The 72,089-nt window shown below is 39.3% G+C and overlaps 2 protein-coding genes across 3 annotated transcripts; both read right to left on the reverse strand.

Moving 5' to 3' along the window:
- Positions 1–10,029: 10,029 nt before the first annotated feature.
- Positions 10,030–39,243, reverse strand: LOC124378991 (uncharacterized protein KIAA2012 homolog). Of its 2 annotated transcripts, none has more exons than XM_046838955.1 (24): positions 38,966–39,243; positions 38,741–38,875; positions 35,433–35,705; positions 31,138–31,267; positions 30,270–30,455; positions 29,517–29,674; positions 26,063–26,255; positions 25,821–25,894; positions 25,021–25,183; positions 24,560–24,736; positions 22,980–23,141; positions 22,167–22,298; positions 21,756–21,839; positions 17,181–17,248; positions 16,740–16,829; positions 15,720–15,786; positions 14,242–14,422; positions 12,928–13,123; positions 12,730–12,835; positions 12,108–12,643; positions 11,299–11,516; positions 11,014–11,195; positions 10,420–10,615; positions 10,030–10,188 (listed from the first exon to the last, which is right to left on the reverse strand). In XM_046838955.1, exons 2-24 carry the CDS (start codon positions 38,843–38,845, stop codon positions 10,044–10,046), a joined length of 3,822 nt encoding a protein of 1,273 aa, XP_046694911.1. In that variant the 5' UTR covers positions 38,846–38,875; positions 38,966–39,243; the 3' UTR covers positions 10,030–10,043. The 2 variants fall into 2 exon arrangements, with proteins under 2 accessions (XP_046694911.1, XP_046694900.1); XM_046838944.1 differs by having other exon boundaries at positions 25,021–25,195.
- A 1,671-nt stretch (positions 39,244–40,914) lies between these two features.
- Positions 40,915–43,971, reverse strand: fzd7a (frizzled class receptor 7a). Its single transcript, XM_046845871.1, has one exon. The coding sequence runs from the start codon at positions 43,370–43,372 to the stop codon at positions 41,708–41,710; it is 1,665 nt and encodes a 554-aa protein (XP_046701827.1). The 5' UTR covers positions 43,373–43,971; the 3' UTR covers positions 40,915–41,707.
- Positions 43,972–72,089: the final 28,118 nt, after the last annotated feature.

Here is a 72,089-nt window from a genome sequence, read left to right on the forward strand (position 1 = left end):
TCAATCACCAGATCTTAACCCAATCGAGCATGCATTTTACTTGCTTAAGACAAAAACAAGCAACAAATAAAGACAGCTGTAGAATGGCCTGGAAAGCATCACAAAGAAGGAAATCCAGTGTTTGGTGATGTCCATAGGTTCAAGCCTCCAACAGATTCTCAACAAAGTTTTATAAATCGACATTGAATTTACAGTAATGTTTATTTGTCCAAATTTGTTGTGTTAAAATGGTTGCAATTCCTAAATGTTTTGTAGGATATTTTTGTTCAACCCCTCTAATTAAACCTGAAAGTGTGCCATTGAAATCTCAGTTGTTTCATTTAAAATCCGATGTGGTGGCATGCATAGCCCAAATCATGAAGATTGTGTTAATGTCCAAATATTTCTTTGCCAGACTGTACGTGTTTATATATATATATATATATATATATATATATATATATATATATATATATATATATATATATATATATATATATATGGAGCGGATGGATAGAGAAATGGTGTAGGGATGATCCTAAAGGAAGAATACAGTAAGAGTGTAGTGGAGGTGAAGAGAATTTCTGATAGGGTGATGAACATGAAGCTGAAAGATTTTTAATGATCCACAAGTGGGTTGTGAGATGGAGGAGAAGGAAACATTCTGGAGTAAGTTACCAAGGATGAAGTGGTAGAAGGTGTACCTAGGAATAAAAGATTGGTGATTGGGGCAGATTTAAATGGGCATGTAGGTGAAGTGAACAGAGGTGATGAGGAGGTGATGGGAAGGTATGGCTTTAAGGAGAGGAATGTGGAAGGGCAGATTGTGGTAGATTTTGCTAAAAGGATGGAAATGGCAGTGAACACTTATTTTAAGAAGAAGGTGGATCATAGGGTGACCTATAAGAGTGGAGGAAGGTGCACACAGGTGGACTATGTTCTATGTAGGAGATGCAACCAGAAGGAGATTGGAGACTGTAAGGTGTTGGCAGGGGACAGTGTAGCTAGACAGCATCAGATAGACAGCATAGGTAGCTAGACAGCATCAAGACAAGGTGAGGGAGGCAAGAATGAGCTGGTTTGGACATGTGCAGAGGAGGGACATGGGGTTGATCGGTAGGAGAATGCTGAGGATGGAGCCACCAGGAAGGAGGTAAAGAGAAAGGCCGAGGAGGAGGTTTATGGACGTGGTGAGAGAAGACATGCAGGTAGTTGGTTTGAAAGAGGCAAATGTAGAGGACAGGGGGGGTATGGAGACTGATGATCCGCTGTGGCGACCCCTAATAAGAGCAACTAAAAGAAAAGAATAAGAAGAATATGTTGAGTACCAGCTGAGAAATGTGAAAGTCCAGGAACATCCACTACTGAGGGCACAGCTGGTGTAGTTTTGGCATGCATTATTCCCTATGTACAGAGACTTTTGGTATATAATGGAGGGTGTGTAATATCTAATGTGGCTCTCACCACAGACTGAATGTGTTACATGCATTTGGGTGAAATGTGTTTGAAATTTTAAAGCTTGCATGCTTTTCTGCCAATGTCTAGCAGTCAGCCCATATACATTTTTTTGTATACGTGGAGAAAAACTGTTCACACGGAGGACAGAGAAGAGACCTTGTCCAAACATGGACTTTCTCCCCATGTGACTCTGTAGTTTTATGCTACAATTCACAGATAGTCTTTATTTTATGAGAGACCATTATCTAAGTCTCTAACAGGGACAATTTCTGCATCTTGCAGATCAATTATTACATTTTCACTTCAGCTAGTACAATCCAAATCACACTGAGTCTAACACTATTTATAACATTGTACATAATGCTCATACAGAAACACAATGATGAGTGAGTTGGGGGATGGGATAGATTTAAGTGGAATCCATTGATGCACAGGTCGCAGGCTCGGCCAGTCTGGTGTGCCTATAAGAAACGTTCAGGAAGGAGGCCAGGCAGGCTATTTAAAAACAGCTCATATAATTGGAAGTGGCATGTGATTAGCACAGCAAGGGGTTTAAATGAATAGACCAGGATCCCTCTCATTTTTGATATGTTCCAACAACAATCTGCTTTTGTGAGAATCCATAGGAGCTATATAGTTCACATACTTGCAGAGCATTTGCACTAATGGCTTTACACATGCATGCACACACACACACACCCACAATCCTCTTGTACATCTCTCACTCCAGCTTTTAGGTTGAAAATAGACCCAGATCTTTTTCCCCTCAAATTGCATTGTCTGAGGATGTGAGACATTCAATTCAATTCAATTCATTTTTATTTGTACAGCGCTTTTAACAATGAACATTGTCTCAAAGCAGCTTTACACAGATAATGTGGTGATTAAACGTAAATATGTTCTTTGTAAGTATGTTTGTCCCTGATGAGCAACTGTGGCAAGGAAAAACTCCCCGAGATGGCATAAGGAAGAAACCTTGAGAGGAACCAGACTCAAGAGGGAACCCATCCTCATCTGGGTTGCACCAAATGTCCATTTGAAGCAGATATACAATGTTGCGGGGTACAGTGATGATGATCAGAAGCGAACTGTATTCCTGAGTCAGTGTAGCAGACTGTTGACATTAACTACAGTCCAATCCATCCTTAAAGCACCCGTTCTACTCCGGAATTACATGGAACCACCCAAGGTGTTGATGAGAGACCGTCCCAAGCTGCACAGAAGTGTAAAGATCCACGGAGGGGAGAAGGGCAGGAACAGTGGTCACTGGAGCCTCAGGAGCATGTTTAACTCGACCGAGAGAGAGAGAGAGAGAGAGAGAGAGAGAGAGAGAAGAGGGACATGTTAGACTACTCGTCTCCACGTCCCAGAGCTCCCCTTTGAGCTTTTCGTTCTCTGATCTCCGTGCCCATGGACCTTTGGGGGACAGGCTTCACTCCCAGCCTGGGATTACAGGCCCAGATTCCTCACTTTTTCCCTTCACCCAGAGCGTGCAAAACCTCATTGTTACAGGCTAAGCTCAGATGCTTGGCTGTTAGTTTAGACCTGACAAAGGATCAGCTGGTCAAACACAGTCCTCGACACCAATCCTACTTCTTCAGGCCCAGTGCCTTCACCAGTCTTTTCCTGTTTTCTATTAGCGGAATGCTGAGACAGGTTTCCTGCCCAGAGGCAGACAGAAGAATTAGAAATCATAACCAATCACTGTGAAGTGCAAATTCCAATCACTTATTTGTCAGACTTCTCAAAATGAGCTAAAGGATCAACTGTGATTTAACTCAGACCTTGTATCAAGCTGTATTTTTACCTAACGTGGAATGCAGAATAGCACTGCAGTGCTGCGAGCTAGATTTGTGGTTTTCTGAGGACTCTTTAAAAAAACAATATAATCAAGATACTTTTAATACAATTATTAAACAGAATCACAGAAAACATTCATCTATCTCCAAATATAAAGCATTGTGTCTGCCAAACTTAGTAGTTTGTTTAAGGCGTTCCAAAATGCAACATTCTGTTAAAATATTAGTTTAATATGTCCAAGATTCCCTTACTACAAAGCCCATAGTTTGGAGTCAGACCAGATTCAGACCAGCTTCTCCTATTAGGCTGTTAAGTGCCAAAAGTGCAGTGTGTAGAGGCATAACAGTATATCTTAGATTGGATATAAGACTTTATGTAGTGTGTTGTACAGCATTGTTAGGTTTTGTGGTTATTTGTTATAGGTTTAAGTTTATAGAAGCAGTGAGGTCATAAGAAGTGGTGTGGTCATAAATGCACACAATTCCTCGAATTTTGAACGTAATTGATCATCTAACAGACATCAGTTGTGTCTAAAGTTTACTTCTTTGCTTTTTTGCTGGTGCATCAAGGATAGCTTTGGTAAAAATAAAAAATAAAAATGAGCACAAAAATAAAAATGTCATCAGTGCCTACAACTCCACAAGTGGGCTGTGAGATGGAGGAGAAGGAAAAATTCTGGCGTGAGTAAGAGGAAGTAGTAAAAGTAAAAGTAAAACCTAGGAATGAACGATTGGTGATTGCAGCAGACTTTAATGGGCATGTAGGTGAAGGGAACAGAGGTGATGAGGAGGTTATGGGTAGGTATGGCCTTAATGAGAGGAATGTGGAAGGACAGATGGTGGTAGATTTTGCTAATGGAAATGACAGTGGTGAACACTTATTTTAAGAAGAAAGAGGAGCATTGGGTGATGTATAAGAGTGGGGGAAGGTGCACACAGGTGGACTATGTTCTATGTAGGAGATGCAACCTGAAGTAGATTGGAGACTGTAAGGTGTTGGCAGGGGACAGTGTAGCTAGACAGCATCGGATGATGGTCTGTAGAATGGTTTTGAGGTGAAGAAGAGGAGGAGGAGAGTGAGGACTGAAAGAAGAATGAGATGGTAGAAACTGAAGGGGGAAGTCTGTAATGTGAGATTCAGAGAAGAGGTCAGACAGGGTGGTGGTGAAGAGGTGCAGGATGATTGGGCTACTTCAGAAGTGAGACAGCTAGAAAGGTACTTTGTGTGACATTTGGAAAGAGAAAGAAAAACAAAGAAACCTGGTGGTGGAATGAGGAAGTGCAGGGGGGCATAAGGAGAAAGAGGTTGTCGAAACATAATTGGGATCAGCTGAGAGATGAGAAAAGTAGGCAGGAGTACAAGGAGATGAAGCAGCAGGTGAAGAGAGATGTGGCAAAAGCCAAGGCACTATATGAGAGGATGGACACTAAGGAAGGAGAAAATGATTTGTACTGATTGGCCAGGCAGAGGGACCAAGCTGGAAAGGATGTGCAGGTTTAAGCAATATAGGAAAGAGATGGAAATGTGTTGACTAGTGAGGAGAGTGTGTTGAGAAGATGAAGGGAGTATTTTGAGCAGCTGATTAACAAGGAAAATGGGAGAGAGAAAATGTTGGATGGTGTGGAGATAGTGAAGCAGGAAGTGGATAGGATTAGTAAGGAGGAAGTGAGAGCAGATGAAGAGGATGAAGAGTGGAAAGTCGGTTGGACCAGATGACAAACCAGTACAGTGGAGTTTTTAACAAGATTGTTTAACAACATTTTGAAAGGTGAGAAGATGCCTGAGGAATGGAGAAAAAGTGTGCTGGTATCGGTCGTTAAGAATAACGGAGATGTGCAGACCTGCAGTAACTACAGGGGAATAAAGTTGATCAGTCACACCAAGTTATTGGAAAGAGTAGTGGAAGTCAGGCTGAAAGAAGAGGTGACCATCTGTGAGCAACAGTATGGTTTTATGTGGAGGAAGAGCACCACAGACGCATTTGCTTTGAGAATGTTGATGGAGAAGTATGGAGAAGGTCAGAAAGAGTTGCATTGTGTGTTTGTGGATTTAGAGAAAGCGTATGACAGGGTGCCGAGAAAGGAGCTGTGGTATTGAATAAGGAAGTCAGGTGTGTCAGAGAAGTATGTGAGGGTGGTGCAGGGACATGTATGAGGACAGTGTGACAGCAGTGACATGTGCAGAAGGAAAAACATACTGGTTCAAGGTGGTGGTTGGACTGCCTCAAGGATCGGCTCTGAGCCCTTTCCTGTTTGCAGTGGTGAGGTCAGACTGGAGTCTCCATGGACAATGATGTTTGCAGATGATATTGTTATTTGTGATGAGAGTAGGGAGCAGGTTGAGAAGAGCCTGGAGAGGTGGAGGTACACGCTGGAGAGAAGTGGAATGAAACGGATGATCCGCTGTGGCGACCCCTAATGGGAGAAGCCGAAAGAACAATAAGAGGAGCAGGAGGAGAAGGAGGAGGAGGAGAAACAAGTGGTAATTTGATTTTAGTGTCAAAATATTTTCAATTGGGTTTTTTACCATATGGAATTCTTATTCAGCCTCATGTGTAACAACATTCATTCTGGGTTACCTACAGAGATATTGTACATTATGCACAACTGTAGTCATGGATTCAAAAACACACACATGAGCAATTAGCTCCATTCACATTACGAATAGAGCTTGTCAGCTTCACCAGTTTTCCTTTAAAAGACAGTTCTGAAGGCATTTGTATTTTCCCAAATCGAAAATATGTAGGAGACTGTGAGGAAAAGGATGTAGGTGATAGTTTTTTGTTTGTTTTTGTTCAGTTTTTCAGGGCTGTACATTTTCTCCTAACATTTGACAGGATTACCTTTGGAAATCATACTTTTGAACTTAATCCTTCAGGAGATATTTAAAAGTAAGATATTGCTAAATTATGACAGAGTGTGCTGATTTAAAGCACTAGTCTGAATCATGTGTTTTCCAGATGTGTTGGTGCACTTTGTACTTAGTGGTGAATCCCACTGGGTACAAAACACTGGCATTGAGGTCTAAAAGGGTGCATGTGTACACTGTAACTGGCAAAATATTATCAACAATGTAGTGTGAAATATTTCAATGCTTGACATTATAATAGTCATTAACCACTGCCAATTAATGAACTTGCACACCTGCCAAATGTTTTTTTATGCTACATTCAAACATTCGTAAGACTCACAGCTCACAGCAAAATCTCTCAAGTGATAGTAATTACGCTTCCATCCTGGCAGTTTATAAGCCCTTTAAAGCTCTCTAAGGTGTGTCAATCTCACACACGCATACACAAAGTCACACTGATGTTCACTGAACTTATCCTGTTCTAAACACATTCTTTTCCACAGCATGGTTCATCTTCCTCAAAGGTTTTATTAAAGATTTAATTTTTTTATATTTGCAACAGACACTTTTTAAGCAATTTACCATTGAGCATAGAAAATCTAGGGCGTTGATGCACAGAGGGCCTTTTTGCAGAGTTTTGCAGTCACATTCATGGAATTTTTTTTTCATCTATTTTGGCAACAGCTTTTAGAACGTGAAGACAGTATAACTGCAGCATTCTTTAAAATGACTCCAGTAAATTAAAATATATATTCAGTGAGCCTTCATTTTCAGCTAACTGACTTATGAAATGTGTTTGATGTGGCACAGAAGACTGGTCACTCCTACTATGGTTAGAGCTGGAGGTTGTGTCATATGTAGCTGACTCACTGGGTGTTTGGCACCCGCTAGTCGCCCTCACCAACCAAACCTGCCGTATGTGGCTGTTTCAGCAGCTTATGGCGTTCTTTGTTCTATGTTTCTTTCTTATGTAGCCTCATATGATATTCACTGTATGCTGTCTTTATGTTGCTCTTGTAGCACATATGCAAGTTTGTCTGTATGTAGCATTCCCCAAAGGTGGACAAGAAGTATTGAATCTTTCTTCAACCTAAAGAAAAATTAGCAGGTAACTTGCAGTGTTTTTTCAGGATTCAAATATCTCAACGATGAATCATAAATCAGGGGATAAATCATGACTGTGTGCGCTGATCTCAAACAGTAGTCTGGAACGTGTTAATGAGTTTGCTGTCTATAAGTAGGTTTAAAAAGCTTTAAGATATCTTTTAAGACCTAGAAGAAAGAGCTCTTAGAACAAAGTAATACTCTCCCAATAGACTGTTCAGCTCTTCAGCTCTTTGAGCTGCGGATTAATACCAAGCTGCATTGCTGCAGTAATTATGTGTGTTGCTGAAGTTTGATTTCAGACATGTCAAGTTCAGTTCCAGATATGAATCTATGAGTCTAAACAGTATATTGTCCTCTTTGTGTAATAACTTACACATTTTTTTAAGTCTTTAAAAGTCCTGAATTTGTATGAAGTTGCTTGAATTTGTAATCATACAGTTGTCTTTTCATAGTCTTTTTTTTTTCATAGTAATCGTAGTCCATTTTATTTGTTTGCTTATTATGAAGTGTTTAAATCTGCATTAAAATCATGGCACACTGTAGAGACTAATACTAGGGATCACTGCCGTCTTTGGAAAAAGAAGTCATTTTCTTTTTAGTATGAGCTAGAATAAAAATTCCAAGCTTCACTTCAGTAGTTGGCTGCTATGAAATATGTTATAATTCGGTATTTCAAACTTTTAATGATGTTTGGTTTAATAAAAGAAGGTTTCTTGTGCCACCACTGTGAATTTAGTGGCATCAGATGCTTATGATGTATACTACGGATTTCCCTATGTGGTAGAGTTAAAGTTCCGGCTCATGTCCAGCAGAGGGCACACTTGAGCTTGTCATTACCACCACACAGTGTGTTCTACAGCCCCCCTGTACCTGTAGTTATAACATGCTTAACATGGCTCAGAACATTGTCGCACATTTGTGTGGGTTCTTTTACAAAAAAGCATAGTCATACAATACCAGTGTAGAATTTGGTATAATCTGGCATGGATACGTTTTTTTTTGGTTTTCTTTATGGCACCAGGTTTTCAGGAGTCTGTGATCATGTTTGGAAGCATAGACGAGAAGATCCAGTGCACAAATGTTTCTGCTGCAGTGTGACCGTTATAGGAAGTGGTAGCTCAGTGGTTAAGACATTGGACTTCTGATCGGAAGTCAACCCCAAGCTGTCACTGCTGGGCCCTTGAGCAAGGCCCTTAACCCTCGACTGCTCAGTATAATGGTGTTTGCTAAATGCCATGAATGCTATAGATTGATGAGCAAACCTTGCAGAGAACAAATTTATTTAAATGAATCCAGAAGCCTATTTCCAAACTTAGCATTAAAATGAATAATTCTATCATGCTGTGCAGAATTAGTCAGATTTAAATTCATTGGTGGACGTTGAGTTAACGTAGAGATACATGTACATGTAAACTAGTACTTCAGTAAAAGTGTCTTTTAGAACATTCAATTGAGTAAAATTACAAAAGTATTTGCCTTTAAATGTATTTAAGTATCCAATGCACTATGGTTTATTTTGGTTATAATGTTCCTATTATTATTATTTTTGTCACAAGACTCTCTGCTCAATCAACTCAGTTTATGTGAAAAGACTCTAATGTTACTCTGAGCACATCAATCTAATGATAGAATGATATTATCAGTCAGACATTGATATCTATTAAAATGATTTCAACTAAACATTCATGCAAATGTTGTGGCCGGTTTGAGTCAGAAGTTTGTTCCATCATTTATTGCTCACAAAATGCTTTAAACTGACACTAAACTGTATGTCGGTGATAAGTAGATACCGCCAAGAGCCAAACAAAACAAGTATAAAACAGAGCACACGCTCTACACTGATTGGTGACTTGCTGTGTGCTTTTATCCACTCATAAATAAATAGGAATTACTGATTTTGTTAAATGTAGTTAAACATAAAAGTGTAAGATATTTAACTTTGAAACATTGTGAAGTTAAAGTAAAAGTCTCCCTAAATGGAAATACTTCAGCAAAGTACAGATACGTGAAAAAGCTACTTAGGTCTCGTGTTTCTTTCGGCTTCTCCCATTAGGGGTCGCCACAGCGGATCATCCATATTCATGATCCGCATGTTCGATTTGGCACATGTTTTTACGCTAAAAGCTACTTAGGTACAGTAACGAATTACATTTACTTTGTTACTGTCCAACAATGTTCAAACGAATACTCATTCACTCACTTTCAATAACATCTTTATCTGTTTAGGATACACTGAAACACTGAGAGACAAACTGGAATTAGTCCCGGGTGGGTCCACTGGAGGGCAGCATTTACCCACATTTACACCTAGGGCCATTTTACCACTTAGTATGTTTTGGGGCGCTAATTTATTTATGCTAGCTCTGCTAGGCTTGTAGAAATATTCAAGAAAATTAGATGAAGCATTTCCTTTTCCATTTCCAGAGCCAGGTGTATGTATATATCTATTAGATTTCCACTCAAATAATATTTTTTCACCTTTGTAGACAAAATTAGGAAATTGTTGACCCCATGGCTAAGGGACCCCTTGCGATCCTGATGTAAAATGGAAAGCCATCAATGCTATTATCCTGATCTTTTCTATTATTCAAACAAAAAATCATACTTAACAGGCCAAAGAGTCAGTCAGATTATTAACAGTAACTATTAATATTGAAAACATTCAAAGCATGAAGTGTAAAAAAAAAGTTATGACATTTCGGGGAAATATAATTGATTACTCTCCTTCATTCAGTTGTGTCTGCACTGTTAGGCTGTAAATAACTAGAAGGTCAAGCTGTTCATGTGGAAAATCTCTCAGGTCAGGTGCAGTTCAGATTCAAAACAGATGGATGTGATTAAACTTTATTTCATGTGCTACTCTCTGCAATGCGCAGCCGACTGAAGTAGGAGAAGACCCAGGGCCGAGATATGCATTGCTTTTGTTTCAGACCCTCTGTCTCAACAAATAGTCCTCTCTGGAACTGGAGATTTTGCTCCATTTCTGCCATCCGCCTGGAAATAAAAAAAAACTTTGTATTTCATAACTTGCATTTAATCAGAATTAGAATAAGTATTATTAGCCAAGTATGTTGACACACACTAGGAATTTGGTTCTAGCTGTTGGTGACTCTCGAAAGGACAGACACAATAGCACTATATATTTAGTGTAGACTATACAAGACAATACAGACTATATGATATGGCAGAATAATTGTTGAGATGTCTTTGCTTTGACTGAAATACCTATGAAACTCTTCATCCCACATGGCTGCTTCCTCCACTGCTCGTCGTCTCTCCTCTGCAGCCTTCCTCCTCTCCTCTTCTTCCTTTTGGCATCTGCGTAAGTACTCCAGCCTTTCGCTCTCATCCATCTCCTGTAATCTCCTATACTCCTCTTCTTTACTGGCCTCCTCCTCTTCATACTGCTGCTTTAACTTATCTATGTAAACCCACACAATTGTACTCATTATCATGAAATATCTCATTATACATTTATATATGATATACGTATATATAAACACACACGTCTTTTTTATTTTATTTTTTATATGTTTCATCTATATAAGGTGCCTGCAACAGGTAACAATCAAAAACCTTAGGTCAGACCAACAGAATAATACAGTGAGTGTGAATGACGTGGCAGAGATATAAAGGAAATCAGTAGACTTAAAGGAAGAAGCAGTTATGTTTTAGTGAAAGTCTGCTCAGTAATATCTTGACAATACTTGCAGGTTTCTGTGATTTTGAATGGCTGTGTGTCTCTCTCTCTCTCTCTCTCTCTCTCTCGACTATAAAGTTGCTAAACTTTGGAAACGGCTTTAAGTGCATGAAATGTACCTGCTCTTCTCATCTCCTTTTCATTCCTCTCTTTCTGAAGTCGTTCTAAATATCTCTTCTTGTTCCTTATTTCTTCTTGCCTCCTCCTCTCCCTCTCCATCTCAGCCTGCTCACTCCTCTGTCCCTCCTTCTCTCTCTCAGCCTGTCTCTGTCGCTCTTCTTCTTCTTTGTGTTTTCTTAACCTGGGAAATGCACCACAAAATAAAAAAAAGTTGTTATTTATTTTAAGTCTTTTATGATTTTGTTATAGGAATCTTATAAGAGAGTTTGGATAAAAAGTTGAACCTGGCCTGCTGTGCCCTCTGTCTCTGCTCCTCCTCCAGCTCCAGCCTCATTCTCTCTTCCGTCTGCTCTTTATCCTCCTGTCTCTTTCTTTCCTCTTCTTTCTCCTCTGCTTTCTCTTTCCTCTTCCTCTCCACCTCCAGCCGGTGACGTTGGGCCTTTGCGGCCAGTGCTGCCGCCACTCTGCTTTCCCTCTGGTTGATTGCTTCTTTGCTCTTAGTCTGAGGGGATAGAAATGGCCTGAGTCATGCACACCCACTAATGACCATATTTAATCATAATTATACCACAGCTCTGCTGAATTTTCAATTGCGATTGGTCAGAAGGTTTTCTATAAGAGCAGATCTGACAGTGGTAGTGCTGTGCTGTTAGTGTGTAAAAGAAAGTGTAATCATTTATACAGTAAAGATGTCTAACATTTATAGAAGGAGTTTATTGTGTCAGCAGTGTATCAAAGAAGTGTTTGATCAAAGGAAGTTCTTCAGCAGTAAGGACTACTTTTTGAAGTACAGTTGAATGTTGCCTTATTAATTTGGAGAATAAAACAAATGCTGTTGAGGAAGTGACTAAATTACTATGATAAAAAAAAGATTATGCTGCTAAGTGTTTAGCTTTATGTTTACCAGAAGAGGTTATGTTCATAAACCATCTTAGCTATAAGGAACTTTATATATTATATCTAATATTTGTATTTTTGAATAATTGTCCTAATCATTTTTTTTTTAAGAAGAAATTGACCATAATAGCTTTTCTGCTGAAAATGTTGACCCGCAGTTATTTCTTTTTTTTTTAACCATTTTACTAATACCCACATCAGCTGCTGATTCAGACCTAGCAGGATTGGATGCAGGTTGGTTTGTTGAGACGCCGCCACGTGGCAAGAAATTAGGAAGTTGTATTGGGCTAAACATGCCCGTATCTGATGATGCACTGGATCGCCGGATGCTCCATGTGCTCGTTGAGGACGATTTGGCAGAGATGTAGGATCTGGAGGAAACTGCAGATACATCTCTCTCGTGGAAATCAGAGATCCGATCCATGTCTTCATCTTCACCACCTTTTCTGGAGACTGCAACCTGCTCACTCTCCAGACTGTGTCCTGCTACATGCTGCTTATTATTGATGTTTTCCTGATCAATATCCGGACTGTGTCCAGCATCATGGTCCTTTTGGACAGTTGAAGACTGGCTGCTTTCCATACAATCCGTAGCATATTCAGAAGAACCACAGGAATAGTCTTCTGCTGATTTGTCCTCTGACTCACTCAAGAGTGTGTTGGTTGATGTCTTCTCACGTCTCCCTGAACTGTATTTCCTCTTTTCAACTTCCTGCGACAGCTTCGGTTTACCTGAGTTGAGATGAAACCAGGGCATGATTTGGCATATTCAGGAATGGCTTTAGATATTAGTTTTACACTTATTACTCAAAACTCACCCACAACAAATGCTACTTGACCTTTGGACCTCTTTTTTATTTTTTCCACTGTGTTTTGTGACTTCGTGGACTTTGCTTTCTCACCACTTGCCTTTTTATTTTTCTTCTGCAGAACAAAAGGCAAAAAAAAGTACAATGAAGAATAAAAGGGAATAGTCACTGTTCAATGTTAAGACTATAATCTACACCAGGACTCACTTCCATTAGACCTGAAGCTGTTTCTTCAATAAAACTGGTGTCTTGTGACTCTGTGTCCTCATTTGTGTCTGCGTCTGTCTTCTCTGCATAATTAATGTGTGTGCCTCTGCTGCCATGCTGATCAGACTTTTGTTTCTTCACATTCCTTATGTGCTGATCTTCTGCATTGTCTAATTTACCTGTTTTTTTGGACTTGCTGTCAAAATATAAAAAAAACAACACAGAACACTTAGTTAGTGTCACCCGGTGGACAGTGATGGATTGTCACGTGAATAAAATGGAGCTCTGAGCAAGGAATGGAGGCAGATGGAGAGGCGAACTCTAATCCCTGCTTTCTCGCAGGAGGCCGTGGCTGAAACTTGACACACGGGTAAAGAGTGATGGAAACTGAGCCGGATGCTGAAGTGAAACAGAAGAGAGCGATATGTAAATAATAATTAGACAGGATATTAATGACTGAACCCCAAAATGCCATGTTGCTTGAACTCTTTGACCTTATGTCTTGACCTGTAGTGTGTGCACCAAAAACATTGCTGTGTTCAAAACCTAGGTTTCAATGGTCAGGGGTTCTTAGCTTTCCAACAGGTTTTTCCTTTTTAGGGTACATTTAAGCAGAACTTATTATTAACTGTAGAAACTATGTTGAGGTAAACCGATAGTAGTTAAAAAATTCAATAGAGTTATTTGAATACTAAGAGCAAGGTTAATTTTTTCACTGCATTAAATAGAATGACAGTAATATAAACTACACTCTGGATGCTGCCTTTTGCTTTAGTAAGAGTAGAACAGGCCTGAAGAAAAGAATATAATTGGAAATCTGTGGTTGGTATAATAGTATCTCATTAGCATTTCTTGGAATGATACAAACATGTCACCATCTTCAGAAACTCTGGGCATGAGTTAGGAATACACTCTTGATGGAAAACCATTTTAATGCAGGGCGGCATGCACACACATGCTCATTTACACCCCGGGGCCATTTAGAGGAGCTAATCCACCTATTGGGATGTTTGGGGAGGTAGGAGGAAACCAGGAAACCTGTGGAAAACTTGCATAGACAAGGAGAACATATGAAATTTTGCGATCAGTAACCCAAGCTCAGGTGTAAATCATAGTCACTGGGGACATGAGGTATTTTTTATAAGCTTCCACTTGCCACCCTCATGAAATAATTATCTTCTATGTATTTGTGAGTGTGATTTGTAATGTAATTATACATAATTCACAACATTTACAATTACGTTAGATAAAAAAGTTTAAAAAGTATTATGATGTCCACCATACTATGGTCTAAAGTTCAAAAGTGTTACTCACACAGTATTTTTAAACGGCTCTGTCTGACTTTGGGGTTTTGTTTTATCAATACGTTCATCTGCAGCTGTGGGGGTTGAAAGAGATGTTTTTTGAGTGCTGCTAGCAGACACAGGTCTAAGTGATGACCCAGGGTTCTCTCTTGCCTGTGTCCTTCCTCCTGTCTGTTGAGTGATATCTTCCCCTAAAGGAACAAAACCACAAATCTTTATTTGTCAAGTGAGTGTGCTGGAAACCATGACCCATGTATTTTGAACTAACCTGACATTAGATATTAGAGTATGTGGTGTCTTTTAGATTTACTAATAAAGCACTCAAAATGGAATTCAGCCTTTTGTCCACAGATTAACATGGAAGCTACAATTATAGGTTATTCCAAAAGATAATAACAGTGTAACTCCCCTGTTAGACATCAAAATAATCTGCAATTAGTCCAGCTAACTTTTTTTCATGGATCCCTCTGTCTTCGCTTAGTTATTTACAATTAATTTTAGACTGAAAAAAGATTGTAGGTCCAAAAAATATGAAGGTTTCAACATTGTGCACTGGCAATCAAAATTTCTCTTTATCTCTATATTTCAGTTAGAACTGATCCAGCTAAATATTTTGAAAATACCTAATGTTGACTACTGCTTGTGTTAAACATGTTGACCAGCTTTAGATATAGCCTACAAGTAGAGTGTAAAATACACCTGCTTTTAAGAGTCTTTTAATAGTCATGTCATTTAACACCTCTCTAGCAGGCCATACCATCTTGTTAGTGTTTTAAACAGAGGATACTAGTTGCATTAAAAAGAAAAAGGATTGTAAACCAAATACAATCACAGACATTTTATATGTAGCTGACATTCTCTTATTATAGCTTATTGTGTGATATTTTTTTTATACCTTTTTAGAGATTTCAAACACATTAATCTCTTTGTTCCTATCATTCCTATGGCAAAATGACTAAGTATTTCTGTATAGTGCTTGGTGCAATCCCATTATTTATTATTTTAAAAAAATTCGATCCAAATTCACACTTTAACAACACAATAGCTTCTCATATACTATATATACACATTCTTTAAATATTATTCATTAATTTGTCTTCATATAGAGTTGTGGTGGTTGTGAGGCAGCGCCTGTGAAGCAGGAAAGCTCCCTGGGTGGCATGCCGGTTCATTACAAGGCACCATGCACTCACACACATTCACACACACTCAATCACTAGGGAAATTCTAAGCTGCCAATCCTCCTACTGGCATGCTTTTGGGAAGGTGGGATGAAACCAGAGAACCCAGGGAAAACTGACACGAACATGGCGAGTGAAACTCCACACAGGCTGTAAACCAGGATTAGAATTGAACCACTGGATCTGTCATTACTTGCCATTACTAGCCCATACTTGAATCTTAAACACTGAAAGGTTTGGTCTTAAATTTGGAAATACTGGAAATCCAGAGAAAGGCATTTTTTGTTTTGGCTAATGTTGTACTTACCGCTGCTGTAGGCCTGACTTTCTGTACAGTTGTTTGTCTTCTCTTTTCTTTGCTCAGGTACAAAAGCCTGGAAAGGAATCATGAGATTAAACAGGATACAATTGTATTAGACCAGACGAGGAAGCATGGTGTGTGCACTATACAGGTGAAATGAGGTGTGAAGGGTACTTTTATTCTTCATGTTTTATTTTTGTTAAATAGAAAGTGCCTTTGTGTTGACATGAGAAAAAAAATCTCACCGGTGGCATAAAAAACAGTAATAAACAATTAGCTTGTTATTGAGATTAATAAATATTTTAAATAAAATCTGACTTGATGATGGTAATGAAGAGGTTATGGGGATTTATGCAGAAAGTCATGTAAGCAGGATCTGCCTGTTACTTGTAAGGAATCGCAGTAAAGTGAAACAACATGACATAAACCAGTCTTCTAACGATCTTATCACACTGTCCTATCGTAGGTCTTTGTATATAAAAAAAAACACCAGACATTTTTTTTGTTATTTTGTCTACTGCATTACTTTGACCATACCAGAGTGAAACTATTGGTGGCATATTATGTATACAGCCAAACGTTTCTGTACACCGAACCACCACACTCATAGACTTTTTAAACATTACAGATCGATTTCCGTTTTTTTGTTATAATCATTTCCACACTTTTTGGGGAGTTTCCATCAGAGTTTGGAGCAGGGCTGTGCCTAATTGTATTCATTCAGCGACAAGAGCAGAGATCAGGCAATGATGTCAGATGACGAGGTCCGAGTATAGTCAGTGTTCCAGTTCAGTGGGGTTGAGGTTTAGGTCAGGGTTCTGTATTGGCCACTTGAATTTTTCCAAAACAACCTTGTCACACCATGTCTTTATTAAACGTGTACAGGGACAGTGTTTTGATTAATCACATTTTTTCTATTTTTATTTTAGGATGACAAACGAATACATTTATATGAATGCCAGTGGCAGAGCTTGAAAACATGCTCAATGTTTATGGGGGGAAAAGGAAATCTGAATTAAGCCTCACCTGAGCTTTCCTCCTGACTCTCCTCCCATCGGTGCCAGAACATTCCTCAATCTCCTCCACTGTGATATATTCATCAGATCGAGGTATGACCTTCAAAACCATAAACACAGACACCCAGCATGATGGCAATCATATGTGTATTGTGAACTTCCATAACACCATTAAAGCATTTAACCCACATCTTAGTTTAGCTGGCAGGTCTTCTTCTTTTCTTTCAGTTACATGAAGATCTATGCATCATAAACTTTGCTTGGCAACAGTACACTGGACTCTGTTAAGACACGAGCCTTGGTTTATTTCAAGCCCAGATTTTATTGTGTTTATTTCTTAGTGCTCCTACAGTCACTTAACATGCTGAGACATCATGGTTTGAGTAAATACACTGTAGGATTTTTTTTTGAGCTGTGCAGGTGCAGCAGGGTATTTAGTTCAAACTCGTACCTCTTGCTTAGTGCTGGCTTGATTCTTGTGACCTTGCATAGCCCCCACTTCTCTGTCATTCAGTCCTCCTGTAAGAAGAAAACAGATGCATGATTGTCTGAACTTTCCTTGGATACATGGCTGCACATCTCTACACACTGTCTCTGCAGTATCTGTGCGATTACCACTGACAAGAACTGGAATGCATTTCTCTGTACTGAAAACAACAAAGGAATAAAACCCTGTTTACTTGAAATTAATGGTGTCAGTGGAAGTTGAAGAGCATTTGACCAATTCTAATCAGTAAAATGTATGAATTTATAACGTTTATACAAAACTGCAGCCATATTCTTACATGGATGAAACAGGCATGACAAATAAATCTGTTCTTATGCAGGCTTTCCAAATTTTTACTAACTACAGACTCTGTGGTTGCTGTGAGGTTTATTACTACACTGGTAACACACAACCAAATATCTTAACTATAATCTTAAAAAAGTAAAAGGTAGTAATCTACTAAAGGATGAGCTGCATAAAGGCTCTAGAACAATGAATCCTAAATAATGGGATTTCTCTAATTAATTGAATTCTTCATCAGTACGGGGAAAGGTGCACTATTATTATCCATTATAATTGCACACAGACATGGCATGTAAACCTGGATTATATGTTTAATTAAAAACAAAATGTGCATTACTTATGTACTCATAACTTGACTATTTCTAACAATTGAAAAGACAATGTGAGGATTCTTTTGCACTGCAGTTGTAATTTAACACTGATATACCTGATATACCACTTGAGGCAACAATTCTTATGCTTTTAAATTAAACAGAAGTGTTTTTTTTTTTTTTTGTTTAAAACAATGCCATGTTGTATGCAGTTGGCACGAGACAAAAGAGAACCATAACGCTCTGTTGAAAGTGTATCTAACCGAACATCTGACCTGTGTGACCGGTGAGGTCTCACTTTACAGAACCCCAAACACTGCACATTCCTGCAGCAGTGCTGATAGACACACACTCACTAAAGTGAGCCTTGTGGGCTTTGAAATCAGCCGCATATGGCTATTATGATGTTTGTTACCACCGGGCTGGCAAGTCATCCATAAAGCTTCATTCCACTAGAGGGAGTTTTAAAATGAACCCTGACAACATTATCATCGCCTAGTATTTTATCCTAATCAAAGAGAGCGACGATATAACAATGGCTTAATTGTTTTTAAACTGTAAAACTTTAGTTCTGCATTGAAACAGGCCTTTATAGAACCATCTGTCCATCCATTAAATGTATCTAGACAAAAGGTGACACCTTTAGGAGTCAAATTGACATACTGCATGGGTAACACAGGGACCAAGGCTATTTTTTTTTACTGTTTGTTCGTTGACTCTTACACACATGCACAGGCAGACACCCTTTAAAATGTCAGATGTTTATGTACTCTTTGTCTCGAGCCCTTGGAGACATGGTGAGCATGAACAGTGTTTGGCTACAGAGTGGTGGTATTTGCTTTACGCCTGTGGGCAGTAGATCAGACCCAACAGAGCACGGCAGACTGCACCTTACAGCCTGCACACACAGACACACAGGGGCCAGCTCTGCTGCACCACTACACCAACGAGGCACCGTTTATTTTTTGACGAGTCTGTCTGTTTTAATGGGTTCCAGGACCGCTTTGAAGTCAGAGAGAAGGGGAAAAGGGTGTGTTAAGAAGATATACTGAAAGGGACTGGAGAAAGAGAGAAAGGAGGAGGAGGGAGGGGGTTAGTTCAGCCTTTCTCTGTTGTCGCTCAGTTGTGTGCAGCAGTAACCCCAGAGAGCTGGGTTGTACCACGTACGTCTGTGTCTCTCCATGCTTCATTCATCGCTACAGCTTCTCTGATCCCACACACTTGCCCAATCAACTGTTCCAATTATTCATCTGCCATGACTCAAATCCCCCTTAATAGCAACAGAAATCTGCCTTTTTCGTTCTCATTTTCAGTCTCTCTCGCCTGTCTCGCTCTACTTCCACTCATTCACTCTTCTACTCCTGCTTTTCCTTTCGCACTCCTAAGATTTTCCTTCGTTACCTCTCACTATTTGTTTCGCTCTACCTGTTTTTTTTTTTTTTTATTTCATCCACTCACTCCCTCATTTACTTAATCCCTCCTAGTTCTTATTCATTTTTTCACTCTCAATATTTTTTCTTTCTTGCATGTCAAATCTCTCTCTATTTCTTATTCTGTGAACCTCTCTACCCTTGCTGGACCCCTCATTAAGCGTCCATGCAACATGGAATGTAGGCCAACACATATCGCTTTAACCTGAAGTGGCACTTTTATTTCACACCTTTCCTCCCCTATCAGACTCAAGCCAAAAAAGTCGAGCTGTTTAAATGTTATTTCTGTCGCTCTTAACAGTGCAGGGTGATTTAAAGTTTCAAACCAGCTAAGATTAATGATGTGGGTAATCATTTTAAAACGTGTTGTCAGTGAACGCACAGTATCAGGTTACATGCTTCTCTTCATATGCTGGTCTGTATTAGCAAGATGTATGTAGTGATGAAATTGAGGACTGGCATATGATTTCAGTCTGAGACTGCAAAAGAGAGTGAATTTCTGATTCATCCTATAAAAGCACATAGAAACTCCATACATTCGATAAAACATTTCATCTATCTCAGACTGCAATCAATTCTTACTGCACTACTACATGTTTTTGAATTGTATAGAATTTTTTTTAATCTATTTAAGGACAGGCTAAGAAGAAATCCTTGCCCACTAGAGAATAGTAGATGCTTTGAATGTTTTTATATGACCCTAGGTTTTTCTGAGACGCTGATTACATACTGAAACAATGTAAAATGATATGCACCATTAGTCATAACTAATAAGAATAGTTTAATTCAGTGATCTATTATTCAGTAAGATTTCATCAACCCTGTTGATCAGCCTGAGCCATGCATGCTCATTTTAACCACAAATATATCTAATAGTAGACTGGACAACTTGATCAGTGTGCATTTTTTTCTTGTTAAAGATCTTTTGAACATGTTTTTCTCTCATCGGTTCACTCAGTAAGATATCCATAACATACGCCAACAGTTCTGGCATTCCATATGCCTCAGATAACTATGTGTCGACTCTGCTACACCACTGGCTATTTTTGGTTATGAACTTGTTAGCACGTTGTCAGTGTCATGACAGCCAAGTCTAAAGTATCCTCTGGTAATTTTAAGGACACACTTATTGGCTTCAGACTAACAGTTAGCATCCAAAGCTGTCTACAGCAGTGATCCTTGTGAATGTAAGTAATAGTGTGCAACTGTGATCGAGTGATTTATCTAAGCATTTGCTAAATCTAATACCTTTCTTTTAAAATTGAATTCACAAGTGTTTTTCAAGCTTATTACCAGTCTGAACAGGACAGCTAAAGACTATTTCTCCATACATGTCCACATAAGCACTTGAGCTAGATGTTATATATATATATATATATATATATATATATATATATATATATATATATATATATATATAGCCTATAGAAGGATTGCATTGCTCAGGGCCATGTAGCCCGTTTTGGGCATTTGCCTAAAGAATCTTTATTTAGACAGTGCCTTTTTCTCTCGAGGCCCAAATTTCAGGGGGAAAGGGGGAGAATCAGTGGAGACTACAGCATGGATAGAAGAAAGAATGAAAAAGGGTTGGGGGGTTGGGTGGGTGAGTTAAAGTAGGTTTGGTGAGGGGGTTCAGTTTCTGACCAGTGACAGGATAAAGGAAACAGAGCAGCTCCAGAGGTCGGCTTGAGAAAACACAGCCTCTGTCAGTCACACAAACTCCTGGAAGGAGATCACGTTTCTCCGGCCGGGATACCTCACTGCTGCAAAACACTACCAGATGTGGTGCATTCATGACTTGGGGGAGGAGTGCTGTATGGATGTGGGTATAGTATTCTTTAGTTTTAGACTACTTGTTTGAATTCATGTTGCAATCGAGGAGCTTGACATCGAGCTAAAAATGTAAAATCTGTATAAGCAATAAAACAGCTGTTATGAGCAAATCTACTGTGTATGCAAGAGTCCAGTCCATTTACACTTCTGCCAAAATTGTAGAGTGCTTTTTATACAATTCCTTTGTGCATTGTAATTCTAGCATTTATAAATCTTTTAGTAAAGTTATCTTTATTTTGGAATGTTTTTAAGGCCAAATGAACTTCAGCCTCCTGCCAGATTTTGAAAAGATTAATTAATGCTCATTTTCTTCATAAGGGGTGTTACATTGATAAAGTACAATCACTATTAACTAATAACAACTGATATAAACATTGTGACCCCCACAAATACTCCTTCAAAGGCATAGCTCATGAACCAGCAGCCCATTGCCAATTCTACCATTTAAATTCAGTCATTTCAGGGTTTACATTTTCACATTAGTGAGAGTTCTTTAGTATAAATGTATGTAGAATTTCAGGAGCACTTGAGCAGAACTAGATTTTCATGAATACCACGTTAAATGCAACTGCAAACAATCAGTGAATAAATCCATTCATATTCAGTGTCTAGGACGAGGATAATAACATTTTCTATATGGTTCTGTTTGGACAGATACTGACCTGTTTGTGTAGCCTGTGCTTCTACTTGGTCTAAGATGGTCCATGACTCTTCCAAAACACCTTCAGAAGTCATCATCCTGACAACTTGGAAAAATATAAAGACATTTTAACAAAAGTCATTATTTTTTCAACCTCTTCTTTCGTTTTATTTCTTTACTGATTTCATAGTCTGCTTTTTTTTTACTTTGTTTGAATTGACTTCCTGACCTTCTCAGCATCACTGTTCTTAACCTAATGCTCCATAGAATGACTGTGACTGGATCTCGTATTACATTTAGACAGATTATAGGATAAAGGTGAGATTATGATGTTTAAGTTATGTACCTCTTTTATTTCGGAGCACCTTTAACCATAGTGCTGACTTCTGTGGTCTGTGGGCAGAAGGTAAAAGCCAGTAAAACACTTTATTACCATGTTCTCTTAGGGCATCCTCCAGAGCTGGGTGGTCCTCTGTGTCAGTTAAGGGATCCCAGAAAGACAAGCATATGATTTCCCCAGCAGGACCCATGATTAAGGTGCCTAGGACTCCATCTTTTTGACACTCTGAAAAACACGTGCAGTGAAGTTAGCAAGGGGACAAAGAATAATATCAGAAGGGAGGATTGTACTTTTGGTTTTTGTATTGCAGTCTCACTGACATTTAATTGCTTAACCAAATCTCAAAGGTGCTGAATAAATTTGTCCATCCGCAGCTTTGACAGTAGTGCTGACTATAATTCAAATCTCAAGCTCATGTTAGTGTGTTGGGTTTTAACACTTACACAAATACACTATATAAAAACATGTATAGTGTATGTGCTCCACAATCTAAGCTTTTTAATAAACAGGATCAAAACATGTAATTATTGAATAGATTTGTTTAATGAAACTGTTAATATTTATTGCCAAGGTGCCTTGAGTGTCTTCACTTAAAAAAAAAAAATTAATAGGCAGAGACTTCTATGACTTCTTTTTTTCGAATATAAATGCTTTTTCTTGAAATTAAGATTATTAAGAATTTGGTAAGTAAATGACTGCATATATTGACTGCTATACCAAAAGTAATAGCAGCAAATAGCTTGTTTTGCCAATGTTAAACATTTAAGTAAATATAATTAATAACTAAATCTTGTTATTTTTTTAAACATATATTAAAAATTGGAATTATAAAAACTTCTGTGGCTTATAGCATGGTTATCAAACAAGATAGCATTTTTAGGCTTTAATAAATCACGGGTGGGTTACCTTTCAGCTCCAGAGGAAGACTGCCTCTGATAATGCCAGGCTGAGGGTCTGACTGATCTGCAGGGTTGCACGGATCTTGTCTGTAGATTGCCATAGAGCACTGTTTTCCGAGACCTCTACGCCCTTTAAATGGAGGCAGTGGACCCACTGCAGTCTGATGTGCTGAAAAATATAGATAGCATTAATGAATTATTAAGCATGGTTTAACAAAGCTGAGATAGATACATAGATCACCTTTTCACTTTATTTCTCTCATAGACAAATTTACACACCTAACTATTGCAAGACTAAATATATTTAATTTAATATTTAATGAATTTGACACCTCTCACTAATTTTCTTCTCAGCTTGGAGCAGTTGAAGGTTCAGATATAGGGCATTGACAATGATTCCAGCCTGAAGGAATTTACCTATCTTCTAATGTTTTTTTTTTTTGTCAGTCTTTACCTCCACAGGAAAATGGATGCAATAGTAAAATTATATGATGTAATATTTTGCCATTATGTTTGGTTTTAAACTATCCATCTGTCCCATTGCATCAGAGGAACTGAAAAAATCATTGATTTTCTGTGAAATTGTTCTGCTAAAGAACAGGATGTGATCTGACGTCGTTACCTTATATACTTCCCCTCATTTGTTCTCTGTATTCTAATACTTTCTACATTTATGTGCAATGGCTTCTGAACCTCAGGAGTTTAGACCAAACTTAATCTAGTCTGCTGTTATTTATCATATCAGCCCCAGAGATCTCTGCAGTACCCCACTGTCAGCACATCTTGGATATCACACATCATGCACCACTATTAACTGCAGCCAGTTTTAGGTTGTAGACTGACAGCCTATGATACTCCTCAGAGAGAGCATGCAGTTCTTATTTATTTCTGCTGTTGTGATAATGTATATTTATCTATGTAAAGCTTAGCTTGTTTTGATTACATGTGTAGGTGTTTGTGAACTAAAATGGAGAGACAAAGCTGTCAACACAAGACTTGGTCATTTTCAAATGAAAAGGGTTGTATGTATGATATATTGCTGTGTACAACCCTGCTTCACTTTTTATTTGGAAACGCATTCCTTCACTGAAATGGCATTTTTCTGGAGCATAACCAGCCAGTAAAAACATTTTCCCTCACTCTTTCTTCAAGAGGTTCTTCTCTGTGTGATTTTATGGTTGAAATGTCTGAAATCACTTCAGAAAGTTATATTTTGTTATAGCAATGCCAAAAGTTATGTTTTTATGCTGTTTTTAATGCTTGCAAAGCAAGGCCAAACTTCTTTCCATGCCAGCATTCTTTCATTTATGTTTTGGTTGACCATTATGAAATACTTTCATCACACCACATGAAAACAAGATCTGTGATGATGTGAGTTGACTTAAACTGTGAATCACTAATCAGTAGTATACAATTCCTTTGTAATATGTTTGGATGAATATCTGAAACAACCACCCAACTGTGCAAATCAAATTTGACTTAAAAACAGCATTAATTCTTCTCTTATTCCAGCTTTATTAGCTTAAAACATATCAGACAAATAGATATCAGTTACAAATTTCAGTTTGGCTTGATTTATTTCAATACCTTTGTCATCATTAGGTGCAAACCCGATGAGGATATCCTGTTGTGCTGCTTTTAGACTGCACCCACGATCAACAGGTTTGTTCTCTTCTTTCCTAATTGACTCCACTTTCTGTTCCTCATCACTACACAGGACGTCCTCAATTTCTTTCTTTTTCTCAGGAAGGCCACAATTACCATCTGACAAGACAAAAGGAAGAGAGAAAGCTCTTAAGGCAAGGCACCTAGGTCCTGACACTTGAGATAAACTTAATGTGGAGACTTAAGACAGGAAGGGTAAGCTCTCCAATTCCTTACTTCAGATAATAAATGACTTAGGAATTTGGTGGATGCAGTATATGCCAACAGAGAACACCAAACATTGAACAATGCACGAGGATCCCAGTTCAGACATTGACTTCCACTGCTATTGATGTGGTCTTATTTGTGAGTTGATAGTTAATCATGCAACCTCTGGGTCTTACCTTGTTCCATTGGTAAAGAAAGTAGAACAAGTACTTTCTTAAGTTCAGTTCTTTCTGGCGGTTTGGGAGCAACAGCCTCAATTTTGTTTTTAGGTGGATGTATATCCGGCAGTTGTGGTACTGGCTCCTTATGGTTTTCTTGAGTCATATTCCCAGCTTTGAGCTTAAAGACATGCTACAGTCAAAACAGTCATGCAATTCATTTAAATAGGCACAATATACATTAATGTAAAGGTAAAACAAATGAAGTCAAATTAACAAATGAACAAATTAACTTAAACCATCATGAGTCATCATGAGCCACCAGAAGCTTCAGTTCTCCTAGTCTATGAAGCTGTAGGATATAAACACTAATCTTGCTCAATCAATCAATTGATTGTTGCTCTGTTGTGTTTTAAAAGGCATTTTGTTGGCACGGTCGGTACAGTTCCAGAGACACAGACATGGTAGAATTGGTGCTTGATAGTTAAAGGCCTAAAGCCAAAAGTGCTAGAACCTTATTTAAAGCTGAAGATGTGTTTGCACTAAATGTTTGAAAAGTTAAAACAGTTATCATACATTAGTATACACACTCTCCGGCGTGCCTCAGAGTTTCACATGTAGTATTTCTTTACACAGGTCTCTGCACAGAAAGTTGTGTTTGCTGGTATTTGTTCTCACTTTAAGATGAACATTGAATATTTAAAACTTATAGTATACCACACAAAAATTATTTTTGTTTATAGATATTCAAAACAGTTTCCATGCTGAAAAAAATCACACTGACCTGGGCCATTTTTGTGCTGGGAATGTTGACTTACCCCATGGTCTTTGCAGTCTGCATCTACAGGAAGTGCTTGTTTAATGGGGGGTAAAAGAAGGTTGCGCCGTTGTACTAAAGCAAAAAGTACAGTTATTAAATATATATGTGATTACTAACATTTGATGTACAGAATTTTTTTTGACACCGTTCATTGGTATACAATGTTCTAAGGGAGGGTAATGAAGAAACTTTTTAATTGTTTGTCTATTGTTATCAGTTTAACAGAAAAAATGTGCTCACCAGGATTCAGAAGCCAGCCCCCCTCAGCTTGTCTTCTGTCACTGGGGACGTTGGAAAGGTGACTGCAGCCCAAAGAGAAGTTTGTATTAGCTGGTCTTAGAGCGTGTCCACCTTCCTCACCACCTGTCTCTATTGCACTCGGCTTCCATTGACCGTTTAAGTCCTTTGGGTAGCCAGTCAAATGCTCTGCAACCTGGTGAGTTTGTGTCAAAATAAGAAAGATAAAAGCTATTGAGGAAAAGGTTAGACTCTTTGAAGTAATGGTCAAATTGTGTTCCAAAGGAAAAACTTAACTGTATGAAAAAGTTTCAAATAATCAACCTCAAATAGATGCCATAAATGCTTTTTCTTTTCATTCTGTTTATTCTGTTTAGTCTACTTTATTTCCACATTAAAAGGCCAAATGTTAACCATAGCAATAGAGCAATGCATCATATGAAAGACAGTGACAAAGAAATAGGAAACTAAAGACACTGAAGGTCAGATGATTGGTTAAAAACTGACCTTTTAAGGTTTCTCAACCGATAATGCTGAAGTAATAAAAAATGGTGTATCAGACATGACACAGTAATTCCAGAAACAAGAAACCACAGGAAGCTGGAGTCAAGTTTAGAGACAGTCAGATTATAGAAGATGAAAATGTTATGAAGGGAGGAAAGATAGTCATTTCCTTTCAGGAACTCGAGCTGCATCGGAACGCTTTGGGAACATGACTGCGTTGTCCATGCTCTGATTAATGAGTCTAATCAGTCAAAATTAAAGGCAGGCTGTCACCGGCAGGGTAATGTCATGACCAGTAAGTATAAAATGCACATAGAGAGAAGCTGGCTGGCACTGGTGGGTAAGGCTTACGCCTGTCACACACCATGTTGGTGCTGCAGGCAAACCAAGCTGACCTGCTGTGGGAGCTGGATCTGGGAGGCCAGTTTTCTGAGATCCGCCGTATGGAGGACATGGCCCTATGGGCCAAAAAGAGACAGCTAAGGCCATTGGCCAGTCTATGGCCTCCCTAATAGCCACTGAGAGACATCTGTGGCTTACCCTGTCCTACGTGCTGCTGGACGCCCCTCTCTCTCCTTCGGGCCTGTTCAGCGATGGCATTTTTGTGGACCAGGAGGTCTCGTCTTTAGAGCCACTTTAGGGCACTGCCCTGGCTCTAGACACACTGGAGGTCAGTCTCAAGAGACTGATACCCTAAAGGGAGCATCTGGCAGCCTGAATGGCTCTGCCAGACATGTCCCAGTGGGTCCTGCACACTGTAAAGCAAGGCTATGTGATTCAGTTCAGCTCTCGCCCGCCCAGGTTTAGCAGGCTCTCTCCCACTCTTGTGAGAAGCGAGCAGGCTCTGGTCCTGGAATGAGAAGTAAACACTCTCCTGAGGAAGGAGGCCATCGAGGTGGTCCCTCCGTCAGACAGAGAGTCCAGGTTCTACAGCCAGTACTTCAAAGTTTCCAAAAAGTATGGCGGGTTGCGTCCTATCCTAGATCTACATTAGCTAAACCGCTCTTTGATGATGCGCCGGTTCAAAATGCTGACCCTCAAGCAGATTTTGTCTCAGATCAGATCCGAGTACTGGTTTGTCACGGTAGATCTAAAGGATGGGCACCTTCATATACCCATCCTCCCTTGTCACAGGAGATTCTTGAGGTTCGCTTTTGGGGTCAAAGCCTACCAATATCGGGTCCTTTCGTTTGGCCTTGCCTTGTCACCCCGCACCTTCACGAAGTAAGTCGATGCGGCTCTGGCTCCCCTGAGACATCAATTGCTGGATTGCAATAGAAATGCTGGCCATGCTTCTGGCTTTTCTCACATATTAACCACCAGGGGGGTCTGCACTCACACCCCCTGTACAGGCTGGCATGCCAGATCCTTCTGTGGGCCCAGGGGAAGCTCCTCTCTCTCAGAGCAGGTTATATCTTGTATGTATAGCAATATATATTTTGTGTATTTGTCCTACACTGTCTGACTTACCAGTCCTTAGCCCTGTGTTTTCTTTTATGTAGCATTATGTTGTCTATGTAGCAGACCAGTGAATGCTGTGTCCAGGCATTCACTGGGCAGAGACCCACTCCTGACACATTCTCTCTGCGGCCTGGGTGCATGGGTGCGACTTGGCTGTAGTGTTTTGAACCCGGTCCGTGCACTGGACTGTTATGTCCACCTGCCAAATCCCTGGAGGAAGTTGAAACAATTGTTTATCTGCTATGGCCCTCTGAGGAGAGGCCTTCCTGCTCATAAGCAGATGCTCAGCAGATGGATTATTGACTCTATAGCATCTTCTTACGGGTCCTTTGGTCTCCCCGCTTCATTCGGGGTCAGGGCTCACTCTACCTGGAATGTGGCAGCCTTCAAGGCTTGATCCTCTGGAGTGTCTTTCCAAGACATCTGCGATGCAGCGGGCTGATTCTACCTCGCTCACCTTTGCCAGGTTTTACAACCTTGACCTCTGTTCCACTCCTGGCACCTCTGTCCTTCGACCTAGCTGTGCTCATTCACACTAGTCAGGGACTGGTCGGTGTGGTGGTATTGGACTCTCGTTCCCAAAGTGTTCCGACGCAGCTCGAGTTCCTGAAATGGAACGTCTCTAGGTTTGGTATGTAACCCTAGTTGCCTGAGGGAACGAGATGCTGCGTCTCTATGCCACATCTCCTGCGTCCCTTCAGCGCTTCCTTCTCGGTTACAGAAGCTGAAGCCAGCTTCTCTCCATGTGCGTTTTATACTTCCTGGTCGTGACGTCACCTCGCCGGTGACAGCCTGCCTTCAATTTTGAATGATTAGACTCATTATTCAGAGCATGGACAACGCAGTCGTGTTCTCAAAGCGTTCCGACGCAGCGTCTTATTCCCTCAGGAAACTAGGCATACGTAACCTAGAGACGTTTCCACAGTAGGCCCTATTTTAGTTAACACAGGAAAAAACATGTCACGTGTTCATACTTCCACAAACTTTAAAAAACTAATTTATAAATATCAGTTTCTTATATCGTTTAAAGATTCATGCTGAAAAATATTTATCTGGAAATCTGTTGGTAAAAATATGTTCACGTGTTGACTCAAAATACCTTGGTTTTGCATCATTGTTCAGTTAAAAAACTGATTCAAATGTTTTTTAAATAAGGGTTTCTAATTATCTTGATTTTAGTTTTCTCCCATAATTAAGTAAAATAACATTTTAATAATCTCATATTTGACAGCCTGACGACATGGATTGCGCTATCACCATAAAACAACAAACAAATCATTCTGAGTGAAATCCATTTTCTGAAGATGCATTTTACTGATATGCTATGATCTCTTGATCTATACTTTGATGCAGAGAACAAGTAAAAAATAAGCCATTTAGTGTAATACATGGCCTTAAAACAGTTTGTCAAATGCCACATTGATATTGTGTATTCAATTAATCTCAATAGGATAAAAATAAATGAAGCATTGATTAAAGATGCAGCAAATACCATGTAAACATTGTGATCCTCAGGCTGTTCTTTGGGTTCCTCCCAAGCATCAGATTCAGGAATTGGGCTCATCTGAGCTTTGGGTATCACTACCTCTGTTCTGAAACGTGCCCTTCTGTCTCTGCTATCCTCTGTTGGCTTAGAGGCTGCTGGCTCTCCTGTAATTACACACAAGTTAATTGAATCTTATTGGAGCGTGACTGATAATCAGCTGGGTATTAGAAAGTAATTTTTATCTTTTCTTTTCTCAGATGGGAGGGAATTAGGTTCTGAGCAAAGGGTCAATGTGTCTTGCACAACGACCCAGTGGTGGCAGCTTAGTGGTTGATGCTGGGATTTTAACTCTCAACCTTTTGATTACAAACCCAGAGTCTTAACCACTTAACCACCACTAAATGTTCATCTTATAATGTGCAGAACTGTATATTACTAAGAAGCTCCACTGTTGGTTAGAACTCCTAACTCCTAAATGTCTGGGAACAGGCAATAAAATCTTGCCACATCACTGTTACTTGAGTCATGAATTGAAGGCATTCGAAGGCCTACGTATTCTAAATATGTAATTAACTTCCTTGAGAATGGGAGCCAGAGTAATGACCCAATCCAGATGACCAGCTTGCTCTTTGGCAGTGTTGCTAAGCAGTTCTACAAATTTTATTTATCTAAACAGAGACTGCTTTTTCAAACCACAGTAAATCAATTTATGTGTGTCTGTAGAACTAGTTACTTGTGTACAACATTTTTAACATATACCTGCTATATGAGGCTCGTCCCGACAATGTCTGAGTGCTGGACTTGGGGTTATATGCGGCAGAGGACCCGGCGGAGGACGATTAGGTCGTGGGAAACAGAGGAAGCGTGGTTGATATCGCACCTGCTCTGGTTTGGGATATACACTGTTACCTTGGCGTCTGAAGAAAGCATGTTCCTCCTCATTTTCTGTAAAACAGTATATATTATTTGTTGAAAGATTATGCATTTATTCAATTATGTTTATTAAACAAAACACAACATGGTAACAAGTATCAGCATATAATCAGTGACAGAATGGTATATTATGGTGTAAATTAAGTCAAGTGGCTTTTATCAATGATAGTACACAGAGAAATGAAACAACGTTCCTCCATGAACAAGGTACTATATAAAAGAGCATGAATCAACACAAGATAACACAAAACTAATCTTACGTGCTGCTTTAAAACAGAATGTTTTAAATTTCTTTTATATCATATTTAAAATTCTATTTGGCTTCTTTCAGCAGTCTCCACTATGAAGTCACTTATTCATGTCACTTTATAAGATTTATTTTCTGTCTTAATATTTCGAAGTGTGAGTAAAAAATTTAACTGATAAAAGGGGAAGTCTCATCAGACCATCTCATCCTCAGTTCTTTTCCTAAAACAACACATCCTGTCATTTCATATTCTTTAATCAAAAACTTCTGACAAATAAGAATCGGGTCAATTAACTTGAGCTATTGTTCCTAAGATATTATTTCCTTACTTCTTCATGCAACAGGCCATTACCATATGTTGAAAATATTAATACATGAAACAGACTCTTCACAAACAAACATCTGTGGCTATATCTGGTCACCAGATGTGTTTAAGGGTGCACTGACCTTCACCAGTAGTCTGGGTCAGATAGCCGCATTCGTCTCCGGGCCTCTGGCGTGACTGTAAATACTTAGCGGCAGGTTTGGGGTCTGTCAACATCGACTGAGTAATGCTAGTATGGCATTCCACCCTGGCCTAAAACCGAAAACCGAAAAAAAGCTTAAAAAAATATTGTTATGAAGCAAAATACAAATCTGAATATTTTTTTCCACATCCTATAGCTTCTGAGATTTGTATAATAAACTTTAGTTTATTATATAAGGCCTTGAAAAATAGCTTTTCAATGCACTTTACACAAAAAACAATCAAGTGTAAATAAAAATCAATATTACACATAAATATCAACAAAATTTCTAGCAAAATTCAGCTGTCATGTAAAAGTATGTTTGAAGATAAGATATAAAAATATAATTTATCAATGTCTGTGTGTGTCTGATATCAACTGCAAGTGAATTCCATAAATTTGGAGCACAAGAAGGGAAAGCCATTGGAGCTTGTCTTAATCTGAGGGACAAATAAAAGCAGCATTGCTTATTTACTTTGATTACTTGTGTTTGTGATGAACCTTCATGTCAAACAATTGAATTCAAACCAGCACCAAAATGTTGCCATCTTATAGATTGAACATTTAACTGTTGAAATTAGATTGAAATTAAGTGCCAACCAGTCTAACACTTCAGCATGCAGAATCATCATTTTAAAGCTTTTACCCCAGGAAACCCATGAAGCAAATGAGGTTAAGAGAATGAAAGGCTGGCATTGTGATATATACACAGCCCACTGTTTATAAAACATTTGTGTGTTGTTTTCTTTTACTTGCATAAAAAATTTGCGATAGATTATCGCTCGCGATGTAGTGATTATTTTGGCTTTGTCTGCATAGCATCATCTGTCTGCGAAAGTATGAATACGATTTACAGTGATAAGAGCTGCATCTGCAGTTGTTTGGAACTCCCAGCTGCACAGGGCACACCTGTCTTGTTTACATTCAGCTGTAGGCGAAAGCATGACAGATGAGGCGCTCTATGCACAGGCCACCTACATTGAGGGCTCGTTTCTATGCTGGGGCGCATCCACGATCCATAAACACTCTGATTACTACATTCAGCTTTCATCACCTGCAGCATTCCCGCTTTGGCCTGACACTCTGTCTGTTTGGGTCACACACTCCAGCTGCTCATGTAAGTACCTCCAACACTTCAGCCATATGCTATTAATCTGAGTCTACTTTATATACATATATTAGGTTTTGGCAAATACAAAGCTTGACACTTGCAAAAAAAAAACATGTATTGTAATGAATTAGCAAATCCTGAAAGGCTTTTTATTACATCTCAATAACATTTATATGATTATAATATGGAAATCAATACCAAGGACTAACTTTTCAAGATAAATATGCATGTTACAATGGTAATTCTGTTTTGTGCTCCAGTTAACTGTATCTGCATTTAATGGATGTCTAAGTTATTTTTTTGTTAAAAAAAATTATTATGAACTGAAAATAATATTAGGTAGAAATGCGTAAACAGATTGGTAGTCTAATTTAATCATTTAATGAGGATAAATCAGTCACATAATGCATGTTTATATTTGTTATTTCCTACAAGACTGAGAGTGACTTTTTCAGCCTGCCGCTACAAACAGCTCACTAACGTGGACAAGAGGTAAAGAATAATGTTCATATAATGAGGCTAAGGCCTGTGGCACATTTATAGATTGTCCTAGAGAAAATCAGATAGATGATGAACTGCCTGCAACTTTAGGACAACTTTATTACGATTTGCAGCTCGTATCATTCTGGGGTCAATCAGGATAATATACTTAAATTGGCAATTTGATTGGATTGAATGGTAAGGAAATTGGAGACACCATGAGCAGTGAGAGTGTGTGGAGTACAGATGCTGCAGGCTTATCAGTTGAGCCCAGGTGCTGCTGTGCAGCTGCTCCAGGAGATTAGCGAATGAGACGTAAAATTAATATACAGCACTTAATCGTTGTGCCTTCAGGATGGTGTTAACGCTCAGGATCAGAATAGAGCTATGGTTTTCTCACTAGGCCTGGTAAACTAATACTGCTGTGAAGGCTGTCACCCCGACCTGAACTGGAGTTTAAACTTAGTTAGGCAGTAAAGGGCTGGAAGATTTACTGCAGCCTTCCCTCTCGCTGTAGTTTATGTCCCACTGCTGCTTCAGTCAGCCATGTGGAGTTGACCTCAGCCATATCTACACAATGGTCCTTCTGTAGCTAAACTGGACCTTTTAACTTGTTAAATCATGTTTATAAACAGTAATACATGTATCAGGCATTGGCTTACAGTTTCTGAAAGAATTTTCCTACTTTATATTACATGATTATATTCATGGATTTAGTTAGATGAAGTGGTGAAGAGTGTACCCAGGAAAGAAAGATTAGTGATTGGGGCAGACTTCAATGGGCATGTTGGTGAAGGAGACAGAGGTGATGAGTAGGTGATGGGTATGTATGGCCTTAAGGAGAGGAATGTGGAAGGGTAGATGGTGGTAGATTTTGCTAAAAGGATGGAAATGGCAGTGGTGAACACTTATTTTAAGAAGAAGGAGGGTGACGTATAAGAGTGGAGGAAGGTGCACACAGGTGGACTATGTTCTATGTAGGAGATGCAACCTGAAGGAGATTGGAGACTGTAAGGTGTTGGCAGGGGACAGTGTAGCTAGACAGCATCGGATAGTGGTCTGTAGGATGGCTTTAGAGGTGAAAAAGAAGAGGAGGAGAGTGAGGACTGAAAGAAGAATAAGATGGCAGAAAATGAAGGAGGAAGACTGTAGTGTGAGGTTCAGGGAAGAGGTCAGACAGGTGCACGGTGGTGCTAAAGAGGTGCTGGATGATTGGGAAACTTCTGCAGAAGTGATAAGGAAGACAGCTAGAAAGGTACTTGGTGTAAGGCAAGGTAAGGTACTAGGAAGACAAAGAGACCTGGAGGAGGAATGAGGAAGTGCAGGAAAGCATAAGGAGAAAGAGGTTGGCGAAACAGAATTGGGATCGACAGAGTGTACAAGGACAAGGAGTACAAGGAGATGCGGCAGCAGTTGAAGAGGGATATGGCATAAGCCAAGGAAAAGGCATATGAGGAGCTGTATAAGAAGTTGGACACTAAGAAAAGAGAAAAGGATTTTTATAGATTGGCCAGGCAGAGGGACCGAGCTGGGAAGGATGTGCTGCAAGTTAGAGCAATAAAGGATTAAGATGGAAATGTGTTGACTAGTGAGGAGAGTGTGTTGAGAAGATGAAGGGAGTATTTTGAGCAGCTGGTGAATGAGGAAAATGCAAGAGAGAGAAGGTTGGATGGTATGGAGATGGTGAAGCAGGCAGTGGATAGGATTAGTAAGGAGAAAGTGAGAACAGCGATTAAGAGGATGAAGAGTGGAAAGTCGGTTGGACCAGATGAAATACCAGTAGAAGCGTGAAAATGTCGAGGAGAGATTTGCATTGGAGTTTTTAACCAAATTGTTTAACAAAATTCTGGAAGGTGAGAGGATGCCTAAAGAATGGAGAAGGAGTTTGCTGGTACCGGTTTTTAAGAATAAGGGAGATGTGCAGACCTGCAGTAACTACAGGGGAATTAAGTTGATCAGTCACACCATGACATTATGGGAAAGAGTAGTGGAAGCCAGGCTGAGAGAAGAGGTGACCATCTATGAGCAACAGTATGGTTTTATGCCGAGGAGGAGCACTACAGACGAAATATTTTCTTTGGGAATGTTGATGGAGACATATAGAGAAGGACAAAAGGAGTTGCATTGTGTGTTTGTGGATTTAGAGAAAGCGTACGACAGGGTGTCGCGAGAGGAGTTGTGATATTGTATGAGGAAGTCAGGTGTGTCAGAGAAGAATTTGAGGGTGGTGCAGGACATGTATGAGGACAGTGTGACAGCAGTGAAGTGTGCGATTAAGATGGTTTGGACATGTGCAGAGGAGGGACATGGGGTATATCGGTAGGAGAATGCTGAGGATGGAGCCACCAGGAAAGAGCAAAAAAGGAAGGCCAAAGAGGAGGTTCATGGGTGTGGTGAGGGAAGACATGCAGGTAGTTGGTTTGAAAGAGGCAGATGTAGAGGACAGGGGGGTATGGAGATGGATGATCCACTGTGTCGACCCCTAATGGGAGAAGCCGAAAAAAAAGAAGAAGAAATTATATGATTATATATAATCTAATATAGCTCTCTGTATATTTTTTTACTGTAGTGACCTGTTCATGAACAGTGGTCTGTTGATTATTGTTGTGTTCTCCTTTAGGTTTCTTTGATGACTCGTGTTTTACCTGCTTTTTACAATATGCTACAGCGGCCTCAGTCAGATCTTGAACAGAGAAGAGTTCAAATTCTGCTTCTTCACTAGGAGCCCTAAAAGCCCGCTCCTTTTTGGTGATCCTGTCAGGTTGGGAGGATGATAAGGCAAACTCTTCAGAGTAAAGAATAAGTGGTCCTCTCCTAGTGCTGTAGGTTTTAGGGGGTGTGGGGTCCAGTCCACTGAGGAGCCGTCCACTGCTGGATAAGCGAAGGAGAGGAGGCTGGGATTTCCAAATGAAGTAGTCCTGATTGAAAATAGATTATATAAAATACTGAGAAAACATAGCATAACAAATTAAGCATAACATATTGTGTTTATATTACCTTTAGAGTAAATTACATGTATTTTATTTTAGCAAACATAAATTTGGCTATGAAATTGTTTCTATTATTCAGAGCCATTTTTGTCAACATAGCTGGCAACAAAAGTGAGTACACCCTAAGTTTAACTGCTGTCTATTGTGTAACCATGCAAAGCCACATGTCCTATCTAGCATGTTCATGTTTTTTATGTATTTTTAATTAGAGCATTTAAAAATTGGTGCTTTGAGTACAATTCTATCATACCAACCACTGGATGTTCAACATGGCACCTCACAGTAAAACTCTCTGGGGATTTAAGAATTAAAATTGTTGCTCTCCACAAAGATGCTGAGGCTATAAGAAGATAGAGTACAGTACAGTTTTGCAAGACAGGTTTCACTTTGAAAAAGGTGCAGAAGCTGGCTTCAAAAAAACAGACAAATGAGTGCTGCAGCATTGCTTTAGAGGTTGAAGAAGCGGAAGGTCCGCTTGTCAGTGCTCAGGCCATATGCCACACACTGCAACAAGTCGGTTTGCTTGGCAGTCTTCCCAGAAGGAAGCCTCTTCTGAAGCTGGCTCACAAGAAAGCTGTGCAAATAGTTTGCTTAAGACAACTTGTCCAAGGGCATGAATTATGAATACCATGTCCTATGGCCTGATGAGTCTAAGATAAAAAATTTTTGTCTCAGATGGTGTCCAGCATGTGTGGTGACTCCCTGGTGAGGAAAACCAAGAAAATTGTGTCTTGCCTACAGTCAAGCATGGCGGTGGTATCATCATGGTCTGGGGCTGCATGAGTGCTGTTGGTACTGGGAGCTGGGGTTCATTGAGGGAAACATGAATTCCAACATGTACTGTGACATTCTGAAGCAGAACATGATGCCCTCCCTTCAGAAACTGCGCCAAATGGCAAAATTTAAACATAATAATGACCCCAAACACACTGCCAAGATGACTACTGCTTTGCTGAGGAAGATGAAGGTGAAGGTGATGGAGTGGCCAGGTATGTCTCCAGACCTGAACCCTATTGAGCACCTGTGGGGCATCTTCAAACAGAAGGTGGAGAAGCGCCATGTGTCTAACATCCAGCAGCTCCATGATTTCATTATGGAGGAATGGAAGAGGATCCCAGGAACAACTTGTGCAGCTCTGACCAATTTCAAGCCCAGGAGGATTAGGGCAGTGTGAGATAACAATGGTGTTCGCACAAAATACTGACACTTTGTACATATTTTTGACATGTTCACTTTTTTGTTATTTGGACAATAATGACTGTATGTTAAGTTATTTTCAGAGGACAGTAAATCTGTACTGCTATACAAACTGCACATTGACTACTCTAAAATATGTCAAATTTTCAATTCTATAGTATTGTGCATTGAGAACATATAATAAAATGGCTGGTGAAGTGTGAGGGGTGTACTCTCTTTTGTGAGTTACTGTATGTGTGAGATATATATATTTGCCCCCTTCTTGATTTCTTATTTTTTTGCATGTTTGTCACACTTTAATGTTTCAGATCAACAAACCAATTTAAATATTAGTAAAAGTGAACACAACATGCAGTTTTCAGGTAAAGGTTTTTATTATTGAGGGAAAACAAAATCCAAAACTACATGGCCCTGTGTGAAAGTGTTTGCCCCCCTGTTAAAACTTATCACACCTGAGTTCAATTTCTCTAGCCACACCCAGGCCTGATTACTGCCACACCTGTTCGCAATCAAGAAATCTCTTCAATAGGACCTGCCTGACAAAGTGAATTAGACCAATAGATCCTCAAAAGCTAGACGTCATGTCGAGATCCAAAGAAATTCAGAAACAAATGAGAAAGAAAGTAATTGAGATCTATCAGTCTGGAAAAAGTTATAAAGCCATTTCTAAAGCTTTGAGACTCCAGCGAACCACAGTGAGAGCCATTATTCACAAATGGCAAAAACATGGAACAGTGGAGAACCTTCCCAGGAGTGGCCGGCCAACCAAAATTACCCCAAGAGCACAGCGATGACTCATCCAAGAGGTCACAAAAGACCCCACAACAACATCCAAAGAACTGCAGGCCTCACTTCCCTCAGTTAAGGTCAGTGTTCATGACTCCACCATAAAAAAGTGACCGGGCAATAATGGTCTGCATGACAGAGTTCCAAGACGTAAGGCTTGTCTAAGTTTTGCCAAAAAACATCTTGATGATCCCCAAGACTTTCAGGGAAAATACTCTGTGGACTGACAAGACAATAGTTTAACTTTTTGGGAGGTGTGACCCATTACGTCTGGCATAAAGTAACACCGCATTTCAGAAAAATAACATCAAACCAACAGTAAAATATGGTGGTGGTAGTGTGATGTAGGTTTTGCTGCTCCAGGACCTGGAATACTTGCTGTAATAATTGGAACCATAAATTCTCCTGTTTACAAAAAAAATCCTGATGGAGAATGTCCGGCCATCTGTTCATGACCTCAAGCTCAAGCGAACTTGGGTTCTGATCCAAAACACACCAGCAAGTCCACCTCTGAATGGCTGAAGAAAAACAAAATCCCTGACCTAAATCCTATTGAGATGCTGTGGCATGACCTTAAAAAGGCAAAAACCCTCCAATGTGACTGAATTACAACAATTCTGCATAGATAAGTGACCAAAATTCCTTCATAGCACTGTAGCAGACTCATTGCAAGTTATCGCAAACGTTTGATTGCAGTTGTTGCTGCTAAGGGTGGCCCAACCAGCCCATTAGGTTTTGGGGGCAAACACATTTTCCCACAGGGCCATGTAGTTTTGGATTTTGTTTTTTTCTCAATAATAACAACATTCATTTAAAAATTGCATGTTGTGTTTACTTGTGTTATCTTTTACTAATATTTAAATTAGTTTGATGATCCTAAACATTAAAGTGTGACAAACATGTGCTCATTTATTTATACAATAGATTGCTTAAGCCCACAGTCTGAGTTATTGATTACACATAGTACAGTTAGTACTAACCTCAGGTTCGAAAGAGACTTCCAGTCTTCCATATTGTCTTTTGCCATCAGTCTGGACCACATGACTGTATCCTCGACTAAGGACTGATAGGACAAGCTCTTTCATGTTGAAGCTGACGGTGCTCCTCTCAGAGATCTAACCATAAAGATTGAAGTTGTTTTCTTTTTCTTTGCCTGTATTTCAAAATCAAGTTCTTTGAGAACAAGTAAAAAACATTTCACTCACCCAATGCTGTGTTGTTTGCTGCACTCTTCTCCTTAGCGACTGTCTTTTTTAACATTCTGGGAATATATTCTGAAGACTGTTGAGTATCAGTGAATGCCAATCGCTTCTTTCACACTGCAGCACAGTCATGTCTGACTCTATTTGATTGCCTCTGTTTGCCGTTGCTAGGCTCTCAAAAGCTCCTTAAGACAGCACTGTTTTCATGTTGCCTTGGAACCAAGAGATTACCTCCTGGTTTGGGCTGCTATTTCGGGCTACCCTGGTTGTACCCATCCTGAATTTCAAACAAAAGAGAAAAAAAGGCCTGCTAATTTACAAGAATGGCCTGTGTTTATTCTGGGGGCTGGATTTCCCACAACTCTCCTTTACTTCCTGTCAGATGGTCCAGATGGAGCACCCCCCTAATTAGGGTATTTGATTGGTAGAGTTTTGTCACTTTTTAGGAATGGTTTCTTCCTCCACATGCTGCAACTCCCTCTGACAGTTAGTGTAATATATCCCCATAAAAGCAAAAAGGAGGTAGACACAGGGCCATTAGCCATTTATTTAAGAGGAACGTGTGCCAGAAGAACTTAATCTGGATAATTTCTATATAGTAAACTGTACTTAAATAAAAATATTGTAGAGCTGAAATGATTGATCTGCATGCAACTTATCAGTAATTTTTATGGTCATATTACTAAAACATCCAGTTGTTAGTCTTGTTATATTATAAGTTTTGTTGTCTGTGAAAATAAATCAGTGTTTCATTTGTAATTCATGTAGCAATGACGAACCTTTTAAATCATAGTTCATATAATAAATTCCTTCACATTTATCTTAGACTATAAAACAGCTTATTTCATTCTTTCAAAAACGTTCAAAATTTTTGAGGACAAGAAAAGCCTTATTAACTGTTGATTAATGTATGGTTAGGTGCCATAGAATGGTAATTTCATGACAAGATGTTGGATAAGTACTGCTGAGAGATTCATATTAGGTTTCTTAGTTCCTCTTACACATTAAATTAGTTTACTGTATCAGCTAATACTTGGAAAAAAAAATTATATATATATATATATATATATATATATATATATATATATATATATATATACACACACAGTATATATATATATATGTATGTAATATGTAATTTTTTTCTTTATTATTTTTTTAAGTATTAGCTTATACTGTAAATACTGTACACTGTCTATAAACTGTCTTTTATATATATATTATTGGGTTAATGAAACATCCTGTGTATTAAATCGGGATTGATTTGTACAGTAGTTTTAATAGTGTCTATGACCTCTACATCCAACTCGTCTGTTTTTGGTTAAACACACCCGATGGTGCCAATCGTGGTCTATTTTGCATAAATGCCATGTAAAGTACAGACACACCTTAAATAGGATTTAGTAAAAGTAAGTCCAGAAGGATCCAGAAGTCCAGAAGAATCAATGAAAAAGAAGTTCTATTAAATATGTGGTAATAATTTTTTATATTTTGTTATAATACATTTTTTTTTTAAATAAATTTCTAGAACAATGTATGTGTAGCTTGAACAGTCAGGTGACTTGACAATTCATCTTATAAGTAGATTAAGTAATTCGTATCCTGACTATATGAACTGTATTTAATAGTTCCACAGTCTAGTCATTTCATTTAATGTTAAATAAGGCAAGGACTACCTGACTGCACACATTCCTGGATCCATTTTGTAAAGCTCGGGTTCAAGGGGGATAAAGTAATTTTCTTTAACACCATACACCGATTGGGGGCGCTCTCTCACTGAGGTACAGTCTCCATTATTGCTATAAAGAGCTTTTGGCCCGTTATTCCCAATGACAATGAGAACATTTTGCAGTTCATAACATATTAAACATAACATATTAAAATTAACATATTAAACGTTTTAAATGCTCTAACCAACCCGCCTAAGAAATAAATACTTATGAAGCAGATCATTAAAAATCTAATCATTTTTATTCAGTGAAACTGTACATATACAAATGTCCTCTTACCAATTTTCTGTTTAAAAAAAAAAAAATCAAGTAAAAAAACAACAAGATTATTTTCATAAATACATATATTCTTTAAGAAAGGGTGATTATTTACAAGTTTACGCAGTTTAAAAGAAGCTTGCATAATTTCCCAGCTGGACACATGCATGTAGCTCCCCAAGCCCAACACCAACGTGCTTGTGTGCCACATGAACGATGCATGATTGTCAGCGGGTGGCTCTGAAACTCATACAAGTCCATAAAAGACAGGAGAGCATACATCTGTAAAGCAAAACATGGTCAATATTCATGGGTAAGAAAAAAAAAAAAAGTAATCACGATTCCACAGTAATGAGCACTACATGGTACTATGCCGATTACAGCGCGTGAATGTAGGCCTTAAGATGTGCAGAGACACATGACGTGTAAAATATACTGGTACATAGAGGCAAAGTCAAAATATTTCTTTCACATGAAAAAAAAACAAAGGCAGAAGTTTGGGGAAACATTTTGGCACTTTTTTTTTTTAGTGTCCACAAAATTTCATTTCTCAAAAGACAAAGTACATTTAGCTGTTAAGCATGTTCATCAGTAACTGCATTAGGCTTCTTTTTTTTTTTTTTTTTTTTTTGGGCTCGTTTAACCAGAAAACGTCTCAGAAATAAAGAATTCAAATAAAAAGTGTCGTCCAGCCTTAACAAACCAATTTCCTCAAAATGTCAGTCTTGTGTTTTACTCTCAGGGTCGTGTCCCATTCTCATACAGTCGTCTCACCCTGGTTACTGTTACTGAGTCTTTTGTAAAACCTGCGCCACGACTGCAGAGTTTTGCCGGACCAGATCCAAAAGCCAGACGTGATACCAACGATCATGGTCATCAAGTACTTGATCATGAACACAGTAAAGTCGGGTGACATGGGTGCAAAGTTGCCGGCCGGGCAGGGCACAGCGAAGCGCTTGCACGTCTGCATGTGCCACGTCTTCTCCCAGTGCTCTCGGAAAGCCTGCTCGTAGAAGTAGCATGCGATCACGATTGTAGCGGGCACTGTGTAGAGCACACTGAACACCCCGATGCGCACCATGAGCTTCTCCAGCTTCTCGGTCTTCGTTCCGTCGTGCTTCATTATGGTGCGGATGCGGAACAGCGAAACAAAGCCCGCCAGAAGAAATGAGGTGCCAATGAAGAGGTAAACAAAGAGCGGTGCCAGTACGAAACCCCGCAGAGATGCTACACTATATATGCCCACATAGCACACGCCCGTCAGCAGGTCTCCGTCCACTTGACCCATGGCGAGGATAGTGATGGTCTTCACCGCAGGAACAGCCCAGGCTGCCAAATGGAAGTATTGTGAGTTGGCCTCGATGGCCTCGTGGCCCCACTTCATGCCGGCTGAGAGGAACCACGTGAGAGACAAGATGACCCACCAGATGGAACTCGCCATGCCGAAGAAGTAGAGAATCATAAAGAGGATGGTGCATCCTTCCTTCTTTGTACCTTGTGCCACTGTCTTGTACCCATCGTCGTTGAATTTGTCAATGCAAACCACCTTGTCCTCAAGGAAGAAACCTGCAGCATAGGCCACGGCCACCATGAAGTAACAGCCAGACAGGAAGATGATTGGTCTCTCTGGATAGCGGAATCGTCTCATGTCCACCAGATAGGTGAGCACAGTGAAGAGGGTGCTCACGCAGCACAAAATGGACCAGATGCCCACCCAGAGGCGTCCAAACTTCACCTCTTCTTCACGGAAGTACATAAGGCCGTTGGGCTTGTTGGGCTCACACGGCGCACCACAGTCCTTCTCACCCATGAAGTAGTAGTTGAGATAAGAGGGCACCTTAAGCTGCAGCGGGCATGTGAACTGCTGAAAGTTTCTGCCCGGATTGGGCGGCAGTGTGATCAGGTCGGGAACGTAGGGTGTCGGGTCGGACGTCGGACTTCCGGCCTCCGACGTGTTCTGGCCCACGCAGATTTCACCCGCGCCGTGTACTGGGAAGTTCTCGCAGCGCAGGCGCTCGGGCCACTGGAAGCCGAACTTGTTCATGAGCGCCTCACAGCCCTGTCTGGCGCGCTCGCACAGGGAGCGACACGGGGGGATGGCCTGCTCCAGCACTGTGCACACTGGCGCGTACATGGAGCACAGGAAGAACTTGAGATCAGCCGAGCACTGCACTTTTACCAGCGGGTAGAACTGGTGCACCTCGAGTCCGGCGTCTTCCTGATTGGTGTGACCCAGAAGGTTGGGCATGATGGTCTGATTGTACGCAATGTCCGTGCACAGAGGAATGGAAATGGGCTGGCAGAATCCGTGCTCCGGGATCGAGATGCCCTTCTCACCGTTGTGCTGACCGCTGCTCGTGGGCAAGCACAAAAGGCACAAAGTCGCGAGGAAAAAGCCCACACGTTCCGCGCGCATCAACATTCTGGAGAAAGTCGTAGTTATAAAACAATCAGAAGAAAGAGTTGAAGACAATACGTTGTCTTTTTTTTTTTTTGGCCAAAAATTGAACAACTAGGCCTGTTATAGTCCACCACAAAATTTCACCCAATTACACAGGGGAGAAAATCCTTTCCAGCTGTTGCTCTTCGCTTGCGTCTGGTTTTTTCTCTTTAACACCAACTCAGTTTAAGTATCCAGGGGAGCATGTTAGCAGCATCTGCACCAAGTTCACAAAAAGAAAAAAAGGGGGGAAAAAAATCAATCGAATCGTGAACTGCGTGCACTTTTAAAAAGGCGCTGGAAAATACAGCTCGCGATCAAAAAGTTGCCCTGAAGTCCATGATTAACTCAGTTTTCGGCATCATTAGCAGAAAATCCTCCAGATGTTAACTTTCCATGGTTTCCTCAACGTCCTTAAATGCGTATCTCAATGCACGGAGGATGTTTCGATCTGCACGGATAAACTTTTTTCCCCTCCCCGGGTTAGAGGTGTGTGTCGGGGTTTCCAGTGTCGCCGCGCTGCGCGTCTCCGAGCGCGTGGAAAATCGCGTCTGTCTCTCCGCACGGTTTGAGCGCGAGCACGCAGCGCACAGTGTAATGTGTGTCGTCTGTTTCTAGGCGCCCCTCATTCAGTCCCGCCGCTCGTCCCGGTTTGGGCGCCTTGAAACAGAAGCTTCCCAGACCAATCACAGATTTTGTTTTCCTTCGCCTCTCGCTCCTGATTGGTCAAACCGAGTAATTTGCGGAGGTCTACTAGAAACTCTCCCCCATTCTGCTTTCGCTAAAGTGAAAAATGTCGATACGATATTCTTCATAACCCAGGCTATATCGTCTTCGATACGCAGCATATGCCCTTGATTTTATTATCGTGACACAAGACTTTCATCTGATACCTTTCTTAGCTGGTTCTCTTTTGAAGCAGTGACTGGTCATCAAATGGTCAATCACCTTTCAATGAGATTATAATAGTCTAATTCAATTATACCTAGATTAGATAAAAACATTGCATGAGCATTTCAAAGTACACAGGTTTTTTGGTATTTGTTTAAAAAAAAAAGTCCAGTTTTATATAATCATTACATTTTAAACATATTATTGAATATTCACCATGATAGCACACACCTCTTAATATTCAGATCTTTTAATCTTTCGCTTAAGATAAATTTACCAACCTTTATTTAAAAGTAAGAGAGATTACCACCAATAGCACATTTGTAAATGTAAAGGTGGGAGTTTCAGCATTAGCACAATCGTTCACACACCACAAGTTGTATCGGTCTTGGCAGATTGGGTGGGATTTGTATACTAGTAAATCACTGGTTCTTTTCATTTGAATAAGTTTCTTATTAATTCAAATTGGTAGAAAGAAACCAAAACAGTCAGTTCTTAAAAACCTGAAAGCCATTTAGTGATGAAATTGTATTTAAACTGGTATCAATGAACACTCTCTCGCTTTAATTCAGAGTAATATATTTCCAGAAAACGATTTCGGTCACATTTATCACTTATCCCTAACATAACATCCATCCTGCCTTAACTCAGAGAAAATATTTAGCTTAACCTGTTACCAATGGATCAATTAATAATCATGCTGAAACCAGATGGCCTAAGTTATTGGTTTGTTATTTAATAAGTTATTCTCGGTCATGAATAAAAAATTCCCTGCTCTCTGCTGGAGCAATTTTTAAAAATAGATCTGAGCTAGAGAGCAGAGTGTGAGGTTCCTCAGTATGTAAATGTGAGGGCTGAGGGAGATAAGCTTCTTCATGGACTTCAACATCAATCACAGAGAAGCCAAAGCTGCTGCCTCGCCTCACAACCCAGGCGCCTGCCTTTCTCATTCCCATTCTTTCACCGTATTCTTTCTGCCCTGTGTCTGATGATTGTCCTACTCCTTGTCAGTACATTTCAGACACATTGCATAATATTTTATATTCCAAACATATGGTTTAGGAATATTTTCATTTAAAATATGCAAGCATTTCCTAAAAAAATGCTCAGTCTGCATACGAATGTTTTATACAAGCGAAAAAAACATCTATCTTTCTTTTCTCATAACACTACAGCTGTGATTTCTGTGCATGCTTATGGAATCCTGCCCAAATAACTTTCAGATGGTTTTCAAGTTGAAAGACAGATGCATACTATATTTCTGTTTAAACCTAATGTTTACAGAGTCAGTAAATGAACTAATATTGCAAATGTGTGTTATCTGAGTGTTGTCAGATGCACAGTGCCGCAGTTGATTAAGGCACATTTGGGTGAGTTGTAGTGAAGGCGAGTTGTATCTGAGCTCATTAATGTTATGTACTCTCCCTCTGGACCTTATTAGCTTTCACACTTGGCTTCACCTCATATCTTCTCCATTCCTTTACTGAGGAGAGAGGGCGAGAGAGGGAGAAAAACAAAGAAGCTGCAAAATGAAAAGGAAATGTGGTACAATACGAAGATCACAAATGTTTAGTGCAGAAATATACCCCAGCCATTGGAGTAACACAGCAACTCTAGTGCCTATAAATCACTCTTTTTGTATGATAGGCTTCAGGCATAATTACACTTGGCTGTTAATCACCCCACAAAAATTGTGTAGAGTTTAAAATTGGCATGTGCAGTGTCAATAACTGTCCTGGTGCCAAAAATCAATAGTGCCAGTTAGGACTCTGTGTCATTACTTTCGCTATTGATATGATGGATTAGTTCTAAAATGGCCATGAAAAGACACAGCCACCCTATAACTTGGCATTGCACCATGGCAGTTACAGAAAAGTTTATAGGGCAACATGTTATTATATATTTATGGTAGTACTAGATTTCAATATTTCAGTCAAAACTGCATATCTGTAGTAGCCTCAAGGCAAAGACAACTTTAACGTTAGGCCTGGGGCTCATAAAGTCTAGCAATGTGATGAAATCATTCCTCTCAATGGGTTTAGGGCCAGGGTGCTAATTAAACTCTTGTTTTTTTACTGATAGTCAATGATGACTTTTTTTTTGTAAAAGGTCACTTGTTGTGTGGCAAGCCTCTTCTGATTTCCCAAGAGTGCATCTTTCAGAGTTAAGCCTTAAAGTAATCACATGACCAACTATATTGCCAACTATACAGTGAAATAAAAATGAGTATGAGATGAATCATTAGATTTAAATGGATTTATTACGGATCACAGTTTTTCTGTGATGATTTAGCCAGAGAATCAACTAAGAATATTTAAGCATTAAATAGCCCAAGATAGCTTCAGGGTATTTAATGGAATAATCTCTCCCTTTGGCTGAATTTTTATAATTAGAGAGGATGTACAGAGTTTTCTTTGCAGCCTTTTGCATGTATTTTATTATTATAACTTTTTTTGCAAATTTATTGATGTCTAATCCATCAAAGTCTCTAGCAAAACCCATGTCTCCCTTCGGGTGATTTCCTTATTTTGGACATGAGGAAATCTCATTATAACATTCAGCGTTCACTTTCCCCATAATGTTTTTATCATACACATTCCTCACATACAGATCCCTGTCTCTTTGTGTGTTGGACATGTTTGATGTAGAGGCTGTCAGGGCGGCTTTTTACAAGGGAATGGAGATAAGACGCAGTAATTGCTCTGGAGCTGTAGTCAGCAGATGATTATTTTTTCTTTCAGGACTCCTTTTATTTGTTCCGACTTTTCTCGTCACTTTCTTGTTGAATTACACTCTTATTCTATTAAATTACTGCAGCAGACTATTTGTAGGGTTCTTTCTCTCTCTTCCTCTTTTTCTTTCATCCTTTCCTCCAGTAGCAGGTCTGTAAATTTGTAACTGAAAGACCGTTTTGTTTTGGTCGGGCTCTCGGTTTGCCGTAATCTGGCAAATGTACGGGTGTAGGGGAGTCTGTGGTGCATAACTCAACACAGAATACACAAACAGGCCAAACGAGAATGTTTAAGTGCAGTCTGTGAGTGCTTCATGTCACATCTTTTTGGGCCAAGTGTATATCACTGTGGTCAATTAGGCTCTATGCTGCTGGTGTAGCTTTAGCTTGGCAGCTCTGTGAAGCTTTTGCTACATTCCCCTGAAGCTAAGACATGCCTGATATTCCTCTTTTGCCTAACATCCAGCAGGATGGGTGGTGCCAGAATATTGACCAAGCTTTCAACACATCCGAGTTGGCAAGAAACGCTGGCTCTTATCTACTCTCTTGCAGTGCAGGGGTGTGAAGATGCTTGTGACGGATTGATGAAGATAGGACACTTATCTGCAAGCAAGAGTGTGTCAGCGTGTGTGAGAGTAAGTTCTCTCTGTTTGATTTAGTCTTTTTTTTCTAGACAGTCAGAGCAAGCTGCTTGTACTGACATCCACAGCACATGATAAGAGAGCACTGTCCTTTGTATATACCTGAGTTCGTCCTTATGACCATTTTCACTTACCGCACTATATGCCATTTCTATACAGAATTTCTTTATATCTCGTGAATATTCAGTAAATCCATGTCCATATAACTTTCTTTGTATACTTCTACCCATATCGCATCACAGTACGTATCCTATTTCTAAATGCTAGTCTTGTCTATGTAACCCACTCTATAGACTCTGATCTGTATATCCCTGTCTACATAACTCCTAATGTATACCCTCATGTAACCTTATAAATCTCTGCTCACATATATATGAGAAGTATAATCAGCTATGGACTGGAGGGAGGCTACTAGGAGGAATGAGTGAGAGTGTGTGTGAGAGAGAGACAGGAAATGCAGGTTCCTCAGGACTCTGTGGCAATGCTCAGGGACAGCATTAAGGTGATACATTGCTGAGAATCTTAAATGACATTCGGCACTGTAAGCAGGTAACATGATGATCATGGGGAAGGACCATTCACAGGACCCTTACCTTTATACTGTTTTGTGCTTTCTGTTTTAATACAAAAGGAAAGCTTGAACTCTGTAGAACAAGCGTACCTATGTGACCTGCAATTCAGCTTCTGGCCTGAGACCAACACCAACTCCTCATTCCTGATTTTTAGTAAATCATATAATCCAAAGCAAATTGATCCAAGAAAAGTTGTTTAAAGGATTTGAATGTCTTTGAAGTTTACATAAATATTATGTATCAGAAACCATAAGGGAAATTTGATTAGTTAATTTTGCAAATTTGTTTTAAATCCAGACGTCCAACTGAAAACATTTAAAAACATTTCATTTGCACACTCTTGTTTAACTTTCCATAACAAACATTATCTCATGCCCTTATGACCCATTTCATATAAGTATATTCATATGAATGTCTGTGTGTGACAGGAGCACAGAGCCAGGCCTGTTATTAATTAGAGCAGTAAAGGTTCCTAAACCCGGTGAAGTGTTTTCTCCTCACGCCTGCAGCAAGTGTGTGTGGGGGGCAGGGAAAGGGGACAGGAACTTTGTTATTCGGGGTAAAGCAGCATCAATGTAAACAGCTCTGCTACACCTACTACTATAGGCTGTATTCAGTGTCATGTTTGGTGCATGTTATAATTCTGTTTTGTCATTTTTATTCTTAGTTTTCTCCTCTGCATTTCTGACTGCACACAGCGTTCCAATTCTGCTTTCAGTCTATCTAAAGATTCCACTGAATGGAAGAAGTTTCTACATCATTTGTCAAACTCAAGTGGCCAACTGTCAAAGACCATGCATCATTTTAATAATCTTCTTATTCAACAGACGCCTTTCCACAGTGGAAGAAGTCCTCATAGTGTAAACACGCTATACAGTTAACTTAAACACAGCCGTCTCCCAGTGTGCTTTTTAGGTAAAATAGTTTAGAGAAACACGGGATCATCAAAGTCCAGATTGAACTCCGCATATGCCTTCCCGACGTCCGCCACCCCACCACCCACCCCCCTGCCCAAACACATTCATTTTCACCCACACACACTGCATTAACTAGTCTGGATTCAATTGAAACAGCTTTATTTTGTTATACAGGAACATTACTGATTATGAGGTGTCACAAATGAAAAAGCATTATAATTACTCAAAATGTTTCATTTCCATCAGACTTTTTCTTCATCTCGCTTCTTGATTAAACATTACAGTTCAAATCGCTCATACATTCTCAATATTTCTGCTGACTAAACAAGTGAATGAGGGCATGAATGAATAAAGTGGCTGTTTCTGCAGGGTCTGCTTTCTCCTGATGGCTGCTGTGAAGGTGGCAGCAATGAAGTGCACTCGAGCCGGGCAAGAATGTTGGGCAGAGTGCTGTAGTCCTGGCCAGCTGGCTCCAATCCGTCAGCGCTTTACAGAGCTGCTACAGTATAGGCCAGTGGTACATTACCTACACCAACCTGGAAAAAAAAACATGGTGCCCAGAGAAGGGGGAAGGGGGAGAAGCGATGAAAGAATGATTTATGCAGCACAAATACACTGCATGTACGCTCCACTGGCAAATGAGCAGAAAGGCTGTTCTGGCTGTGCGGCCTGGTGCTGGGGTGCCGGTGCAGAGGGCAAGAGGCAGGGGATGTTTAACAGGCTTGTGTAAACTAACAGGGGTGGGGCCGGCCATCTTGTGTTTGTCACTGGAGAGAGATGAAAACAGGGTAGAGGGCCCCCTGTGGGAGTTCTGCACTGTTTGATAGCAACATTCTGGTGTAAGATTAATAAACATATGACCGTTTAGACAACAGGAAGACATACACAAACATGCAATATTAGGCGGGGAAAAACTTCTGTTTACTGTCTGAGTGCACTGACAAGCACATCCACATGCATTAGCCTTTGCTTGTGTTTGTGGAATCATTTCAGTGTGAAGGTTGCTCGGAAATGGTTATTGTCTGAAAAGTGTTGTTTTCTGATCCCTTGTAGCCATGATGCCTCTATTACATCAGGTTGCTGGTACTGGTTCATACCAAATAATACTGAGCTTTTCCAGCACCACTGAGCGGATTCCAAGATGGGGTATACTGGATTAGTTCCAGAACCACAAATTCTTTTTATTTTACGTTTTCTAACAAATTTTAACAGCAACTGCAGCAGCTCAGGTTATTTTAACGGATAAATTAGATATTCAGAAGAAACTATAATAAAAGTAACTAAAGCTAAACATATTTTCCACTGAGTAGATTTGTGCTTGTAATTTTATAATAAATTAATTGTCAGAAGCTAGATATCTAACATTCACTAGTCAGTCTGCTACATTTTTGGTTCACCTGATTCATAAGGAAATGGAAGATGACCATCCACAGGCATTTTGGTAGCCCACTGGCAGACATGAAAATTTACCTCATTTACACTGGGCTTAGTGATGAGTATGCGTTTTTGTAAACTTGAATTAAGTCAGTTTACCATGCTATGACAATCCTTTGTGTCACAGTTTGAGAGTTTGTTTTTACTCTGGAAACTAGTGCACAAAAGTGTGTATACATGAAATGGTCCATTTGCAATCTGCATGATTCTGTAAAAAGGTTACTGACACTGTGACTGTTTGAGACTGAGATTAAAGATGATTTAGGATTGAAATTAACTGCATAATATCTATTTTTATTTAACCTGCATTTCTGATTTAATATTGTCTCTTAAACCAGTGAAACCAAGGGGCACTGGTCTAAATAAGTGACTGGTTCTGAGAAAGTACGAAGCATCACATTTGTAGGAAATATGTGCTTTTTTCTTCTCAAGTGCTTTAAGGATTCAATAATGAAGGTCCTGTGGTACAATACTGTATGAGGTGATTGTTATAATTTCTTCCGCTCCACTCTGGGTTGAATCAAAGTTCTCAGGAAGACAGCCTACACAACCAGTGGAGATGATATTTATTTATTTCACTTGTGTTTGGAGCTCCTGCAGTATCTCAGTCATCATTTTTGTTTCATCTTTCTGAACCCTCTGATCCCACTGAACTCTCAGTCATGTGAGAAGCTATAATTGACTGTGAGGTGATGATCAGGTCTCATAAAAATAGTTGTCCAGTGTCTCTGGTTGTGTTCTCCAGTGCTATGTGGTGCTGGTATTGATCTGGTTGGTCTAACGGCTCATTTTTTTTGTGTCTTTTGGATGACTTGCTCACAGCAACTGAGGAAGAGCACTCAAATGCTGCTAGGCAAGTTGGGCTTTTAACCTGACAGGAAATCGATGGGGAAAAAAAATCCACCCTGCCCACTCCCTTACTCTACTCCCTCACCATGTCAGGCTGTAGTCTTTTAAAATGTAGGAATAGTGCTTAGAGCTGTTGGTTAGAGTCCTGTGTGCAAGTGTTTTTTTGTTTTTTGGGAGAAAGATTGAGGGCATTTACATAACCTCGAGTAACAGGGCAGAGCTGGGTGCAGTATTGATCTTCCTCTCACAGTAGGCTTGCACAGTTTGGAGCGTTGCATTTGGGATATTAGCACATCCAGACAAAAGGCAGCAGCAAGGGAAGGGGGAGTCAGGATGAAAGCAGAGCAGGCTTGTGCGGTGAGGTAGAGGACGGGGGCACAATCACTCATTGCTGCATTCAGCTCTCACCACATGGCCACTGTTTAACACTGCTTAAACTGGATAGGTAAATGTTTTGTGTCTTCTGTGTGAGTGTTTTTCTCTGTGAACCTCTATGTCAGTTCCTGACACGTAACATTTAGAATGTTTGTGTGTGAGCATAATGTGTGTGTGTGTGTGTGTGTGTGTGTGTGTGTGTGTGTGTGTGTGTGTGTGTGTGTGATTGCTCTCTTTGAGGAGGAGTGTAAGATATGCTCTCCTGCGTGGAGACATGCCTGCGTTAATCAGTCTCTGAGGAGCCGGGCTGCTGCTTAAGCCCCTCTGGCTATACCGGGCTGGGAGAGAGACACATGCGTGCTCTGTGTGTATGAGCGAGAGTTTTTCCTCAACATGTCCTCAGGGCTTATTCTCCAATAGGTTCCAATAACAGTTTAGAACTGAGATATAGGAAGAGAAAAAGTGGGGGGAAAAAGTCAGAAACAGGAGAAAATGTAACTTAAAATATAAACTTGAATTATAAAGACTATAATAATATTTCTAAAATGTTATTCTGACATCTATAAAAGAATTGTAAAATGCACAAGTATCTTTGAACATTTGTTACACTTCTCCTTACAACCCTGTGTAAAACATAAAAAATTGGTCTTCATAGATAAGATATAGATTAAATATCTAGCTACACAGATATCTATATTATTATATCTTTTTTTATAGAAATAAATTATATATATATATATATATATATATATATATATATATATATATATATATATATATATATATAATATATATAAATATTTTACTTTGATAATTCTTTCACCACAATTTTTATTTCGTGGAGGTGTGAGGCACTGATAGTTACACATATTTTTATTTATATTTCATGATAATTAAGGGTGTACCTCTGGTCTGGCAGATAGAAAGGTTTACAAAAGACATTATGAAACTGCCAGCAAAAAAACAGCACTAGGATTGAAAAAAATATTTGGATGCCTATTGTACATTATGGGTAATGTTGCTGCCACACAGCTCCAGGTTCACATGGGTGTTTTTTATTGGCAATGTGGTGACGTGCTTCTGCATTTGTGTCAGCATAGTTAGGAGGCTTATGGTTTTTGAAATATAAACTAGAAGTGGTATAATGAAGGGGTCGGTGTTGTGAGCTGACCTTGAATGAAAATTCTTTGAATTCTGACCTTGAATGATAATTCCTGCCTTTGTAAAAAGATAGAACTGTCTTCATCCTCATGTTATATTTATTAACATGAGACTACATCTCTTTCCATTGGCTCTCCTCTGCTTCTTTATAGCTTACCATTTTATAGTGTCCTTTCTTTCTCTTATGCACACAGTAAGAGACTGAATGTGTTGCATCACCAGGATTTTTGGGCTGATGGGTTTATTGTCTGATAGTAAAGATTTTGAAAAGGCAAAAGTAAGTTAATGTAACAGGTAATCTTATATTCCTGTGCACATTTTGTTGTATAATTGATTTAATTATTATTGTTTACTGGGATTAATGTAAGGTATAGAGCTAATGATTATATTATATTAGATCCATAAGTATTTATTTGAAAGACATTAGATTAGAATTTAAAGAATAAAATTTAAAATTTTTCCTATGGTTTATATTTATTTGTGCATACCTTTCCACTATTAACAGTCTTTAATGGCTTAACAACACTTCTTTGTTCATATGGAACTGTGTGAATTGAAAGTATGTTATTTTAAAATTACTATTGCACACACACACCCACACACAAACACACCCACACACAAACACACACACACACACACACACACACACACACACACACACACACACATGCACACACAGACACACAAAGTAAATTTGTTATCATGACATTCAGTTATGAAACCAGCAAACTACACATGCTTGTTTTTTAACTGCTTTAGGAAAACTAATTATTGGTAGAAGACAGTACACACTGACTGTTCTCTGACAATTCCAAATAGTGTGTGTGTGTGTGTGTGTGTGTGTGTGTGCGTGTGTGCGTGTGTGTGTGTGTGTGTGTGTGTGTGTACAGAAATTGTGACATGCTCACCACTGTGATCCCTGAAATCTTTGACTTAAGTTTGTGTGTGTGTGTCTGGTTCCTTTGGTCTATTCACACTTAGAGACATGCAGACTAGCATCATGGGCCTACAGTTTCCATGACAACGTTTAAAATTTATTTATTTTTTATTACAAAATGGGGTTTTTTGAAATATTTGCCAACGTTAATGAATTCCTCTCAATTTATCATAATCTTTCATTTCTCTTCCTCTCAGAAGTTTCAAAATGCTCTTACTTTCTTATCTTTTGTTCTACTTAGTTTGTGATGAACATCATCATAGTGGATACAGTAACATCATTAATTGATGCTTGACTATCAGATATATTCTATTCAGTGAATGAAAACTCCCTGTGATGTTTGTGCAATTGTATTGATAAACAGCCATATTGGCATATTTTTATATTCTATGCCTGCACATTTTCGCCCCGTGTTTCTCTCAGTCCTCTGTTTTATATCACTGGGGAGATGGCAGATGTCTCCGGCCTGGCATAACACTTCTGACAGCTTCCGTGCTAACGGAGCACACTTCAGATGAAAGGAGAGAAAGTGAGAGAAAGAGTGGCTATTTTATCAATAAACTGACAATAAACCGAACCCTACTCCTGATAGGAGTCTGCCTATTGAGTTGGCCAATCACATTCTGCAGATTCTGGGATTGATAGGATGCCAGATATTGTAAATCTGCTCTGTGGCTGTTAGAGGACGAAGACCAGGACTATCGTCCACTGGCCTTCTGGCCTTGTACTGTATCTGTGCTCCTCTGCAGACATTCTGTCTCCTGGCCATGTGCAATCTTCATCAGGATACATTGCTTTTATCAGTGCTGCATATTTTGGGGGTTACAAATCTCTGATTGGGGGGTGTGGGTCAGAATAAGCTAAAGGTTAAATGTACACAGTTCTCATTAAGACATTTTTGGCAGGTTTTCTCATCGCTATATTGATTGTCTCATTTTAACAAGGTTGCTCTGATTGCTGATTCAGCAAGTTTACTGGAAACTTTCCACCACTGAATGCTTTGAATGTATTACTACAAACCAGCAAGATGCATTTGTTATGAGTTTCATGATAGATGTTGCTCCATCAAAAATATTGTACTGTGAATCTTAAGCTCATCTGCCACCTCTAGCTCATGCTCTAATGCTGCAAACATTTGACCTAGATCTTTCTGTTGTAATTTGCATTACTGATCTTTACTCTAAGACAGAGTTTCTGGTTCAAAAAACACATGGCGCTGATTGTGTTAGGAATGGAAACTTTAAGTAGCCTTAGCCTACTGTGAACTTATTTACTGAACTCCTCATTCAATGTTAAGGTTTAATTCTGAAACATTTATGAAAGGTGAAACCTCTTTGCCCTAAGGATCTAAATCGAACACTGAATTTCTGAGGTGAGAATACACCAGTTACCACTATGGTAACTTTTTGGAGCTGAAAAGAAACCAAAGGAAAAAACACACAGGAACAAAAGTATATTTGAAATATTAAAATATCAAAGACTGCAATCTTTTCTTTATTTTATAATACAAATGTCAATTATAAACCCAAATCTAGACCATAGCATATATAGTGCAGCCTGTGACTCAAATATACACAGAGAACTAGAGTTCAGATGGTTCCAGTATGTTGTGTATTAGAGCTTTGCTATGGATGAGAAAGTTTTCAGGTCAGTCTGTGCTAAATGTCTTCCTACTACAGAATACCTAATACATACACTGTGTTATTCCCCACTTTAGTATTAATGCACTATTTTATTTTAAAAAAGCTTGATGTTGAAGAGCCGCTGTGTATGCATATATAAAATCAGATATGCACATATTCACGTGTACATAAAGACAAAAGCTGGTTTTGTATGTCTGAGGTTTCTATCCCATCTTCTAAGCCGGAGTCAGACTGATGAGGTGCCAGATGAGCAGGATTTAGTGTTTATCTCTCTCTGGGACAGCCTGAGTTAACTTTACAGAATAAAAATGGAGTGGAGAGATTCAAGATCAAAGCGATGTCAGTCTGCCATCTGAATGAGTTGTGAGTGAGCGAAGGATAAGGAGAGGGTTAATAATGGGGCATGGTGGAAGGCAGCGGATTGAGGCTTCAGCTAGGACGAGGACGCTGTCAGTTAGGTCTCAGTGGAAGAAATGGGCCCAAGACTGATGAGTTAGGCTCAGATTTTAGTTGCTCTGATGTGGTAATAATGAGACTCTTCATTTCACTTAATGGTATAGAACCTAGCAACTGTATCAAAAGCAAACATTTTTTCTTTGAAATGTTATTAATAAGGAGGTCCCTTCAAACCATGATTCAGTGGCTGTCATGACTCCTAGGTGGGAGTTTATTATGGTAATTAGAGTGATTGAAGGTTTAATGCTTCAAATGTCAATGCTGAGCTGCTAAGATTTTTTTAACAAAGTACTTTAATTTGCTGGAAAACCTGAAATATTTGCCAGGTTTATTCTTGAGTAATTTATTTCTGAAAAACAGAGACGTTTTATTACAAAGCTGTGAATCAAGTGACTCTTTGATGAAAAAAGGTTTGAGAAGAAAAGCCGAATGGCCGGCACCCCAAGCCCCCCGGCTCAGCCCACTGGCCTGCATTGTACTGGGGCAGGAGGGTGGCTCTCCCCCTCTGACCCTCTGCAGCTCTTCGCACTAATAACTGCATTATGCCCTCACACCGTGCAAATGGGCCCTTTTGTTGGCCTGTCTTGGAGCTTGGGGGTAATGGGTAGGAAGTGGGTGGGGGAATCTCGTAGGGGGCTGCCATGAGGATTTACTTTGTCATTTAAAGAAGGAAGAGAAACTCAAAACACAGGGTCCGAAAACAGGCACTCCTCAGGAAGGCCGAAAAGAACCCTTTTTATATGCAACATTGTTCAGATGGCTTTGTGGCTGGAATATATTATCAACCCAAACTCAAGGATATGTGGCTCAGCTGTATGGTAGATGATACTGAGTCAGAGTCAGAGTGAGAGAGAGTGAGAGAGAGAGAGAGAGAGAGAGAGAGAGAGAGAGAGAGAGAGAGAGAGAGAGCCTGAGAGACCATGCAGGTTCTTTAGAGAATCACTGAGTCGCATAGCATGACTGCGGGTCCAATGACAAGCTGCAGGATGGCACTGAGTAAAAATGTTTTCCCTTTTGTGTTAAGATTTGTCACTAAATTCAATTTTAAAGTCATTTACTGAAGCTAGTTATTATAACTGTAATTTGCACTGAAAATTTAAAATCAATTTTCTCTGTGTTTCATGTTTTTTTCTTTTGGTGCTGAGCCTGCGCTAAACCCCTTCCCAGTTTTGGGTGAATGTATCAGGATTAGTCAGTCATATGGTTTTGCAGATGATCCTGGGATTAATAAACAAATCTGAAATGTCAATAATTGGAATTTAATTGGAATTTAAATTGATTGCTGGTGCACATCAACAAAATAAGTGATTTTGATAATACATTTTATTGTACTTAATTATAAATGTATATATAGTTATATAAAATAGGCATAATAGTAGTAGTCAAGTATGTTTTATTGTCATTTCAACACAGTGAAATTAAACAACATTTCCACGGGACCAATGTGCTACAGCAATCAACATAAATTAACAGAAGAGAACACAAGGAAGACAACACATAACTTCAGACTAACAACTCAAAGTGCATATGTGCAACATTTAGTGCAAAAAGGGAGGGGAAAGGACAAGAGACAACATGAGACAAGGAAAGACAGTAACACAGTAGCGGCAACCGGTACAGTACAGAGTATAGTAACCAGTATAGTAACAAAGTTTTTTAAACTTTCTTAAGATTAAAACTCCAGGTTTCGAAGGATGATGCAACTGTGTGAAAGCTTAAAAATGGAGGAATACAGAATTTGTGTTTGTTTCTAAGATGAAATCGGTGCCTCAATCAAACAATAGAAGTCTTTCTCTGTCTTTTTTCTTTTTTACCTTTTTCGGCACATTGTGTGTCTATGTTTATCATCAGTGATGAATGAAGTCTCTTTGAGTTTGCATCTTTTGGGGAAAAAAGAAAGGAAGGAGAGCCTGCCTTGGAGGAGTGAGAAGGGACATGGTGATCAGAGAGAGAGAGAGAGAGAGAGAGAGAGAGAGAGAGAGAGGGAGAGAGAGAGAGAGAGAGAGAGAGAGGAGAGAGAGAGAGAGAGAGAGATAAAGAGAATTAAGGGAGGAAGAGCGGGTGAAACAAAGGAAGAAAGGACAGATAAAGCTATCAGCTGGGATGAACCCGGCAGGAGGGTGACCCTCCTTCCTCCTTCCTTTCATCTGCTGTCCATCCATATCTCTATTGCTTTTTCCTATCGCTCCATCTTATATCTCCTTCCTTCATCATGTCCTCTAACCCTCATGCCATGCTATGTCTTATTCTTCCCTGCTTTTTGCACAGGAAGTGCTGATAGGATGGCATCAGTGGCACGTACTATCTTGACCTTGCAATGCTGTGAGTGCAGACCACCATGGCACTAGAAGCTTCATCATTAACTGCAGGGTAAAGCTGTGCTTGGGCTTTGATGAGGGCAGATTAGTAGGATGTTGTCTGATAACTCATGGGAGATAATTGAATCTGCCATGATATAAGATGTCTTTTGCCGGATAATGATGAGGATAATACAAAGAGTAATACAATGTGAATTCAGAGTAGATATAAAATACTGATGATTATACAATAATGAATAAGAAACAAATGAAAAAATCCAGTATAGCATATATGATTTGCTATTAATCATGGTTTCAAAAAGAACGTAGCTATGACAGATCACTAGACATTTCAATACAAGTTTAGTCAAGATCCTGTGTGATTGTTTTCTTTGATTTATGATTTTTTTTTTTTTAGCCTTTCAGTTTGGATAGTACAGAACAAAGAAATGTGTGAAAATTGCTTGGTAAATCACTGTATACAATCATATTGTTGTGGGAATCAGACTTTGTTTTTTTTTATCTTGTTAAACTGCATCATAATTTTACTAATGTGTCATTTGCCTCTTGTTTTAAATCCTTGAATTCATGCAATATTATGATTAAAGGCTGGCAGGCATATGTCTTAGCCTCTAATCTCTTAATGACGGTGCAGACAGTGGTGTGTAATGGCTTTACGAGCTTTATAATGGTGTCTGAAATAGCTGCTGTCTGTGGTAAAGGCTGACTAAACCTTCACCCTCCATTACCTCCAACTTCCAACAGCTCAACCAACAAGCCAAAGTTGCCATTTGATTCCACAAAAATGGTTATCCTGTACTCCGACCTGTATGTACTAGTTAAAATCTCCTTAATTGTTCACTTTTTAGCTTTGCCTATTAGGAGATGTGGAGAGAGAGAGAGAGAGAGAGAGAGAGAGAGAGAGAGAGAGAGAGAGAGAGAGAGGGAGAGAGAGGGAGGGAGGGAGAGAGATGAACAGAGATCAGGACAAGGAGTAAAGTTTTGGATGTGTGTTCTGTTGGTGGTATGTTAAAGAGTATAGTGGTATTTACATCCCATTACCACATCATTCAGAGCTATTACCATGACAAGCCAGGCTGCAGGGCCCCAGGCTATGCTGGGAGAGAGGGAACAATAGTCCTCCTTCTGTATGTCCAGAGAGAGAGAAGGGGGAGACGCAGAGGTGAAGATAAAGGCAACGGTGGAAAGAAACATTTGGGAGGGGTAAGAAATGAAACTAGCATAATGCAGACCCTTAAAGAAGGGGAGTTTGAGCACAGGATGTTGTGCATTTTCTCTCTTGGGGTATCCTGATAATCGATCTTTGCAGAGAATGAGAAATAACAAATTGAACATGATGAACACTTTTGTTTCAACTTTTCACCATACATACATTGCAGTATACAAAAGGTGTAATCTTTGCATTTTATTTATAATTAGAACTTCAGCTGTACTTTATTTCCATTATATATAGTCTTCGATGAGATATTCATCACTGAGTGTTTGACTATTTTCATTGTGGTGGCCAACTTGGCTTAAATTTTTGACTAATGGGCTAAACTATTCCACGCTTGGCTCTGAATCCAATTGTTACTGAGAGGGGAGTGATTTTGGATCATGTTCAGAGCTCTCGTCGGCTTGAGAAAGGCTGAAAGGCAGAAGAAAACTGATATCACCCCCACTTAAGGACCAGCCTCCCGTTTTTGCCTCACTTCTTAATTTGTTTGATGGAAAAGCAGAAGAGCCCCCCTCCTCCTTTGTCCAGCACCTCTCTTTCACTTCTCTGTCTTCCTCTTTCTTCGCTGGCCTTCAGAGCACTAATGCATTCATTCCCTTGGCCGTCCCATCTTTCGTGAGAAAAGCACAGTCCAGCACAAAACCACAACTGTTCCCAAATTCATGCATATTAATCAGTCAACACCCCTTTCCATTAAAACTCAGAGACTGCTACTAAATTCGTAACTGGCAGGCAATCCTCCCACCTTCCCCCACCCATCTCTCTCTCTCTCTCTCTCTCTCTCTTTCTCTCTCTCTGGAAAGGCCATACAGGGTCTGTCATCAGTCTATGCTCAGTGTCTTGACCCTGGGCGATTGCAAGGTCAGAGGTCATGGAGCAGGGACGTTAACTCAATTGTCCCATATTTCTTTGAAAGAAAAAATACACCCTTCTTTCCTTTTTCTAATTTACTCTACCTCTCATTCTTTTCTGCCCTGTTGAAATCTGAGCTTGACAGACTTAGCCCCTAAAACAATGTATAGTATAATATCTCTCGACGTATACTCCCTTAACATAGCCTACAAGATTTTAGCTTATATAAAGCATATATACAATAGCACATGACATATTACACTGTCATTATTGACTTTCACAAAAATAAAGAAAAAATCAATTAACAATGTGTGGAAAAATTAAGTACACGTTATGATTCAATAGCTTGTAAAAGTTTTAGCAGCAATAACTTAAAGTTATCATGCTCTGTAAGACTTTACCAATCTCTCATATCGTTATGGAGGAATTTTGCTTCAGTTCATTGATGTTTGTGGGTTTTTATTTATACACAGCTGTCTAAAGGTCCAGCCATAGCATTTTAATCAGGTTGAGATTGGACTCTGACTGGACGATTGCAAAACCTTGATATTGGTCTTTATTTTTAGACTTGATGGTGTTCTTGGGATAATTTTATTGTTGCATTTATTGTTGCAAGCTTTAGCTGGCAGAAAAATGGCCTCACTTTAGTATACAAATATTTTATTATACAGAGGCATTAATTGTCAACTCAATGACTGCAAGTTGCCCAGGTCCTGTGGCTGAAAACAAGCTCAGATAATCATCCCTTCACTACTGTGCTTGACAGTTGGTATGAAGTGTTTGTGCTAATATAATGGATTTGGTGTTTGCCAAATGTGGCACTTTGCTTTATGGCCAAACATGTCTTTGGTCTTATATGCCCAAAGGACATTCATACAGAAATCTTGTGGAAGTCTTTGCAAACCTAAGCAATGCTGCTATATATATATATATATATATATATATATATATATATATATATATATATATATATATATATATATTTGAACACCCTGCTAGTTTGCAAGTTCTCCCACTTAGAAATCATGGAGGGGTCTGAAATTGTCATCGTAGGTGCATGTCCACTGTGAGAGACATAATCTAAAAGAAAAAATCCAGAAATCACAATATATGATTTTTAAACTATTTATTTGTATGATACAGCTGCAAATAAGTATTTGAACACCTGAGAAAGTCAATGTTAATATTTGGTACAGTAGCCTTTGTTTGCAATTACAGAGGTCAAACGTTTCCTGTAGTTTTTCACCAGGTTTGCACACACTGCAGGAGGGATTTCTAAGTGGGAGAACTTGCAAAATAGCAGGGTGTTCAAATACTTATTTTCCTCACTATATATACCCCTCACTTTCCAGCAACCATTTTAATATCTCTTCTCAAGGGACAATACTATAGAAATGAAGCTTGTCCAGGGAGAGGTACAAGAGTGCTTTGAGTCTCTAGCAATGAATAAATGGTATGCTACACTTGTATGCTAAGATAAATCAGCCTACAACTCTGTTAAGAGTTTTTTTTATCAAAGCAAACTGTTTCAGGAAGTGTTTCAGGAAGAGGAATGTCTTCACCCACCGCTTGAAGATCGCCAGGGACTATGCTGTTTGGACATTTGCAGTGGAATAGCTTTTAGAGGTTGACCTGCCAGTAGAGAATTGCAGTAGTTCAGTCTCAAAATGACAAGAGACTGAACAAGCATCTGTGCAGCCTGTGTGGACAGAAATGGTCGAATCCTTCAGATGTTGTAGAGAAGAAATCGACAAGAATGAGCCACATTAGTAACATGTGAGTAGAAGTACAATTAATTGTCCATGGTCCAGTTATGAAGAGTTATTCAAAGACCTTCTTTGACCTGGAGATGAATCACCTGGCATGTCCAGGAGTTCTGTTTTGCTTGAGTTTTAGTTGATGAGCACTCATCCATAAAGGAGGGAGGGAAAGAAAAGGTGAGTTGATTGTCATCAACATAGCAGTGGTAAGAAAACCAATGTGAAGATATGACTTCACCAATAGAGTATGTATAGAGGGAGAAAAATAGGGGACAATTATTAACCTTGTGGGACACCATTGGAGAGTCTGCATGGGGCATATGTGGACCCCCTCTATGTTGCCTGTTATAAGCAATCTTCCAGGTAGGAAGCAAACCATTCCCATGCTGCTCCATTGATATCGAGGTTCCTGAGGATAAACAAGAAAGTCTTGTGGTTGATTGTGTCGAATGCTGCTAAAAGGTCAAGGAGAATGAGTACAGATGACAGCTTGGCTGATTGAGAAGCATGTAGTTTCTCAGGGCCGTCTCTATGGAATGTGGCACTTTGAAGCCAGACTGGTTTGGGTCATGGAGATTGTTTTGTGGAAGAAAGACAGACAGTTGGTTATAAACAGTGCGTTCTAGAGGTTTAGAAAGAAAGGGGAGAAGTGATACCGGTCTGTAGTTGTTGATGTCTGATGGATCCAGAGCAGGTTTATTCAAGTTGGAAATAACCCTCGCTTGCTTGAAGGTATATATATATATATATATATATATATATATATATATATATATATATATATATATATATATTTCCCAGGCATTATATAGGTTTCATCTCACTGACCATCAGGTTTTTAATATGACCCCACTGCTATGACCCCTCATTTCATACAGACCTTATCTGCAGACCACCCTTTAGTGGTGGCCACCCGTCTGAGACGCAAAAATATGGTCACTTTCAGACACTGCTGTGCTTTATGTTCCACTAAGGCTGCTCCAGACACACGCACATGCACTCCAGGATTAAATGACAGGTTCTGAATGCAGTCATGCATGAGACTGCATTTTTATTGGCTGAACCATGATTTAGGAATATTTTCAGATGTGCAGGTGATGAAAGACATGCCTAAACATACAGTACTTCCAGTCTATTCTTTATAAGGCAGACTATTAGGCTATTTTAGCTAGAAGAGGAGCTTTAGATTAAGGCACAACTCAGCAAACCTTAAATATTTAAAATGACCACTCTCATTCTTTTTAACTTCAGAAATGTTACACACAGAAAATTTCATTAATTCAAGTAAATGCAAAATATCTTGAATTTAATGGTTTATTTGTATTGAAACTTTTCATCATGCACTGTGAGAATTATTTTATATCTTTAAGTATTAGTCAGACATTAATCACGAGAATAATACTTGTGACCTCGAACATACAGTTATTGTCTTTATTTTTAATTTTTGCATACCTAGACTGTTGCCTTTTGGTATGTGCTGATCTGCACATATACCCTATACAGTTCCTCTTTCTGTTTTCTTCTTTTGCGCTGTTCCTCTATTCGCACCCACACTGACCTTCCTGTCACCTTTTATCTGGGATATATATTCATGTGTGACACAATAAGTCTTTGGAACTTCTCTCTGAAAGCTGACTCGTGTGTTTTCATTGAGATTTCCCAAGCGCTTGTAGGAGAGCAGAGATCGAGAGGAAAACCTGAATTCGGGGGTATCCTGTCTATAAGACAGAAGGCAATCCTGTCCAGGATGATGAGATGATTCCTTAAATGCATTTACGCAAAAGGTAGTGTGTTTTAGCATGCAATCAGCTAAATCAGTCTTTCAATTTCATTCTGTTCTAAATAAAATTGGACTAACCTTGCTATGAATAGCAGAAAATTAAATTCATGAATTAAAACTTATTTAAAATTATAAAAAGGGCACTTTATTCAGATAGTCTGCATGGCCATGTTGATATAACACCACTTCTAAAACGGCAAAAGAGGTGGTAGTTCAGTAAACTACACCAGGTCAAATCGAATTGAAACTGTTGAAACTAATTTTGCCAGCTGTAGGTAAGAAGTAGTAGCAACCTCTCCTTGAACACAGCAGTGCTTTCAAAGATCACTTTTAAATCATGCCTTAAAACTCACCTGTTCAGATTGGAATTTTCCGAACAATTTAATAGTTAAACAGCTGTTTTTTTGTTGTTTGTTTTTTGATTTTGATTTTGACTCAATTGTATGGTGTCCTTGAGTGTTTTGGAAGGTGCCTTTAAATAAAATGTGTTATTATTATTATTATTATTATTATTATTATTATTATTATTATTATTAATTTTTCTACTGTTACATCTAGACCTTAGCAGTGGCTACATAGGTACAGTGGCTAACATTGCCACAGCTACTTAAAGTGTCCATGAAATGGTTAATGTACTGTGATTTTATTGTGTATTCTGATTTACTTCCTTTGAAACAGGAAGAAGTGTGCTGAATTTTAACTGATTTCCACAACAGCCAGCAATTTTTGAGATATGTCATCTCTCCTGCTAAATCTAAACAGACACAACAGTGGGTAAGCAAACCAGCAAAAGAGCCCACAAGTTTAAATAGAGCTGTAGGATTTCTCAATGGCGAACTATCCACTGTGACTTTATCATCATAGGATGTTGGGATGTTGACTCCCAACAGTAAAAAATAAATCGCATTAACAGACAAACTTTTTTTAGAACTCTCTCCCTCTCTCCCTCTCTCTCTCTCTCTCTCTCTCTCTCTCTCTCTCTCTCTCTCTCTCTCTCTCTCTCTCTCGCTCTCTCTCTCTCTCTCTCTCTCTCTCTCTCTGTCTCTCTCTCTCTCTCTCTCTCTCACACACACACACTCACACACACACACACACACACACACACACACACACACACACACACACACACACACACACACACACACACATTTTGATGCCCATTGCAATGTAATACACACATGCTGCATGTATATGACTATAGTACTGCAACAGTAACATTTAATGTAGGCCTCAGCAGCTGTAAATATTTAAGCCATAATTAAATTTTTGGACACTGAGTTTTCAAATGGATACAACTGGACAGAATACTGGCTAATTAAATGTTCTGAATGATGCACACTTTTGTCATTTAAAAGTACTCTTCTACGAGTAGAAGACTCGTACACAAATTACAGGAATCCCCGTTTATTGCCGTGGTTACGCAATAAACGAAAAAACTACAATTAACGGACGCCACCCAAAAAATGCTATTTTATGTATACAGTACTGTACTGTATTAACATTTTACTTTATTTTCTTAATTAATAATTTTATTTTTATTAATAAATTTCATTATTTCAACATAAAACTCCATAAAAACCATTCCCTATATGTTTTTTGGTCTATCTTGCTATCCTCGAGTGACCGGGAAAATCAGCGAAACAAATTAGTTATGTGGCAAATACACACACCGGGGGGCATGAGATTCGAACCGCTATAAAGTGGGGGATTATTGTATTTCTATTACGTTTAATTTCATGGGGATTTAATTTATCTTTAATGAACACTACTCTGCTTGTGTTGGTCACAAATTTAAATGTGCTTTGTAAATATGTTTGTTTACCCACTAATTATTATTAGGCAATTAATGGGTTTTAATCATTATAATGAAATGGTCATTGTGTGCATTAAATCCCACATTTCTTGTTGACTCTAGTAATTTGACCAACCCTTTTTTATTATTAGACAAATGTTCTAATCAGCTGCAATACATATAACATGCCAGTTTACTTAACCATATTTGCTTGAGGTTTGGATGCTTTAATGGAGCCTTCTGTTTTCTTTATTGACACTTCTGTTACTATTTGGTTATGTCATTTCCAGGCAACCCCCTCTTGTCTGAGTGATGGGATTCTCCCACAGATTTAAATTATTGTATCTCATCTCAGAGCTGCAGATTTTGCAGTTGATCAAGTCACCTTTCTGGCTGAGCATGTGTGCTTCTGTGGTGCAGACATTTAGATAAGGCTGAGTAAACAATACAGGAATCACTAAACAAAATGAAAGAAAAGCACTTACATTTAAGCTTCGACCTTGAGACCTACAAGGTCTTACTTTAGCCAGCTGAGGAGACTGTATAGACATGTACTCTATGTGGGGGAGAAAATGTTCTTGTGCTAATAGGAATGCATCATGTTTGACATTGTTAGGATTGAGGTGTATAGTTACAGTCGCACAGATCTCAGTGTAAATACAGCGCAAAAATTGTACCACAGCACTCGTTCTGCTTCAGTGCAGAAAAGGGCATCAGTTGAACTAAAGTTCACTTTTTAGAGAGATGGAAAGAAGGGGAATAGGACTCCAAATATGTCTTGTAGAAAGTGTAAAAATGTGTTTACCCAAGGAAGCAAGACTTTTTCATTCAGCACACCAATCTAGTTTTTTTTCTTTTCTGACTCCTGCAATGCGTGTTCTTTTGCTCCAGCTGCTGGGATGTGGGACTGGCTAGAGTGAAGGAGAAAGAGAATAAAAAAGGTTTGCTAGAGAAAAAGAAGTGATTTGTGGTAAGAGAGAGAAAGAGGTCGATGTGGTGGTGCTTTGAAGTTGAATGAATTAGGCTGTGTGTGTGTGTGTGTGTGTGTGTGTGTGTGTGTGTGTGTGTGTGTGTGTGTGTTTGTGTGTGTGTGTGTGTGTGTGTGTGTGTGTGTGTGTGTGTGCTTGTTTGTGTGTAAATCCCAAAAGCTAAGGAGGAGGGAGTTTAGTTCTTTGAAAGAGGGAACAGAAGCAAAGAGTGAAAGAGACAGTGAAGGCTATGGCCAAGGGACTGATGGACAGAGAGAGTGAGTGAGTGTGTGAGAGAGAGAGAGAGAGAGAGAGAGAGAGAGAGAGAGAGAGAGAGAGAGAGCAATCGAGCAGAGGTTTGAAGGCATCTCACTGGAGTTTTGGGCTGACTGACTGAAAAATCCTGCTTCATTCTTTAAATTATCTCTTTGTCTCTTATGTTTTATTACTTATCTGTTCAGCACTCTATATGCTTCTCTCTTTCTTCTACAATCGCTGAACCTGCCACAATTAATGGCGTTGATTTACATCCCAGATCCATTTAACAAGAATAAAACAAGTATGTTTTAAATTCTCTTTTTGTCCCCATTTTCTCTCTGTTGCTTCCTTTTAATTTTCCTCCCACACATTCTTTTACAACCCCCACACTGTCCCTCCTTCTCTTTCTCCATCCCTCCCTCTCTTCCTCATGTTTTCACTCTCTCTCTTACATACAGCATTCCTATACCCCACAAAAGGCTAAGTGTATGTATGGAGGCCCTCTTCCCCCTGGTCACATGAGTGCCTGACACCGAAAATAGGGCCCATATCATGGTGCCGCTATGATCTTTCTCTTGATCCTGCTCTAAATCCCTCTCCTCCTGTTGACGCTTGGAAATTTGACCATATTTACCCTAGAATAAATCACCCCCAGTCAATGTCTCAGCTCTGTTCTTAACGAGTTAGTTCAGTGAAATAAGTGAATCGTATTAAATCTATATTTGCCATCCTGACTGATTTAACAAGCCCTAGTGCGTGCGAATGTGCGAGAGAGAATTTGAGGTCCGTGTTGGAGTCGTGCTCTTGGCACACACTTAGAGAGGTTACTCCAGTTTGTGGACACATTAGCATCAGACCACATGGTACTGGGCCATTGAAAATAAGTGGCCCTTCAACAACATACTGAACACACACCATAGTCATCATAGATGATCTAACTGCAGACTTTATTAAAAAAATTGTTGTATTTTTTTTTAGATATAGTGAAGACTTTTTGGTTGTTGAATCCATAAATAACACAACAAAGAGAATAAATGTTGCAGATGGTTTTTGACGCTTTGCTTGACTGGAACGTTAAGTGTGGAGGGGTTGCTCCGTATGTGGGACATGTTTCCTTCAGATTTATTACACGTAGACAAATGGTGTTTGTTTTTGCAGGGTCTGTTCCTGTGGCCCTGCTCAAGACTCTGAGATGGTGTCTTTATGTAATCACGTATATAATCAAGTATGTGGATCCATCTGTAAAACAGAACAAGCTAGACTTGGATTTACAGAGAGTAAATTTAAACAGACTTAAACAGAGTTGAACAAGTGTTCTAGTGAGAGCATCTTATGTTAAAGTAATACACATAACATTGTTCTCAATATACTAATGATGTTTCATTAAAGTAAAGAACTGATACATCGGCAAAGGAAAGTGTAAAGAGAATATGCTTTCTTGTTGTAGCCTTATCACGACAGAATGTTAGATCCCACATGTCACTTCAAAAGGTGTGGAATTTGGGTGTGTGTGTCTTTTCCAGTGCCGTGATCTCTTGGGTGCCTCAAACAGCTGCATAAACAGCACTAAATCCTGGGCAGCCTCTCAGCCTGGCTGGGGGTCACTGTAAGGTCCGTTTCTTCTTACCTTTTTCCTTCCTCTTTTCTTACTCGTTCTCATCTTGCTTTATTTCTCAGACACTCTTTCTTTGTCTCTCCACTAAATGCCTATAGGCTTTACACTGTAAGAATGGTAAGAACAACATGAACTGAATTATTGGTACAAATTCAAATCAGTTGACGTTTGGGTTTTGTTATGTCTCATATAAGTGGACACTTATCACCTTGATCTTAATCCCTCAAATGGAGTTTTGCAAATGCAAAAAAATTGCAAGTCTGTGAAGAGGTGGATATGAGAAGAATTTGCATACTCCTTGTTAGACAGATAAAAAAAATAATATCTTTAATAATATTGGTTTCTATGTTGAAACTGGAAGCAGGGGTGACTGTAGGAACTCATGAATACATGAATCAAGAATTTAGTGCAAAAATATATTTTCTGAAGTTATCAATCATGCGTTCCTGTTAACAGCTTCCAAGTAGTTGTTTGACCCCCGTTCCCATTCATGTTTTGTTTTTTGACAAAACGAATACACTTTTGAGTGATGTGTGTCTATTGTACATGTTTACATTATACTCTGGAGCTGTCTCTCTAGTGATGGATCTGTTGTTTAGCAGCCTGAGGCAGTTTCCTCTCCGCAGTCTGGTGAGAAAAGATTATGCTCTCGAAAGGCTATTTCAATCCCATCCTGTCTGTGTTCAGGTTTGGGTTTGGGAGGGGGCTTTCAGGCCCTTACTGCAATACATGGTGAGGGTGGAATGAGTGTTATTGCAGGAATGCAGAGCAGCCTGCCACATCATGTGAGCCACACAGACCAGGGGAACCCCCATTGCAAACTCTTACAAGGTATCTTCAAATGTTAACAGTGTTCATTTTGAGCTATCTGAAGACTGATCAGGGGGCCTCTGCAAAATGTTTTTGAATTAGGACCCAAACTGGGATGCTGAGCTTCAGTGAGAGTAAAAGGTTCATTTATTCCCACAGTTTGTAAAGAATTTACTACCTTGGCATGCTGGAGCAAAGTGTCTGGTCTCAGTTTATCTGATGGCACTGATCTGATTATGCAGTGTTTGCTGAGAACAGTACCACTTTGCTTGCTGTTCTTACTTGTGTGTCCTCTTGGCTCTCAGCATAGCCTGCAGTGTTTGCGTTTCACAGATCAGCATGCTCACCTATCTGACAGATCAGCAGGGAATAACAGTGAACTGCAGCAGTGCTGGCAGGGATTTTTTTAAACCGTTGGTGTCTACAAGAGAAGAAACACATGAGTGTTTGCATTGCTCTAGAGCCCTCCTCAAGGTACCCTGCTGGATCAACAGAGAAACAAGACCCCTGGCTCGGAGCTCTTGACCCCTCTCTGGCTCCTGCCTGGCTGAATCTGAGGCTGCCCACTGGAGTTTTAGCTGTCAGCAAGATACTATCTAACAGGCTGCTTTTTGAAAGAAGGGCTTGAAACAGCTTGAGACATTCAGGAAATGTGCACTGAACTCCATGGGACATGGCAGCCATGACGGGAATGCTTAATTGTTGCTGAGTGATTTTTTCTCTTGAACAAAGTTCAGTCATTGCAGCCAATTTCCTGTCAGAATTTATTTCTTTTTGGTATTTTGCACCACTGTCTTCTTGCAGCACCATCTTACTTTTCTCTGTCTCTCTGTAACCTTTTCAATCCTTTATCCCTTATTCTCACACTCATATACGTATTTATTGTCACTCCACACCATTTGGCCATTTTGTCTCCATTTTAGTGGCACTTTAGCTTTTGACTTTAGCATATCTTTTGTGCAAAATCCTCACAGCCATTCCCCATACAATGTCATCAACTTTCAGCTAAGTACACCATATCAAAGCTGCGACAGGCTTGTGTTCCGTATCGTGTGTTTCATGGTAAAAAAAAAATAATTTAAACCCCAAACTGTTGGCTGTCACAGCAAAACAAGAAGCAGCAGGAAATTTGGAGAAATAAAGCAGGAATCTCTTAATCTCTTGTCCAAGTAAGAGGGGATTAAAATACCCCCCAGGGCCTCACAGCGGGGCCTCCCCCATCACCCCCCTGAAACCAGGCTCAATGGCACGCCAGGCTGAACACGACCCCGCTGGCCTCTGTTGGCCCGGCCCCGCTCTTTGGAGCAGGTCCTGAGCCCTGTCAGTTCACCCTTTTGTGGCTCGAATTAACCCCCTCTGCATCTCAAAGACCTTCCTTTTCCTCTGCTGCATTCTGCCCCCACTCATAGTTTCTCTATCTTACTCAAAACCCCTGATTAGCCTCAAACACCTCCATCTCCTTCACCCTAAATGTGGCATAACCCTTGTTGCTTCTCGCCAGCTGCTATTTAGTCGCCAAGTACATTTGCTACACATTAAACATTCCTGCTGAGAAATGTTTAGTAAAGCTTTCTTACAGCTTCAGGCTCCTGAGCTCAGGTTACTATGAGAAGCATGTTCTTCTTGTTTTGATGCAAGTTTATTCTGGGCTCTCCTGTTTTATCCCAACTCTTAAAACCAGGACAGTAGATAGATTCCATGCTCTAGTTGTGTATGGCTGGCATCTCATCCTGGGTGTATTACCACTTTGCACTTAAAGTTCCTGGGATGGGCTTTGGATCTAGAGTTACTAAAGATAAATGAAGAAACATTCTTTAGTTCTGAGGAGTGACATGTTGCATTAAACATAACACAGTACTTGAGTAGTAGCATGTATGAGATGCCATGTTTGAGTGGATAAAGCCCTTTCTGTCAAGAAAAAATAGCATTTCAAATCCCTTGTGATGTATTGTCTTAAATTAAATTAAACATGAACTCAGAGCAGACTTTCATTATTGCTAAAAGTTGGGAAGTATATTATTCTCATACTCAAGCCCATCATTCAGTATTCTGTCAGATTATTTTTTACCTACTTTCAATACTCTCTCCTCAGATCCTTTATTCAAAAAGGAAATTTTCTTTGTTTGTTTTTTTCAATTCATTTGCCTTTATTTTAAAAAATCCAACATAACAGCGAGTTGAGTGAGAGAGGCAAATAGCATAGATTTGGAAAAGAATACAGATTATAAATATCTCTGAGTGGGGGAAAAATGTCCTCTATTATAAACAGGAGCTGTAGCTGAAAGGCAGTCTGACATTTATTTTTATATTCCCACTTATTCCAGCAATCACTAATTCATGATCTCAAATATTGCCACAAATCTGTTTTTTAATCATATTAACCATAATCATGTATTAATCTCTATCTCTGAAGTAGATATGCAGCAAAAATCATTTTGTGTAACTGGATTAAATCTTATCATTATTTTCCATAGGCAATACATTTTAATTAATTAAAAACCTTCTTTTATAAAAAAAAACTTTGAGGAGAAAGCATTTTGTACATAAGGCAAGAAAAAAGTACATGCAGCTAGTTTATGATTTATTAGATGGTGATGTTTTAGGTGTTCTCTTGATAGATTTGGTTTAAATTATTTCTGCCATTATATGTATTTAATTATAAAAAAATGACTGTTTCAGAGCACAACTAGTACATATCATTAACAGAATTCTTATACAAACCA

The sequence above is a fragment of the Silurus meridionalis genome, chromosome 3, assembly GCF_014805685.1.
Source record: "Silurus meridionalis isolate SWU-2019-XX chromosome 3, ASM1480568v1, whole genome shotgun sequence".
NCBI classification, from domain to species: domain Eukaryota; kingdom Metazoa; phylum Chordata; class Actinopteri; order Siluriformes; family Siluridae; genus Silurus; species Silurus meridionalis.

What these genes read in the sequence shown, in the direction of transcription:
- LOC124378991 (XM_046838944.1), bottom strand. Translation starts at nt 38,845, where the DNA reads ATGAAAGAGCTTGTCCTATCAGTCCTTAGTCGAGGATACAGTCATGTG. An exon ending in TAGCATATTGTAAAAAGCAG is followed by an intron (nt 31,268 to 35,432) that starts GTAAAACACGAG and finishes TTTCGGTTTTAG; the next exon opens with GCCAGGGTGGAATGCCATAC. An exon ending in GACCCAGACTACTGGTGAAG is followed by an intron (nt 30,456 to 31,137) that starts GTCAGTGCACCC and finishes ACTGTTTTACAG; the next exon opens with AAAATGAGGAGGAACATGCT.
- fzd7a (XM_046845871.1), bottom strand. Translation starts at nt 43,372, where the DNA reads ATGTTGATGCGCGCGGAACGTGTGGGCTTTTTCCTCGCGACTTTGTGC.